This window comes from Cetorhinus maximus, chromosome 7, assembly GCF_964194155.1.
Source record: "Cetorhinus maximus chromosome 7, sCetMax3.hap1.1, whole genome shotgun sequence".
NCBI lineage: Eukaryota > Metazoa > Chordata > Chondrichthyes > Lamniformes > Cetorhinidae > Cetorhinus > Cetorhinus maximus.
The window spans coordinates 49,759,449-49,831,537 of NC_135885.1; the positions used below are offsets into that span (position 1 = coordinate 49,759,449).

Sequence of the window (72,089 nt, forward strand, 5' to 3'; positions counted from 1 at the left end):
CTCTACTGACCCTGGCTACAGAAAAGTCTGCTGACCAGATCATCACACAACTCCAGATAACAAGGAGATCATGGAGATGGAACTTTTATCAAAAGGAGATAAAATGAAAATAAATTGGTCCTGTCTTACTGAGCCACATGACACCCTCATCCAGAATGAGAGGATGCAGCACAAGACCGAGACTTAAACAAGAATAGAACATAAAATATTTTGTCTGACAAGTAATGGATATGTGAAAGACATCCATAAAAAAATGACTAAAATTATGTTGATGAACTCCTTCAAAAAGAATTAATAGATACCTGGTTAAGAATTGTATTTAAGGTAATAGGGTTAGGTGTGTGTAGGTATGATCAAATACTCATGGGAAGAATTTTCCGGTTGGCAAGCAGGGGCGGGGCCCGTTCACCGATGCGTAAAATGACATGTGGTGACGTCGGGCGTGTGTCACGACGTCACTGCGCATCATTTAGATTGTCAGTTCGGCAGGCGCACAGCCGCATTGGCTGCGCCCCCGCCAAACTGTCAAAGGCCTACTAAGGCCGACAGTTAAAATGTCTTTTCTCATGCCCGCTACCGCACTTAGTGCAATTCTGGGACGATTCTGTCCATTAACTGTTTCTTTCTGTACAAATACTGCTTGATCTATTGAATGCTTCCAGAATTTTGTTTTTATTTGTGAATTATCTGGAGGAGAATCTGAGTGCAAGTGCTTAAGTTATTTTATTGAATTAACTTTTATTCTATTGATTTTTCATTCAAAATTAAATAATTGCAACAATCGTACAATGATAGCTAAATATTGCAGAAGCCATTTTATTGGTGTTAATGAATAAAAATATTGGTTTCAGATTTCTTGCCATGCAGCACTTGATAAGTTCTGATCTAAAACCTGGCACTGTCATACAAAACCATGAGTATGTACAACTTAGTTTCAGATACATCTGAACCACAACCAAACAGGAGACTAATTACATTCAAAAACTTTAAAGAACCTGTGACAATTAAATTTCTATTCCTTGATCTTGAATTCACAGAAAAAGTGTAAAGTAATCTATCATTTAGACTCATTAAAGTTTAGGTACAATTGCCAAATTGATAATGTTATCCCAAAAAGAAGTTGTTTGAGATTTTCAAAAATACTTACATACTTAAAGTATCTTCTCAGATTTCACTTCTTTTCTTTACGAGATGTAATGAAAGATGAGAATATGGTGGTTATGGTCCACAATATGACAGAATTGTATCCTTCACAAGAGCAAAATAATCATGAATCTTGGCACAAAAATATTTTGTGAGGTATCAAATGCTTTCTGATCTGAAGACATTATAAAAGTGCCACCTGTTGGTTAGATATAATCCACTAGAGCTGGTGTATAATTTATACATACCTACATCAAGTAACTGTACATCAAAATAATTTGTTATGCATGAAGTATTTTGAGACACTTCTGAGACATGACAAAATGTTACATTTGTGAAAGCAAAATACTGTGGATGTTAGAAACCTGAAACAAAAACAGAAAATGCTGGAAAAGCTCAGCTGGTCTAACAGCATCTGTGGAGAGAAAAAAAGAGTTAACGTTTCGAGTCTGTATGAGTCTTCTTCAGACTGACTCTGAAGAGTCAACTCTGAGCTCTGAAGAAGAATCATACGGACTCGGAGCGTTAATTCTGTTTTTCTCTCCACAGGTGCTGTTAGACCTGATGAGCTTTTCCAGCATTTTCTATTTTGTTACATTTGTGAATACTTATATGCATATAAATCTGGAAGTAATTTTAGTAAAAGTAAAAACTGACTAAAATTGCCATTTTATATATAAGTTTATTGTGTGAAGAAGGGACAAATGGAATAATCGTTGTTTGGGAATGAACACAATGTTATTACTGTCTTTCATTGGACTTTGTATTTATCAACCCAAAGGGAATAATTCCAACAGCTTCACAGTGACACTGATGGCCCTTAAAATATATAGATGGATCATTCCTGTAATGATGAACCTTCATAAAACATTGGTTCAGCCTCAGTTGGATTATTGCATCTAATTCTGGGCACTGCACTTTAGAAAAGATGTGAAAGTGTTACAGAGGGTGCAAAAAATATTTACGAGATTGGTGCCAGGGATGAGGAACTTCAGTTACGTGAAGAGATTGGAGAAGCTGGGGCAGTTCTCCTTAGGGAACAGAAGGTTGAGAGGGGATTTGATAGAGGTGTTCAAAATCATGTGGGGTCTAGGCAGAATAGATTGGGAGAAACTGCTCCCATTGCTGGAAAATTCAAGAACCAGAGGACACTGCTTTAAGGTAAACAGTAAAAGAACCAACGGTGACATGAGGGAAAACCTTTTTAAGCAGAGAGTGGTTAGGGTCTGGAATGCACTGACTGAGTGTGGTAGAGGAAAATTCAATTGTCGCTTTCAAAAGGAAATTGAATAAGCTCCTAAAGAGAAATTTTTTTTTCAGGGCGGCAGGGAAACGGTAGGGGAGTTGGATTAGCTGAGTTGCTCTTGCAGATAGCTAGCACAAACATGATGGGCTGAATGGCCTCCCTGTGCTGTTATCATTTTCTATGATTCTTTTTATTTTATACATTTGCACAAAAGCAGTCTAATGATTTGTTTTACTGCAATTATAGCATCAGTGTATTTCAACTTTCCAAGCAAAAAGGAAACACTTTAAGGTTGAGATGGATGAAGTAAACACCATTTAATTCATTGCTACATTCCATATAATAGTAATGCATTTTGATCCAGATAATTTTCTACTATTTACCTATTACTGTTCCTCCAGATTCTTAAAAAGTTTTTTCTTGGGCTATGGGCAATGATGGCAAGGTTACATTTATTTCCCACCCCTACTCATCCTGAAAAGGGAGTGATGGGCCTTTTTCTTAAATCCCTGCAAGCCTGAGTGTTGATGGAGTTCCTATGATGACGGTACATGGAGAAAAACAGGATTTTGACCCAACAACAATAATGGAACAGTGTTAAATGTCCAAGCAAAGATTTTGTGACTTGGTGAAAAATTTGAAGTTGATAATCTATGCATGACATCACCGTTTTGCCATCCTCAATGGTAGAGGCCATGATGGAGGGAGATCTTCTCAAAGTAAGTGTGTGGAGGTGTTGCAGTGCTACTGATGTCACAGGTTTATGCTAATGGAGTGTGTGGATGTTGGTGCTGATTAAGAGGACTTGCGGACCTGGGTGGTGCTAAATTTTTTGAGTATTGTTGAGGCTGCATCTACCAAGGTAAGCTCTGAGTATTCCATCATATGCCTGATTTGAAGCTTGGAGCTTGTAGGCAGGCTTTGAATTTTTATTTTGTTCATTTAACGGATGTGGGCTTCGCTGGCTGAGCCAGCATTTATTGCCCTTGAGAAGGTGGTGGTGAGCTGCCTTCTTGAACCGCTGCAGTCCATGTGGTGTAGGTACACCCACAGTGCTGTTAGTGGGCAATTTCAGGATTTTGATCCAGCGACAGTGAATGAATGACAATATATTTCCGAGTCAGGATGGTGTGTGGCTCAGAGGAGAACATCCAGGTGGTGGTGTACCCATGCATCTACTGCTCTTGTCCTTCTAGATGGTAGCGGTCATGTGTTTGGAAGGTGCTGTCGAAGGAGCCTTGGTGAATTCCTGCAGTGCATCTTGTAGATGGTACACACTGCTGCTGCATAACACACTGTGTGTCAGTGGTGGAGGGAGTGAATGTTTGTGGATGTGGTGCCAATCAAGTGGGCTGCTTTGTCCTGGATGGTGCCTAGCTTCTTGAGTGTTGTGAGAGCTGCACTCATCCAGGCAAGCAGAGAGTATTCCATCAAACCCCTGACTTGTGCCTTGTAGATGGTGAACAGGCTTTGGGGAGTTAGGAGGTGAGCTACTCATCGCAGGATTTCTAGCCTCTGACCTGCTCTTGTAGCCACAGTATTTATATGGCTAATCCATTTCAGTTTCTGGTCAATGGTAACCCCCAGGATGTTGATAGTGGGGGATTCAGTGATGGTAAAGCCATTGAATGTCAAGGGACGATGGTTAGATTCTCTCTTGTTGAAGATGGTCATTGCCTGGTACTTGTGTGGCATGAATGTTACTTGCCACTTGTCAGCCCAAGCCTAGATATTGTCCAGGTCTTGCTACATTGGACATGGACTGTTTCAGTATCTGAGGAGTCGTGAATGGTGCTGAACATTGTGCAATCATCAGCGAACATCCCTGTTTCTGACTTCATGATGGAAGGAAGATCATTGATGAAGCAGCTGAATATGGTTGGGCTGAGGATACTACCCTGAGGAACCCCTGCAGTGATATCCTGGAGCTGAGATGACTGACCTCCAACAACCACAACCAACTTCCTTTGTGCTAGGTATGACGCCAACCAGTGTTGAGTTTTCCCCCTGATTCCCATTGACGCCAGTTTTGCTAGGGTTCCTTGATGCCACACTCAGTCAAATGCGGCTTTGATGTCAAGGGCAGTCACTCTCACTGCACCTCAGGAGTTCAGCCCTTTGTGCATGTTTGAACCAAGGTTGTAATGAGGTCAGGAGCTGAGTGACCCTTAGCAAACTTGCCATTTCAACACCCCATCCTGCTCTCGTATCCACATGTCCATCCTTGGTCTGTTGCAATGTTCCAGTGAAGCAAATGCAAACTGGAGGAACAGCATCTCAGCTTCTGATTAGGCACTTTTCAGCCTTCCGGACTTAACATTGAGTTCAACAACTTCAGACCATGAACTCTATCCCCCATCCTCACTCCCTTTGTATCCCCTTTTTTCAATATTCATTCTCATTTCTTAATTTTTTATTTTTAATTTTTTAATTTTTATTTTTTATCCATTTATTTTTATTTCTATTTTTATTTAAATTCATTTTTATTCATTGTTTTATCTTATTTTCAATCTTTTTTCCCACCACTGTTCCCTCCCCCTACCCCATCCCCACTAGGGCCATCTGTCACTTGTTCATGTTGTTCTTTCCAGAGTGCTTACCCTTGTCCTGCCGTTATCACATCCTGCTTTCCGACCTTAATGCCACCATCAGCACCTCCTTTAGCCAGTATCACTATCATTAACACCCCTTTGTCCTTTTGTCCATGACATTTTTGGCAATCTCTCCTTTGCCTCTGTCTATTACTGGCCTTCTATCCAACTTCACCTGCTCCACCCCCCTTAAACAGTATAAATTTCATTACATTTTACTTCTCTTTAGTTCAGAAGAAGAGCCTTAAGGACTCAAAACATTAACTATATTTTTCTCCACAGATGCTGTTAGATGCTGAGCTTTTCCAGCATTTTCTGTTTTTGGGCAGGATTTTCCCCCCGTTGGGGGGATGTTGAAGTGTGGGTACGCAAGAGGCGCACCTCTGATCGGTGCCCCCAAATGGGGGTGCACCACCATTTTATGTGGGCGGGCCAATTAAGGCCTGCCCAGCATGACGTCCACACGGAAGTGCCATGCGCTTCCTGGGCAGGCGGGGGGTGGGGGTTTCCCCAAACCTGAGAGTGCGCTCTTTTGCGCATGCGTATGAAAGAGCGCACTCATCTCCCTGAGGCTAAGTGCTGCCTCAGGGAGATCGGCTCTACAATAAAAAATATTAAAAATAGAAAAAAAAAATCACTGCCATGTCCCCTAATGTGACACTGTCACATGAGTTGGGACATGTCCATAACTTTTTAAAAAAGTTTAATTACATTTTTTAAAACCTACATGAAACCTCATCCCACCCGTGGATGAGGTTTCAAGCTTTTTCTGAAGCCCACCAGGGCTCCTGGCCTGCCCACCAACCTTAAGGTTGGATGAGCAGGTCCATCAATTACTTCAATGACTCTGTCAATGGCCTCAATTGGCCATTGATGGTCGGCGGGCACGCAGCTGATTTTGCTGCGCCCCCCACCTACCTGAAAATTTAAATGGGATGCGGTGACATCGGGAATTCCGCCTGACATCACCGCGCATAATTTTATGCGTCAGCGAGCGGGCCCCACCCCCCCACCTCGCCAAGGGGAAACTCCTGCCCTTTGTTTCAGATTTCCAGCATTCGCAGTAATTTGCTTTTATGTCAATGAATAGTCCTATTCCTGACCTTATGATGGAGGAAAGGTCATTGATGAAGGAACTGACAAGGATTGCTCCACTAATGCTGCCTTGAGGAGCCATAAGACAATGCTCAGATTGTGAACTATAGGTCCAAATCAGACTCTGAGATTTGGCATCCACTGATTGACTAATAAGGGAAGAATCTATAAAAAGCTACTCCTTTATCTTGCATCTTTTCTCCTAAAGTTTAAGGAAATGAAAATGTTTCAAGCATGTGCCAAGGATTAGGAATGTAATATCCAAATATGATTTCTGTGAGCAGCAAATCTGATTTCAAACAAAACTAAAACTTTATTTCAAAACCATTGCACCAGAGAAGGATAGATTTGAAATGGAATTTCATCAGCTTTTCCTGATTTCACACAGCTAAGTTCTGGCCCTGATTTCCAACCGTATTTAATATTTTGAACCACACTGGCTTTTTTAAACTACGATTGTCTCAGGAAATGTCCTGTCCCTTATTTTTTCTTTATTCTTTCATGGACGTGGGCATCACTGGCAAGGCTAGCATTTGTTGCCCATCCCTAACTGCCCTTGAACTGAGTAGCTTGCTAGGCCATTTCAGAAGGCAGTTAAGAGTCAACCACATTGCTGTGGGTCTGGAGTTTTACATAGGCCAGACTAGGTAAGGATGACACATTTCCTTCCCTAAAGGGTATTAGTGAACCAGATGGGTTTTTAAACAATCAATGATATTTTCATAGTCTCTATTACTGAGACTAGCTTCATATTCCAAATTTATTAATTAAATTCAAATTCCACCAGCTGTTGAACCCATGTTCCCATAGCATTATGCCTGGGCCTATTGGATTACTAGTCCAGCAACATCTCTCCACCATATCCTGTAGTTGATTAAGCAGATGGATTTCAAGGCAAGTAAGTCTGAAGTCATCTGATTTGCATCATAAAAAGGTAGATTTTTTTTAAACTGTGAAAGGCTAGGAACTGTGGAAATCCAAAGAAGAAAGAAGTTTGGGGGTCCAGGTACACATCATTAAGATGTAGTGGTCAGATACAAAATATAAACAAAAAGGTGAATGAAATGTTAGCCTTTATAACTAGAGAGCTAGAATATAAATTACAAAGGACAGGGAGTTTTTGCTACTTCTATACAAAGACACGGTTAGACCACATCTGTCACACTGTGTACAGTGTGGCTGCCACCATGGAAATATTGGCTTTGGACTGAGTGCAGTGTAGATGCAGCAGAATGCCACCAGTGATCCAAGGGTTAAATCATGAGGTAAAATTATGTAAAATGGGCTTTTATTCACTGGAAATAGAAAGTAAATGGGTGATTTGATTGAAGTTTTAGGATTTTGAAAAGAATTGCTAAGGTAGAGGAAACGTTGCTGCTGGCGGGAGAGACCAGGACAAGGAAACAAAATCTTAAAATCAGAGCCAGACCTTTTTGGAGAGAACGTACGAAATATTTCATCATCCAAAGGGTGGTAGAAATGTGGAACTCTTCTGGCAAAAAAACAATAGGTCCTAGGGGGAGGTGATGGCATAGTGGTATTGTCACTGGACTAGTAATCCAGAGACCCAGGGTATTGCTCTGGGTTTGAATCCCGCCACAGCAGATGAATTCAATCAAAGTCTGGAATTAAAAGTCTAATGATGACCATGGAACCATTGTTGATTTTTGTAAAACCCCATCTGGTTCACTAATGTCCTTTAGGGAAGGAAATCTGTCGTCCTTACCTGGTCTGATCTCTGGTCTGGCCTACATATGACTCCAGACCCACAGCAATGTGGTTGACTCTGAAATGGCCTAGCAAGCCACTCAGTTATATCAAATCGCTACAAAGATTCAAAAAAGGAATCGACCTAGGCACCGGAAACGACAACAGCAATCACAGCCCTGTCGACCCTGCAAAGTCCTCCTTACTAACATATGGGGCTAGTGCCAAAATTGGGACAGCTGTCTCACAGACTAGTCAAGCAACAGCCTGATATATCATCCTTATGGAATCACACCTTACTTACCTTACAGATAATGTCCCAGACTCCACCATCACCATCTATGGGTATGTCCTGTCCCACCGGCAGGACAGACCCAGCAGAGGTGGCGGCACAGTCGTATACAGTCGGGAGGGACTTGCCCTGGGAGTCCTCAACATTGCCTCTGGTCCCCACGACGTCTCATGGCATCAGGTCAAACATGAACAAGGAAACCTCCTGCTGATTACCACGTACCACCCTCTCTTAGCTGATGAATCAGTGCTCCTCCGTGTTGAACATCACTTGGAGGAAGCGCTGAGGGTGGCAAAGGCACAGAATGTACTCTGGGTGGGGGACTTCAATGTCCATCACCAAGAGTGGCTCGGTAGCATCACTACTGACCGAGCTGGCCGAATCCTAAAGGACAAAGCTGCTAGACTGGGTCTACAGAAGGTGGTGAGGGAACCAACAACAGGGAAAAATATACTTGACCTCATCCTCAACAACCTGCCTGCCGCAGATGCATCTGTCCATGACAGTATCGGTAGGAGTGACCACCGCACAATCATTGTGGAGACGAAGTCCCGCCTTCACATTGAGGATACCCTCCATTGTGTTGTGTGGCACTACCACCGTGCCAAATGGGATAGATTTTGAACAGATGTAGCAACTCAAGACTGGGCATCCATGAGGCGCTGTAGGCCATCAACAGCAACAGAATTGTACTCTAACACAATCTGTAACCTCATGGCCCGGCATATCCCCCACTCTAGCATTACCATCAAGCCAGGGGATCAACCCTGGTTCATTGAAGAGTGCAGGAGGCATGCCAGGAGCAGCACCAGGCATACCTAAAAATGAGGTGTCAACCTGGTGAAGCTATAACACAGGACTACTTGCGTACCAAACAGCATAAGCAGCAAGTGATAGACAGCTAAGAGATCCCACAACCAATGGATCAGATCTAAGCTCTGCAGCCCTGCCACATCCAGTCATGAATGGTGGTGGACAATTAAACAACTCACTGGAGGAGGAGGCTCCACAAATATCCCCATCCTCAATGATGGAGGAGCCCAGCACAGCAGTGCAAAGCATTCGCAACAACATTCAGCCAGAAGTGCTGAGTAGAAGATTCATCTCAGCCTCCTCCGGAGGTCCCCAGCATCACAGATGCCAGTTTTCAGCCAATTTGATTCACTCCACGTGAAATCAAGAAAGGCTGAAGGCACTGGATATTGCAAAGGCTATGGGCCCTGTCAACATTCCGGCAATAGTACTGAGGACTTGTGCTCCAGAACTTGCCACACCCCTAGCCAAGCTGTTCCAGTACAGCTACAAAACTGGCATCTATCCGGCTATGTGGAAAATTTCCCAGGTATGTCCTGTACATAAAAAACAGGACAAATCCAACCCTGCCAATTACCACCCCATCAGTCTCCTCACGATCATCAGTAAATTAATGGAAGGGGTTATCAACAGTGCTATCATGCGGCACTTGCTTAGCAATAACCTGCTCACTGATGCCCAGTTTGGGTTCCGTCAGGGCCACTCAACTACTGACCTCATTACAGCCTTGGTTCAAACATGGACAAAAGAGCTGAACTCCCGAGGTGAGGTGAGAGTGACTGCCTTTGACATCAAGGCAGCATTTGACTGAGTGTGGCATCAAGGAGCCTTAGCAAAACTGGAGTCAATTGGAATCAGAGGGAAAACTCGACATTGGTTGGAGTTATACCTAGCACAAAGGAAGATGGTTGTGGTTGTTGAAGGTCAGTCATCTCAGCTCCAGGACGTCACTACAGAGGTTCCTCAGGGTAGTGTCCTCGGCCCAGCCATCTTCAGCTGCTTCATCAGTGACCTTCCTTCCATCATAAGGTCAGAAGTGGGGATGTTCGCTGATGATTGCACAATGTTCAGCACCATTCGCGACTCCTCAGATACTGAAGCAGTCCATGTCCAAATGCAGCAAGACCTGGACAACATCTAGGCTTGGGCTGACAAGTGGCAAGTAACATTCGCACCACACAAGTGTCAGGCAATGACCATCTCCAACATGAGAGAATCCAACCATTGCCCCTTGATGTTCAATGGCATTACCCATCACTGAATCCCCCACTATCAACATCCTGGGGGTTACCATTGACCAGAAACTGAACTGGACTAGCCATATAAATACTGTGGCTACATGAGCAGGTCAGAGGCTAGGAATCGTGCGACGAGTAACTCACCTCCTGACTCCCCAAAGCTTGTCCACCATCTACAAAGCACAAGTCAGGAGTTTGATGGAATACTCTTCACTTGCCTGGATGCAGCTCCTACAACACTGAAGAAGCTAGACACCATCGAGGACAAAGCAGCTTGCTTAATTGGCACCACATCCACAACATTCACTCCCTCCACCACCATCGCACAGGAGCAGTAGTGTGTACCATCTACAAGATGCACTGCAGGAATTCATCAAGGCTCCTTCGACAGCACCTTCCAAACCCACGACCACTACCACCTAGGAGGACAAGGGGCAGCAGATAGATGGGAATACCATCAGCTGGAAATCCCCCTCCAAGTAACTCACCATCCTGACTTGGAAATATATTGCTGTTCCTTCACTGTTGCTGGGTCAAAATCCTGGATCTCCCTTCCTAACAGCACTGTGGGTGTACTGTACCACATGGACTGCAGCGGTTCAAGAAGGCAACTCACCACCACCTTCTCAAGGGTAACTAGGGATGGGCAATAAATGCTGGCCTAGCCAGCGAAGCCCATATCCTGTGAATGAATGAAAAAAAAAATTTAAATCTGAAGATTATAGGTTTTTCTTAGCCAAGGGTATTAGGATTGTCGAATCCAGGCAATTAATTAGAGTTAGGATAGTCATCAACCATGATCTTGTCAAATGGCAGAATGGGTTTGAGGAGCTGAATGTCCTACTCCTGCTCCCATGACCTTTGGTCATCTGGTGTGGTCAGGGTGGGTGAGTTGAAGGCTAAGTCGTGGGCCTTGCCAAAACAGTAATTTATAGCTCCAGGAGGAGGATGACGAGTGGCTGCCTCATTTCTAGCGCATTGTTCATTGCATTTCTGTGGCTTTGGAAGAGGAGGTCAGTGTTCATTGATATGTAAGAGACCTTCTGCAACCGTTAGGCACTGGCTGGGTATTGAGTGTATTTTAAATACTAACATTATAATAGTGTTGTTATTTCTGATGCTCTAATTAGTCATGTTTATTTTGGCCTATTTGATTAGCTACATGGAGTCCCACACATGCATTTACCATATTAATGAATTGTTTCTTTGGCCCATTAAAATAGGCCTAATCGGATAGTTTTTCACTTGAAGGGTCATGAGGACTCGAAACGTCAACTGTACTCTTCTCCGCCGATGCTGCCAGACCTGCTGAGTTTTCCCAGGTATTTTTGTTTCTGTTTTTGTTTTAGTTTTTCACTTGGAGCAGCCTCCAATTTCCTTCATCAGCAAATTCCTTGCAATGTGTGCGAGTAGGTGAACCCGTTCTATAACGTCCTTGTACTCTCAACACTGCGTCATTCAGGTGAGTCGCTATAAAAAGGGTTAGGTAGTGGCGGCAGCAGCAGATCATCATCGAGGGGAGGAAGCAATACAGCAGTCATCGGAACCGTTTAAGAGTTTTACTCCAAGGATTCGGAAATTGGATGCTTACCTTTCGCTAGTAAACCAGTGCGAATCTTTAGGAACTCCACTTGAAGTAAGTATGAGCGGGTGCACAAAATTCTTACATATTTGTGGCGACTTGGACTTCAGAAGGATGTTTTTTTTTACATAACTTTTAAGTAGCCGAGTGTCTGTCTGCCAAGAATCACTTTGATTTTTGAAATTTTAACATAGTGGTTGATATAAGAAATACGAATTTAGAAATTTTATCCACATCTGAGCTACTGAATTCCAATTTCAATTGGATATTTGTTACCTAAAATCGATGAGAATTCTTGTATAGAGACTGAATAATAAAATACTGATTTCACAATTCGGGAGGATAGTGTTTAGCACTAGTTCCTGTTTTTTTTTTCTATTTCGGTCTTATTCAACTTCTCGAAATTGAGATTTCCAAATCGGGTAAATAACAAGATATTCTCAACACTCAACACCCACTTGCAAACTTTTACTGCTTTTGAGTTTTGTACTTGCAGGCATGCACTTGATAAGGCGTGCTGAATATAACGGCGTGAAACCTAATCAGTTTTGTATTAACTGCGGAAGATTGATCTATTCACTTGTTAATGGTTCTAAACTATTAGAAGGGTTAATTCTAAGCGGAGAACAAGAAGTTCAATTGTTTTCTAAACTCGTGAGTAGTCTAAGCTTTTGCTACACTGGTGCCTTTTAAAGAAATCTGGCACTTTTCTGGCTGGAAGAGGTTGAAGATTTGGGTTTCTATTGGGTCTTGCCAAACCTGGGAGTTTAGGGTTATGCAAATAGTTGATATGTTTGTTCCTCTGAACAATAGGTCTGTCTAAACTTAGAAACCCGCAGACTTTGACCTAAATGGATTGTATGTATGTGCTACCTGTGCAACATGTTTCCAATATTTAACAATCTTAATTGATTAACGCGAAGCATGTCAATGTTTGGCCAAATGAGCTGAGCATCTCTCGTGATCTGGGCTCTACTTCGTGCGGTTGTTCAACCGGGTCATTAACCACTGCTTGAATATATTTTGCTGAGGAACAAGTCTCACTTCCATCCACCTAGAAACATATACGAACGGCTGAATTTTAAAGCAGAAATTATGCAAGCTTAGTGAATGCAAAAGGAGGTCCGCGGATAACTATCGATTCGCTGACTTTATAAAAGTTGAGAATGGGATTCTGAATGTTTTAAGGCCGCCAATAATAACCTACGCACTCCTTGTTTTTTCTGCATTTTAATCATGGGGCGGGGGGGAAATAGAAGAATTGGGATCTTCATCGTTAGTGAATGGGTTTAAGGGACAGGTCGAGCTCAAGTTATTGGCCTAAATCCTTGCGGCAGTATCGTTGTTGCTCGTACACTTCTTCAAATTGTACTTAACTCAAATGATTTGGTTTTACTTTAACTTTTCAGAACTGACTAAAACCGGAAGATGAACTGGGGACAACTGCACCTTATCCTGGGAGGTGTCAACAGGCACTCTACCAGCATCGGGAAAATCTGGCTCTCCGTAATCTTCGTTTTCCGAATCATGATCCTTGTGGTGGCGGCGGAGAGTGTTTGGGGCGATGAGCAGTCGGACTTTATCTGTAACACGCTGCAGCCTGGCTGCAAGAACGTGTGCTACGACCAATTCTTCCCAATGTCTCACATCAGGCTGTGGTGCCTCCAGGTCATCTTCATCTCTACCCCTGCCCTCTTGGTCTCCCTACATGTTGCATACAAACAGCACGAAGAGAAGAAATGCTTGGAAAAACGGCGGGGCTTATTGAAGAGGGAGGAAATCGATGCCTTGAGGAAACAGAAAATGCGGATCGTCGGTGCTTTTTGGTGGACCTATGTCATCAGCATCATCTTCCGAATCATCTTTGAAATCGTTTTCACCTACATGCTGTACTTCCTGTATGGGGGCTTTCAGATGGCCCGACTGGTGAAGTGTAGCGCCTCCCCCTGCCCCAATATCGTGGACTGTTTTATTTCCAGACCCACGGAGAAGACGGTGTTCATCATTTTCATGACCGTAGTTTCTGGGGTCTGCGCGCTGTTAAACGTGGCCGAATTGTTTTATCTGTTGGTGAAAGCTTGCGTGAGGCAATCGTGTCGGAGGCATCACCCCAACCACCCCTCCAGGAGCGCGGAGAACCAGCAGAACGAAATGAATGAGCTTTTGTCCATCGATGCCAAACACCAGAAAGTGGCCTTGGAGCTGAAAACCTCGTGAATGCGCTGAATAAGCTCGGCATGGTCAGTGTTAACGGCGTGACCCGTGTCGGATGATCCAAACATGAATGTAATGTGAAAATTGTGACGATAACCTGGGTAAATGAAATGAACCACTTTCAAGTATAATATTGCCCCTTCTGTATGATTCTAGTACTTGGACGTTTTTAAATACCAGGCAGTTACTCCAAGCGCACAACTTGCACTAATTTGACCACATTTACCAATGTTGTATTCACAAGCGATGTTCGAGGTATTAAATACACGATCAGTGGTGGACCGTGAAACTGGCAGCAGCTGTTCTATTGGATTTTTCTCTCCTCGTATCGCATGTATATCATCACTGCTAGCGGATTAACCAAACCCAAGCCACTTCTAAAACCATGTGTTAATAATTTAATTGTCGCTTATCATTGGATCGTGAATTGTATCAAAACGTCACATCAAACGCGCTACTCGGCGTCACTGCTGCAACGGAGGATCCTGACCCGTGGCCACCGGGTGGCGCGCGTTCCTACCAATTCGTAATTTTTCTGCTTTTTTAAAAAATTATAAAACAATAAAATTGTTCTACATTTATTGCACGTTGTCACCAACTTGACCATTATCTCTAGCTGCCGAAGGGGGAAATTAATCTTTTTTTTTGATTACTTCCCAAAGCACGCAACTTGTACGGATAAGCTAAATGGTCTGGTCGTCTTTCAGAGGCGCAAAGAGAACACTCGCTTTATGGTTTACAACCCCTCACTACACTGTTGTCATTCTAGGTTGTATTCGTTTCAAGATTGAATACAACATGACCAAGGCAAGAGCAATGATCTCCCTGACTCATTGTAGGGTATTCAAGTTTGAATACCATTTTTAAACTGCTTTCTATTTGATTAAATTGTAGTGATACACCATAGGATACGCACTTGCACTTGTTGCTAAATTCCACACTTCATGGGTAGGAATACATAATCTAACCAACACTATTTAGCCATATTTCTTCAAGGTATAACGTGTTCTGTGGACTGCTCCAATTCTATTTACATTGACATTATTTATTCCCAGATAGTAGAATGCTGTTCTAGATACTTCCTATTAATCTATATGATTACACTTGTCTACAGGTATATTGATTTCTGAATAAAGTTACATTTATTGCCCAGAGAAGATGCTAGTCAAACAACAAAACAGACCGTTTAGTCCCTCGAACATGTTTCATCAATGGCAAAACAAGGCAGATCAGCCATAATCTTGATCATGTAACCCTTTTCAGTTGACCTGGTCTCAACTTTTTAGGTGGAGGGGTAAGGTGGGAGATGGAACTTAAAAGGTAGATATCAAAGCAGTTTTTTAAGATTAGGTCTAATTTGTTAAAATGAGATCCTCAACTTCCCACCAGAGGAAAGATTTTTAATCCTGCATTGACTTGTGGCCCAAATCCCAGAAGGAGGCTGTTTTTGGCCCACAATCTGTGGCCAAAAAATCTAGCAAGTATAATCTTGATCTGTAGACCAGTAGGTTATAGCATTTCCCCCTTGATTGGGTATCACTAGCTAGGCTAGCATTTGTTGCCCATCCCTAATTGCCCTCAAGGTGGCCCTTGAACCACTGCAGTCTAGGGTGTGGTACATTTAGTGTTAGCAAGTTTCAGAATTTTTATCTAAATGATAAAGGAACAGCTAGACGGTTAAGTCAGGATGTGTGGGGCTTGGAGGGGAACTTACAGGTGGTGTTCCCATCTGCTACACTTCTAGTTGGTAGAGGTAATAGGTTTGGAAGGTGCTGCCACAGAAACTTAGGTTGCTGCAATGCATCTTATAGAAAGTACTGCTGCCACTATTGGAGGGAGTGAATGGTGGATGAGGTGCCAGTCAAGCAGGCTTCTTCTGCCTAGATGGTGTCAAGCTTCAAGTGTTGGAGCTGCACTCATCCAGGCAAGTGGAGAGTATTCCATCACTCCTGACATCACTTTGTAGATGTACACCGGCTTCAGTGAGGTGATGAGTTACTCTGCAGAATTCCAGCCTCTTGACCTGGTCTTGTAGCCACACTATTTGGATGATTGGTCTGGTTCAGTTTCTGGTTAATAGTAACCCCCACCCAGGGATGTGAATGGTACATATGCAATTAAGGGGCTTTTTGCCTCTACACCCTTACAAGCAATAAATTTCTGATTTTCACCATCCTCAAGATGGAAAATTACTTGACTCCCTCTAATACTTCAAACTGGTGATTTTTGTCTACTAACAAGTCCTTCCTTTTTTACACCAAGACCCCTGGATTTTATACACCAGTAAGCCTTCCCCCAACCCTTTTTCTCAAAAAAAACAATCCCAGCCTAGATAATCTCTATTCCTGGCAACCTCTCTATCTGCAAATGATTGCAGATCCCAAGAGTCATTTAACCAAGCGATGAAGGAACAATGCATACCAAATCAGGATGCTAAGATATTTTTGGGGAATATCCTCCCTGAAGTTATTGCCTTCTCCTAGAAGGGTATTGGCAAATAGTGTATAAATTAAATGGAATTTGCTGCAGTCTCTTGGGGTTGATCAAACTACTTTCCTGGATGTTGCTGGAACCATAGCCAGAGTATCTATGACATAAGACTCAGCAGAGGAGTGGAGTTATTTTAAGATTGAGTGGCAAGTTATAGATCAAGGCTAAGTACTGAGTGTATGGTTGGTCTAATTAAGCCTATGGTCAATGGTACTATTGTTGGTGGGGAACTTGGCAATACTAATATCGCAGGTTAGCAGAAATGACTTCTTGAAGGTTATTTCCTGGTATTTAAAATTTTATTTGCATTGCTTTTCAGCGTGCTCAACTGAAATGGCTGTATAACTCTCCAGGTAACATGTAGGCACAAACTTGACAAGCTACTCTTTTTCTGGTATACTGTTTTGGTCCATGTTTGGTCAGTCGGTGACTGCTGCTATTAGCCCAATCACCTTAGGCTGCACATTGTGGGTGCTGGATCCCAGCTAAATGCTGGTAACATTTCATTTGTTATATTGGTCAGCCTGTTGTAGACTGACATGGATGGGCCTGCAGTTAAAACTCTAGGCAGAGGGGAAAGCTTCACCAATATGGATTATTAATATTTTATTGCACAAGAACAGGGAGGTACATTACTTTTTGGTGAAAGCAGGTGGGAATATTGTAGCATTTTTACTTTTAGCATATTTCTAAAAGTTCTCTCAGCACATACCACTTTCATTTTGGATCCTCCATTTTAGCTGGTGGTATAACATGTGAACCAACACTAATGGAGGTAGGAATCTTGTGCTATTTGATTTTGGTGTTTGGGATTCATGATCTGACAGTAACAGTTCAAATTTAGGTGGGTGAGCAGGTTCTAGAAAAACTAAATTTTAATCAACCTAATATTGCAAGATGTGAAGCTTTTATTTTAACTAAAAGATGGATAGGCTATTGAGGAACTAACCATAACCTGTTGCTCATGTATGGTTTAAAAAAAAGTTTGGCAAGAACTGCAAAGAATTTTGGGAAGGGTTTTTCAATAGTAATTTCTACATTCAACTGATCTTCTGATATGACAGTCAGTCAGATAATAGTTTATGCTGACAACTTTTGCTTTATTGTGGGACTCCCCTGAACAAAACATGTAAATAAATATCTTGTACAATGAATTTCTCAAAGTCAGGACCCATCTGAAGTACTTTACAGGGAATGATGCACTTTTGAAGTATAGTCACTAACATGGCAAAACATAACCTGCCAGCCAATTTGCACACAGCAAGATACCAATAAACACAAGACCTGAACCTTTAATGTTAGATAAAATATTGCTCAGGACACCAGAGAAAACCCTCAGTGCCATGGGGTCTTGGTTTAATCTCAGCTGAAAGACACCACATTTACTTCAACATAATGCTGAGGGTCGATATTTAAGTGTAGTTTTAAAACTTCCAGGCAGTCAACTTTTAATGGAATGTGGTTGTTAGTATCTGCTTTCTTTTGCCCTTAGGTTAATTTTATATATAAACATGAACATTTTTGACTTGACAAAAGTTGTGGCATCGGTTACTGGCTGAGGCTGCAGAAGAAACTAGAGGTAGTGCTCAAAATGCTATCAATGAGATATGGTGTATGAGCTGATTTTTGGGGGGGGGGAGAAATTGAAAGATGGGCACCAGCATGACCCTAGCTTGGCTTTACAATTGCCATGGTTTCAAAATCTGCAATTGCATATCTAGTGCCTGATTGCACAGGATAACAGTAATTCAGTGAATATATACCCCAGTGCCCTCATTAAAGGTGAGGCTCTGCAGACTACCTACTTTTCAGATCTGGTTACATGTCTGGCAGCCACTTCTATAAGGCTTTGTCTATTAATGCAAAAGTGACTATAAATGGATCCAAAATATGTCTGGTAGGTAACTAATCTTGCTCTTCATGTGAAAGGCTTGATGCTCTTCTTCCCATACCCAATTTTGGGCATGTACAAATTCATTACAGATGGAATTACTTATGTCATTGACACTTGACTTTTTCATGACGGCAAAGCACTGTGAATGCTAGAAATCTGAAATAAAAACTGAGCGCTGCGAATACCCAGCTGGTCTGGCAGCTTTTTCGGAGAGAAACAGGTAACAGCTGAAATGTTAACTGTTTCTCTCTCCATAGATGCTGCCAGACGGCTGTGGAGTATTTCCAGTTAAACAATCCTGGAGTAATCTGATTCTGATGCCTTTTTGGTTGATTGCGACACACTTTTTTTCTCTCTACTTCCTGGTATAGATTTGCAGAAATTTTAAAGAAATAGTCAAACTTATGCACCAGATCCATGGATATGGAATATTTAATGGGTCAGTGATTTTCCTAATCCTATGCAATGATGTGTAAGTAGACTGCATCCAGTGGAAGACTTAAGTTCAAACAGCATTCAATAAGATTCCAAGGTTGAAAATGCCCTTGTTCAATCTGAGGCAATGATTGGAGAGGAGAGCGGAGTCTGTGATCAGGAAACAGATTTGTGCCAGAGACTAGGCTATTTTTTTCTCAATGTTTAACTGAGAAATTTTAATGTAAGATTGGATGTTGGACAAACTCTGATAAAACAGAAGTGTTGGAGTGGTGGGGAGAGAGTTTGCATATATGTAGAAGCTGCCCCTAGGCTTTTAATAGTTGCCAGGGCCAGCCTGTAGATATGAGGGAGAGACTCAGATTTTCATAAATGGGACCAAATAAGGGCAGTTTGCATGGCTTTGGGGAAGATTGCTGTGGTTGGCTGTCAAAAGAACTGTAGAAACCAAGAATGATAGTGTACCATGAAAGTAATTTTTGACTTGGTATGGTGCTCAATCTGCCTTTTGGAGAATAAAGTGCATGAGAAGTAACATGCAAGATTGCAGTATCCAGTTTGTAGCAGTGGTTTCATTGTTACAATAAAAGCAGAAAATAGTGGATATGGACAGGGAAATGGGGAAAGAATGGTTAAAGGGAACAGAGGGCTGATGCTATAGCAATAGGGAATGGTATTGGGACAAGCCAAGAACTTGCACCAGTTAAACACTAGGAAGACAACCAATCATTTTTAACCCCTGCCACAATCTCTTCATTTTTATGCTTGCTTAAAATCCATTTCCTCTTTAACTTTGCTAATTCTGATTTGAAAGTTCAATGATCTGAAGTGTTTAATTCTTTCTATATCTCTACAAATTCTGCCTGACATGCTGAGTATTTCCAGCATATTTTTTTTTGTTTCAAATTTCCAGTATCTGCAGTATTTTGCTTTTGGCATTGTTATAATGCTTTAAATCAATGCATGATATGGTTAGATATTGGGCAGTAAAGGTAAACACTTAATGCATGTAAAATCCATGTGCATCAAAGACTAATGAAGCTGAAACTGAGGATATTTAAAGCAGATCCATCATTTGTGCACTAACTTTCAAAGCACAACCATAAATACCCAATATATTTGAGGTAAACTCTAGGAAACTTGTTTGCAAAGTCTTTAAGATTAACAATAGAAATCATTACATATTTAGTGAAATAGCATAAAGGATTAATCATACTTGATTGACAAACACTATGGGTGAAGGATACATTTTAACAGCTTTGAGACTGCTCTGGTTAAGATTGCAAGTAATAAGATGAATGAGTACAGGATATGTATTTCCATAAATGGTATCTGTACCTACCTCTACTTGGGCTGCATTAAATTCTACCCTGATGGGGAGCAGGGTGGGGTCTTGTAGTATCATGCAGAATAGCCTTATTTTGGAGGCCTAACACTGGAACTCTGGGCTGAATTTTTAGGAGGCAGTGATACACCATGGAAGCTGTAAGAAGGCAATTGAGATATTTGTATGCATCTGACTGGAAGTAAATGTTGCCTTCCAAATTAGATGTGTGGTGCATGGGGATTATGGGCTGTCCGATTCCCTGACCATTCAAAGGTGACAGTATACAGGCGAGACCCTCTGCTTCTTAGGGGAAGGTCATCTGTTGTGGAGCTGCCTTCCATTGGACTAGAAACTTTTTTTTTGCTGAAAGAGAGAGGACCAGCAAACTTAAGGTGAGGGGTAGCTCGGTGCGGTAACTGTAGTGCCTTTCCCTCCAAGGGCAACAGCCAATAAAGTGGGAGTGAGCAAGATATGGGACTCATCCAGTCCTCCTAGACCCCCAAACAGTGGAGTAGTGGAAGGGTGGACCGAACACCAATGGTGGCACAGCAGCAGCAAGAGGTGCAACCTATGGCTGGATAGGCCACAGAAGGACACCAGAGAGAATGTCAATGGGAGCAAATCTGAAGATGGGTCATGCTAGACTGTTTAGGAGCAGTATCTCCAGATATGAAGTACCAGAGAAAATTATGCCTATGAAGGGAGTCCATCACTGACCTCTGATGCTACAGGATGACTTGCGATCAATGGGACTCGGTGAGCATCCAGTGCTGGTGATACTTGAAAACTGCAGTGCTGAATTTCTACACCTTTGGCCCCATCCAGAGATCCACCTGGGACATATGTTGGATATCCCAGGCAGCTGCATACTGCTGCATTAAGGAGGTGACCATTGCTCTGTTTAAGACAGTTGGTGAGTTTATGCTCTACAACACTGAGCAATACGTGTGGTGTATTAGCTTTGGGGCCATTGCATGGTATAATCCATTGCACTCTTGTGGCCTTGGACCAGCCTGCATCCTTCATCAACAGGAAGGGCTTCTACTCAAATGTCCAACTGGTATATGACCACTGAAAGTACAACCTGCATGTGTGGGCCTGCCTTCCAGGGAGCACTCATGAAGCATATGTGCTCCGTAACGCCAAGCTGTTGTTCGAGCCCCTCACATGCCTCCATGGATGGATTCTTTGACAGGGAGTACCCTCTCTCTGATGCCAGTGAGGAGCCCTCAGGCGGTAAAGGGGTGAGGTCTTCCATCCAGAGAACTTGGAGGAAACTCACTTCTTTTCTGACGAGGAGGAGGTGGATCAGAGGAGGCAGGACATCAATATCAGCCACCTGCACCAGACAAAAGAGCCTTTGTGGCACTTGCTAGGGAAGCTCATGACAACTTAATTCACGACCACTTTCAAAAGGCTTGAGACCCTTGACCTACCTGCTGTATAACAAAAAAATGCCCCTATATGGCAGCTCACTGGTACTTATCAATGTCCATTGATCTCACACACTCCCTCCCTCCCTTCATCTTCATCCCTACAAGTGGGCAAATGTGGGTCCAGGAGTTCATATGAACACATGAATTTGGAGCAGGCCACTCAGCCCCTCGAGCCTGCTCTGCCATTCAATAAGATCACGGCTGATTTAATTTTAACCTTAACTCCACATCCCTGCCTACCCTCCTCCTCCCCACCCCCAATAACCTTTCACCTCTATCTACCTCTCCCTTAAACATATTTTGAGGACGAGAGTTCCAAAGTGTCCCAACCCTCTGGGGGGGGGAGAAAAAATTTCTCATCCGTCTTAAAACAGTGACCCCCTAGTTCTTGATTCTCACTCACAAGAGAAAACATCCTCTTCACATCCACCCTGTCGGTCCCCCCAGGATCTTACATGTTTCAATCAAGTTACTTCGTATCAGCTGCAGTTCTGAAGAATAAAAGCTGAGCCTGTCCAGCCTTCCCTCATAAGACAAGCCACCCATTCTAGGTGTTAGTTAATAAATCTTCTCTAAACTACTTACAATGCATTTACATCTTTCTTTAAATAAGGAGACCAATACTGTACACAGTACTCAAGACATGGCCTCACCAAAGCCCTGTATAACTGAAGCATAACCTCCTACTCTTGTATTTAATTCCCCTTACAATAAATGATAACATTCTATTAGCTTTGCTAATTACTTGTGAAACCTGGCATACTAATCTTTTGTGGTTCGTGCATTTGGACACCAGATCCCTCTGCATCTTGGAGCACGTTGTCAGTCAGAAATCATCAGTCACTGAATAGAGGATGCAGAAAAAAAAATAATGCAATTTAATGATACACAAAGCCCAATTAGTAACATTTAAAGTTTAAATACCCATGCCACCCTAGTGCATCTAGGTGCTATTTCTATGTCCCCTCAAGTGCTCCAACAAGATGTGGCCTTGGCAACAGCAGCTGAGGTGGAGACAGGCTGCTAACCGCAATATCCCAGGGCCTGAGAAGACTCTGACGGCTATCCTCTGGGTGCCAAGTGTTGGTGGGTGCCCATAAGTTAAGGGGCTCCTGCACTGGTGTAACTGCCTCCCTTGTGGCCGATTCCACTCGAGGCGGTTGAGTCACTGGCAGAGGGGCTGAGGAGCGCCTGTCCATCCTCAGAACACCTTGAGAGGACTCCCAAGATGGGGCAAGCTGCCACTCATTCTCTCTCTCGGCACAATAGCACCTCTCTTTCTACCAAAGATTGGGGGGGGTGTGGGGGCACCCGGAGGGAATTCTAGATGCCTTGGATTCCCTCTCACCTGGTCATTGCTGCATAGAGTTCATGGTCAGGGTGATGGTGTGCAGGTCCAGGGGCATAACTGGCAGCTACTGAGTGGTCTGCTGAGATCTGCATGGAAGAATACAAACAATTAGGGCCTTCTGTTCCCTCCTCACATCCATGCCTGACATTTGCTTCCTTTCTGCCCAGAGGTGTACACCAAGCTTGAGGCCTCCTCAATCTCATCGCACGACTCTCTGATCTCACCAGCAGCTATGGTCCGGCCACCCGGTTCTCCAGCGAGGTCAAGAGCCTCTTCCTCAGCGTGTGCCAGGGTTCGTATGTCCACCCATTGTAGCCATTTCCCTGGTATTGTGGGCTCTTTTCTCCTGCAAGCAAATGGGCAGAGTGAGTCTCCACAACATGATCATCTGCCACCCTACTTGGCTGGTGTCCCTCAGGCACATGCTGGGGGCTACCATCTGCTCTCATGGGACTTGAACATTAGTGACAAGGCAGCTGCCTGGCACCCAAATGCAGTCATTCCTTATACGGAGTTGCTGCTGGGTCATACAAAACGTTCACTTGCCTAGGCTGACACCTCCCACATTGAGACCTATCATGTGCTGCCCACTGGACAGCCACAGCATGCTCATCATTCACCCTGGCAATATGAAGGAGGTCATTGACCCGCTTCTGACACAGGACCCAGGTACGCTGCTATGTCTGTCCAGTCTTTCTTGGTCAAGCGGAGAAATCTCTTCTTGCCATCTGCTGGGAACAGCACCTCCTGCTGTCCCCGGATATCCTGGAGAAGAACCAGCAGGAAGGCTGAACCCAGGAGCTACGCTTTGCCTGCTCTGTGACATTTCACTGGTAACAGCCTCCTTGTCTGTTCAATGGAGCGAGGGCTACAGAGATGAAGGCTGTTGATTTGGGAAATTATGCATCTACGCTTTGGAGATGAAGGCTGCTGGTCTGTGCTCAAAGGTGGGTGCTTGCAGCTGCTGGCATGATGTTGTGGAAAGCTTTGAGGCACTGCAGACAAGTCTGGCTGCTGTTTAAAAATACTCCCAGACCTGTGCTCCCATCGCCCTACACTGGAGTCAGTGCCTTCCTGCCAACTCCTGGCACTTGATTAGGCACTCCTGTGCCTCCACCTTCTTATTTGGCCAACTGCTGTATGATCATGTTTGGCCAGCTGCTTCTGCCCTAAATGGCAATACTGCCCACTTTTGGGTCTGCTGCCAGGACCCACACCACTGACATTAAAATCCATCCAAAGCCTCTTCAACAGTTCCATAAGCATTATTTCTAAGTGCTCTCTCATGCACTTGCACACACTGAGTAGCTGATTCCATCCTCACAGACACCTTTCAAAGCTACTATAATTATCCACATATTCATATTTGTAAAAACACACTCCAGACCCCCTGAATTACCACCCTATCTCTAACTTTATCCCTGCAAAGGTCCTTGCATGTGTTATTGCCTCTCAGATCCCAGTTCACCCCTTTGGCCCTGTTTAAATCCCTTCCATCAGGATTTCTGCACATTTGATTGCAGAGCTCTGAGATGAAGGCTGAGGGGGATCTGGGCGTCCCAGTGCATGAATTGCAAAAGGTTTGTATGCAGGTACAGCAAGTGATTAGTAAAGCTAATAGAATGTTATTGTTTATTGTGAGGGGAATTGAACACAAAAGTAGAGAGGTTATGCTTCTGTTTATAGGGCACTGGTGGGACCACATCTGGAATACTGTGTACAGTATTGGTCTCTTTATTTAAGGAAGGATGTAAATGAGTTGTAAGCAGTTTAGAGAAGGTTTACTAGACTAATACCTGGGATGGGCAGGTTGTCTTATGAGGAAAGGTTGGACAGGCTAGGCTTGTATCCGCTGAAGTTTAGAAGGGTAAGAGGCGACTTGATTGAAACATATGAAATCCTGAGGGACTTGACAGGGTGGATGTGGAGAGGATGTTTCCTCTTGGGGGAGAATCTAGAACTAGGGGTCACTGTTTAAAAATAAGGGGCTGCCCATTTAAGGCAGGTGAGGATGTTTTTTCTCTGAGGGTTGAGAAACTTTGGAACCCTCTTCCTCAAAAGGTGGTGGAAGCAGAGTCCTTGAATACTTTTAAGGCAGAGGTAGATAGATTCTTGATAAGCAAGGGGGTGAAAGGTAATCAGTATAGGTGGGAATGTGGAGTTGAGGTTACAATCAAATCAGCCATGATCTTATTGAATAGCGGAGGAAGATAGAGGGGCTGAGTGGCCTACTCCTCCTAATTTTATGTTCATATCTCTTGTTACCAAAGCACTCAAAACTAATGTCATGACCAACATTGTCTGAGTGTAAACATGCTAAGTTATCCTTTCTTATCCTTTTTGACCTCTCTGAAACCTTTGATTGAGTTAATCATGTAATTATCCTCTAATATCTGTTCTTTGTCCATCTCCATGGAATTGCCCTTTACTGCTTCTGTTTCTACCTATCCTGACCAGACCATCTTTACCAATGGCTTTTCTCCTTACCTCACCACCATCAGCTGTAGTTACCAAGGAACTATCCTCATCCCCTCCCCTTCAGTTGCATGTTGTCCCTTGGTAACATCACTCACAGGTATGAGGTCAGCTCCCACATGCATTTCAATGATTTATAGCTCTGCCTTTCTCAATCCCTTCACTACTCTGTGTCTCCAGATTGCGTGTCTGACATCCAGCCTTGGGTGAGTCATAAATTCAGCTAACTAAGCATACAATTTCCATTAAAACATATGTACCCATACCACCAATTCTGTCCAACTTCCCAGCTGTTGTCTTGGACAAAAGAAGTCCGTTCACTTGCCAGTACACCTGATTTCACTTATCTGTATTGCCTGCAGGACACTAATATTCCAATTTGAAGCTACCCTGTTTGTTTAAAGTTCCCTTTTGCCCCTTCCTATCTCTAACTAGATACAACAAAGGCTATGGGCCCTGGCAACATCCCGTCTGTAGTGCCGAAGATTTACGTTCTGGAACAAGCCGTGCCCCAGCCAAGCTGTTCCAGTACAGCTACAACACTTTGTCTACCCAACAATGTGGAAAATTGTCCAGGTATGTCCTGTTCACAAAAAGCAGGACAAATTCAATCCAGCAATTAGCACCCCATCTGTCTATTCATCAGCAAGTGATGGAAGATGTCATTGACAGTGCTATCATACAGCATTTACACAGCAACTACCTGCTCAATGATGCTCAGTTTGAGTTCTGCCGGGGCACTTGGCTCCCTACTTCATTACAGCCTTGGTTAAAAACATGGACAAAGGAGCTGAATTCCAGAGGTAAAGTAGAGTGACTACCCTTGACATCGAGGCTGCACTTGGCCAAGTGTGGCATCAAGGAGCCGTAGCAAAATTTAAGTCAGTGGGAATCCGGGGAAAAACTTTCCACTGGTTGGAGTCATACCTAGTACAAAGGAAGATGGTGATACTTGTTGCAGCCAATCATCTCAGCCCCAGGAGATCACTGCAGGAGTTCCTCAGGGTAGTGTGCTAAGGCCAACCATCTTCAACTACTTCATCAATGACATTCCCACCACACCCTCCCACCCCTCACCCACGCCCCCTCCCCCCCCACCACCCCCCACCCCCCGCCAAAACCACCATCATAATGCCAGAGTGGGGATGTTCACTGATGATTGCACAGTGTCCAGTATGTTTGCAACTCTTCAGATACTGTAGTATTCCATGCCCATATGCAACAAGATCTGGGCAACTTTCAAGCTTGGGCTGATAAATGGCAAGTATCATTTGCACCACACAAGTGCCAGACAATGAACATCTTCAACAAAGAGAATAAATCGATCCCCTTTCACATTCAATGGCATTACCATCACTGACTCCCGCACTATCAATGTCCTGGTGCTTACCATTGACCAGAAACTGAACTGGACCAGCTGTATAACTAATGTGGCTACAAGAGCAGGTCAGAGACTGGGAATTCTGCAGCAAATAACTCATCTCCTGCCTCCTTAAACCACAAGGCAAAAGTCAGGAGTGTGATAGAAAACTCTCCACTTGCCTGGATGAGTGAAGCTCCAACAACATTCAAGAAACTCATTACCTTCCTTGGCAAAGCAGCCCATTTGATTGGCACCCAATCCACCACCTTAATCAGTCACTTCTTCTACCACTAGGTGGCAGCAGTGTGTACCATCTATAAGATGTACTGCAGCGACCAGCCAAGCTTTTGACAGCACCTACCAAACCCATGACCTCTCCTACCTAGAAGGGCAAGGGCAGCAGATGCATTGGGAACACCACCACCTGCAAATTCCCCTCCAAGCCACACATCATCTTGACTTGGAGCTTTATCATGGTCCCTTCGCTGTCACTGGGTGAAAGCCCTGAAACTCCCTTCCTGACAGCACTGTGGGAGTACCTATGCCACATGGACTGCAGTGGTTCAAGAGGCAGCTCACCACCACCTTCTCAAGGACAATTAGGGATGGGGTATAGATGCTGACTTTCTCAGTGAAGTTCACATCTTATGAAAGAATAAAATCAACTTTAATAGCCCTACAAATTCTCCAACCTGCACATTCTGTTCCTCTAATTTTAAAGTCCTACACATTCTTTACCCCATCATTGGCAATCGTACCTTATTTTTTTCTACATTAAAAATAGCACATAAATACAATTTGTGGTTGTCTTAAGCTGAATGAGATGAAGAATGCAGGTGCAAGCTGAGAAAGAGAACTGAACAAATCATTAGTTTCACAACAAGATACTTCAAAATAACATTGTTCTGATACTCTACCCAAATGTTCCTCATCATTAAGCCAGAATAGTTAATATTTGCTGGTTATTACGACAAAGGGATATCACAGTGGAGTTACTGTATAATGAACAAGAGTAGGATCTCTGACTCAGTTTCTGACCTCCCTAGTGAAGTAGTATCAGATCCAATTGCAGCCTCCTACCACCATACCAGTTAAGATCAGTTTACTCAGCACAGAGCAGGGATCAAAGCTGAAATCTTTGATTTGTGTAGTTCAGTACCACACTAAGTAATGGATCCAGCCACTGAACTAACATGGAAACTGTTTTTAAGTTCTAATTCTTTACATTGTTTTGTTCACATATTGGAGTATGCATGGTGATGCCACTATAATGGTGAGTACTTGATGGAACTGTGTGATTGCCATAGGATTAGCGAACGCTAATTTGTATGGTATAATATGGTGCAAGATGCTGACTGATAATTAAAATAACATGGATGTTAAAACACATAATGGGATATTAAGGTTCCTTTAAGAGTGGAAGTGTTTAAAGGTATGCTCTTTGGTCTATCTTAGCTTGATTTTAACTCATACTATGTAAATACAGATTTACTTATTTGTTTAAAAATGACACTCAAAATTTTAATTGGACTTGAAATGAAGTAGAGAGGTCAGTTGAGAGTTGAGAACTTAAATGCTTTTATGTTGAACCAGCACCCAGTTTGTTATCTCCAGTACTGATATTTGCTGCATCCAAATGGCAAAAGTACATTGTATCCCTTAGATCTTACAATACACAAGATAATGCAGAAAGTACAATTCTGACAGCTTTTCACAGCAATGATCCAACAAAAGAAATACATCTTGCTTGAAGGTGTAATTCGTGAGGCTTGATTTGATATAAGAACTATGTCTAAAGAAAATAAGCAAATTTTATGGTCTGTATATATTTCTAATGCTGATATTCAGGGAATTATGAGAAGTATAATATAGCCAACCCATAAATAGGACTACACATTATATGGCAATGTTGAGAAGTAATTTTAGAACAGCTGCTACAATGTGTTTAACAACAGAAAGTTTTGACATTGGTAACCATCTTTCTGATTGTACATATTTTGATAGTTTTGAGTAAATTATTATATCAACAAGGCTGACATTTAATCTTAGTCTGAGATACTTGTAACAAATGACAGACTTAATAACGGCTTAAGGTTTTACTTAAATTATATTAAACGCCTATAATTAAGGCGAGCCTTTTGTATTTTTTCCAACGGCAGCGTATACATTTAGGAAGAATGTATCCATAGTTGTTTAATTAAATTTAGAATGGCTACAAAAAATGAAAACGGCATAACTGAATGCAATTCAAAAAAACTGTTCTTTCGACTAATAATGTAATATTTTTAACTTTAAAGCATATAACTATGAACCGGATTAGGCTGGCATGAAAGTTTAGTAAATAGACGACCGAGTTCAGAATTGCAGATACTCGGATCACCTCATTCCCCTGAAACGGTTATGTAAACGCAAAAATGCAGGGATATTTACAACGAAATGCAATAGCGTTTTAGTTTGATTGTTATTTTAAACAGAGGGGGAAGCCTACAGTGGTTATAACTCTATCTTCTTCCAAAGTGATGAGTTTTGCTAGTGGTAGGGGCGTGGCGTTGCCCTCCGTCTGGTGACAAGCGAGGTTCAGCCATGCATTCTCACACAATGTGACAGCGGCGATGGCTGGGGGTGAGCAGGAACTTCGCGCGGTCCAATCTGCAGGTTTAAAGAACTTTTGAATCACTTTTTTCCCCCTCGCAAGACTGGCTTGGAAATCGATGTGTGAAGAAAGTGACTGTGCTTGAATAGGCTGGCTGACAGCGGTCAGAAGTGTTGGGTAAGCTGGCAGCGGTGCAGAGGAGGGGGAGGGTTACTTAGACAAGTCTGCTTCATGTCCCCAGCGCACTCAAAATATGGCATCTATGACAGCCGGATATGTTTACTAGCTAGCTGGTTTTGTCATCTCCAGTTTGAGGTATGATACAATTCTGTATCATCAAACATTTTGATGAGATGGGAGTCTTTTCACACCAGATGTTTTTTTGCGGGGGCTGTAGTTGGGCGGGGTGGGGTGAGGAAGATCCTCTTAGAGTTTCTTACATAATAAAATGGTCTTCCTGGGTGACTAGTTTGATTAGTTACATTTGAAGAGTTGATACACGTTTGGGTGTAAAACAGTGCTAAAGAACTGTATCGTTGTGTGAAAACGGCTGTTTGCTGCTTCGCTGACAATAGAGATCTGGCATTTTCCCGATGATACCACATGGTGTGTTTTATTCTGAAACTCAAAACCTAAAGTTCAGATTAAGGTTGGTATGAGCTGCAACACTTTGAGGCAAAATTGAGTTCTGCGCAAGGTTTCATGTTATTTTTATTCCATTAATTTCGAATCAACTTCAAATATACTTTAGGCAAATAAAATGTTTTAAAACGGCGCATCTGGGAACTAACATCCTTGACATAGCAAATGTAAGATGTTTTTAATGCATTATCTGGAAAAATACCAGTAGTAGTTTTCTTGCAGCATTTACAGAGGAAGGCACGATCAAACATAACAGAATCAAAATAAACCTCAACATTCACATAGTCACTGGAAAGTTATTCATCCTCATTACATTTGGTTTCCTTTTCTAGAAGTACAATCCTATTCTGCAATCCTTGATACCTACCATAGGTTTGGAAACGGAGACAATATACAACAAACTACAGTTTTGGAAGTCTAATCAATCATCTTGTTTTTAGCAGCGGTTTCTTAAATTTCCTATCCTTTTGAATTTGCCAGGAATTAAAATTATGATCAGATTTTTCTATATAAGTAAAATGTAATTAATATTACATTTAGATAATGGTGTTATGACTAATATTTATTTAAGTATTTGTTTTTATTGTTCATACCAAATTGCATGATGTGTTGGCCTTCTCCACCAAATGAGTGTAATGAGACTGAAGCAAAAACATAAGAAATGGGTGAAATAATTAAACATGAGTAAAATCGATATTCTTTTGTACTGGGCACCCGTTGATGCCACGCGAAGCTGATTAAGCTGTTTTCCCCTTATTCAGCAATTTGTTTTCTGTTGATGCAAGCATCTATAGAAGGCAACATCTCAGTCGGCTGAATTGCCATGATTTTAAACTTCACATTTCCATTAAGACAAATAGCATTAAGATTCTTTTTTCTAAATTGGCGTCTATGAGGTACATGCAACACAAAGATTTAGACTTCTCGACTAGTGGTTAGCTTTAACCCGACTAAACTATATAATTTCTGATTTTGTTTACTATAATACAACTTGAGTACGGATATTTTAATCTAACCTAATGGTATTAGATAGTCAAGTACTCATTTAGTTAAAATTAAAATTAAGATCAAAGTTCATGGTTGTCAATGATTTTCTAAAAAGTCCAGTATTTTTTTAAAATCAGCTAATTTTCTGTGTATACCTTGATATCAAAGCATAGTTGGCGAACTTTTTGGAAGGAATTTAAAAAGCTCAAAATGCAGTGTAAATTCAATGTTGATTTAAAAGCTGTTTATTAATTACAAAAACACTAGAAATCTCAAAGGACTAGCTTAAATGACTGTTTCCTTAAAGTTTGGAAAGACACTGATAGATTTTACATGATCTGAAAGACAGTTTGTCCACAACCAAAATGTGATGCTTCTGAATTTTGATTATTAGCAAAGTATGGCATTTACCTGGTATAATCGTTTATATGGTCCTTATCTATCCGTTTATATTGACACGTGATTGCATTTCTGTGTGGCATTTTTCATAATACATAATTCAATATTCTTTCAGACTGAATCACTAGTGCACATTTTGTCTATTTGAATTTAATATGTGGTGCTAGTCGAATTCAGTCTGATAAGGTTACGCTTGTAACGCCATTTGACACTTAATGTGACACGTAAAATATAGAACTATTTTACATGCATACCTTCGACAAATAAACGTGTTTGAAATTGTCTTTTTGGTGTTATTAAACCCATCAACAGTTAATTAACCGTTATCCGTTGCACTTTTAGATAAATACTAGTGTTCTCTGTGACTAAATCCATTAACTCAGCCAGATCTACAATACTGAAGTGTCAATGACGCTTCTGAAATTAAATGAATAACATTTCTAAAATGCAAAAAAAATGAAGCAATGGAAATAATAAGTCAGAGGGTAACAATGTTATAGAAAGCAAAAGGCAAAGGATTTCAGAAATGAGGTTAAGCGGGTATAAAATTGATAATTAAAGCAATGTATGCGTTAATGCGTTCAAATAATCAATTACATTAACTGTCACATTCTAACAAGATGTGAAAAAAATGTTCATTGTGTTGAAGGAAGCCGACACACGTTTAAACTGTAAATTATAGGAAATGTGTCGGTGTTTGAATCTGTAACTTAATAAATGGAACGTGAGATTAAATGTAGTGATAACTGGGCCATACTGGAATAAATTAATGAAGCATACCGGGCGTATTTGTTATTTTGCGATAGAGTTATCAAATAAAATAAAATTACATCTAATGGGTACAGGTGTAAACCAGGATCATGATTTATCAGTTAATACACAATAACAATAAGTTAATCGTTCTGTAAGCACCTATATAGATCAAAATTGGAAACTGATAGTATCACCGTCAAAATCAGCAATTGGCACATGCCTTAATATTTCATTGAAGTTATTAAGTGCCTTAACTTATTTCATTAGTTGTCCTACATAGTAATTTACAGGGCAGGCGCAAACGTCTAAAATAAATAAATAGATTATTCACGATATTACTAAATTTAGAGTAAAAGACGGAAGAAATGAAAGAACCGAAATCAAATGTTCTATTCATTTTGCAGGAGCCTCAACCTGTCATTGAAGTTATTGAATTCCTTCTGTAGGTATTGCATAAAACGAGTAGCATTCCTCTGGTACGTGTTTGTAGTTGATTGCACTGCCCTTTGTTAAGCGAAAGTCTGTGACCGATCGATTTGGTGTACATATACAATTTACCGGTAGGATTTTTAGGCCAGTGTAACCTCACTCATCGTTTAGACAACGGAAACACAATGAAGAGCAACTTCTACCTGTACTTGAGCAGGCAATGTGAATTGTCATTTTAGCCAAATTTACTGGTTCAAGGTTTTTTTCTTTACTTGCTCTTCCAATGATAAGATTTCTGTATTTTACAAAGATTAAAAAAAAATATGCCCCAAATACCTTTAATCATCCTCCAGCGCATGAAACTCTTAAAAATCATTGTTTGATCAGAACTTTTAAATAATGCCGCTTTGGTTTTTGGTTATATGCATATTCAATTCCTATTTAATAATACGCACGGTATTTGGGCGGTCGCCGAATAACGACATTCTTTTCAGACTCATGCACTGAGCTTTGTAATTTGCAAATGGTGGGCAGATGCAAAGATTTGGTTTCAAATTTTGTTTCAAATTTTAAGGCAGTTAAACTGCTGCTAATATTTATACTCGTGACAAGATTAACTATCCTTAATATTCTCAGATATTAAAAATAGTAGTATGCATTTTCTTTAATAGGTGAGCAAATGACGTGCCAAAAAAATCTCGTGTAAAGGATGTGCGAATCCCAATGACGTATTAGCGCCATTTAATTGACAAAATATGTGTAATATGTTATTTGTAGAATTGACTACCCTAGATCGTAACATTTATAATACAATCCTTGACCAAATCAACAATATCCCACTATTTGCTTTTTTAATGAATACAAATCTTTACGAGGAAAATAGATAACTCGCGCTGGTGTATTTTCAAAACCACTACTCCAGATATCCATTTCCATTGAGGTTTTGGGCTTTCCACTCTCCAATATCTAATGGCTATTTGTTTATATGGATTGCTTTTCCAGGGTAGAGACTTGAAACAATGGGTGACTGGAGTTTTCTGGGAAGGCTTTTGGAGAATGCACAGGAACACTCGACAGTGGTAGGCAAGGTCTGGTTGACTGTGCTCTTCATCTTCCGGATCCTAGTGCTGGGGGCTGCGGCTGAGGAGGTCTGGGGAGATGAACAATCCGATTTCACCTGCAATACCCAGCAGCCTGGTTGCGAGAACGTCTGCTATGACAAGGCATTTCCCATCTCCCACATCCGATTCTGGGTCCTCCAGATCATCTTTGTGTCAACGCCCACCTTGATATACCTGGGCCATGTACTGCACATTGTGCGGATGGAAGATAAAAGAAAAGAGAGGGAAGAAGAAATTAGAAAAGCCCAGAATCAAGCAGACAAAGAACTGCTGCTTAAAAGCGGCAAAAAGGGGAAGCTTCCTTTTAGGGATGACCATGGTAAAATCCGAATTCAAGGGGCCCTGCTACGCACCTACGTTTTCAATATTATTTTCAAAGCGATGTTTGAAATTGGATTTATTGTAGGTCAGTATATCTTGTATGGCTTTGAGCTTAGACCTCTGTATAGGTGCGATAGATGGCCATGTCCCAACACCGTGGACTGCTTCATATCACGGCCAACAGAGAAGACTATATTTATCCTATTCATGCTTGTGGTGGCTTGCGTGTCCCTTTTCTTGAACCTAATGGAAATTTATCACCTTGGCTGGAAGAAGCTGCGTCAGGGAGTGACCAACCGACAGCCCCCGGATTTCGAGCAGAAGCCGGAGCCCCTGACGCCAGTCATAAGGACTGTCCCGAGCACCTTCAGTTACCCCTATTTTCCAGACACAGCCGAGGGTCCCCACCCCTACCCTGGGGCTCCGCGTACTGAGTTCAAAATGGCGCCACTACCCGAGGACAGGTCGCCCTATGTGGTGTACAACAACAAACTGGCGGCCGAGCAGAACTGGGCCAACATGGCCGCCGAACAGACGCGCCAACTCAGCCCCAGCGCTAGCAACGGCAAGCAGGAGCACGCGCTCCCGGCGCCGGCCAATCAGGAGAGCGCGTCTGCGGGCGGGGCGGTGCGCGGCAATGGTCACCTGACCACAACGGTAGAGATGCATGAGCCTCCCGCTACAGACACGCGACCCCTGAGTAGGGCCAGCAGAGCGAGCAGTGGCAGGGCTAGGTCGGACGATCTAGCGGTTTAGCGGCCGCTTCATATACTCCCTCCCCCTCCTACTTCATCCTCTCTTAAATCAGTACAAGGTTTTAATATCAAGTCGGGTGGGTGGGAGAAGCATACATGCTGGGAAGCATGTCATTGCAATGCGCTCTGGGAGTTGTAATCTTAGTGGCTTTCACAGAGATGATTTTGTTAAAGTGGAGTTACACACCTGTTAGCCTTAACATTCATACACGCTCCTATTTTATCATTTTTAGTAAATGAAAACCTACAGAAAACTTAATTGGGTAGACAGTCAAAAAATCGCAAAATGAAAATGCCCTAGATTTCGCATCATGTTCGAGTGAAGTCTGATTCAGGTAGTTATATTTTTTGATTCATGATCATTAATTGCACCTCTAAGAGCTCATTTTACCGAACCCACTATTACATGTTGACTTAAGAACTGTACTTTTTAATATGTTAATCACTATTCCATGCAAGGTAAGATGTCTACAGTAAGCTCGAGAAACACAACTCCTTAAATGTCTTATTCAAGTTAGAAATATGCATTCTGTGATTGTAACCTGTTCTCTTTGAACTAATACAGTAGGTAAAGTCTCTAAAACTGAACGTCAAATTGCAGAATGCTTCATTACATGACACATACTCAAATTAGACCTACTACAGGGTTGCAATATTTAGCTTCTTGGTTTTCATCCATCTCCAATGTTCCACGTGCCCCAACAAATGTTGTAAAACTTTAAATTGTACTGCTTATAGTGATAAAAGAAAATAGAAGGAATGAATACATGTTTTATAGACTGAGATACATGGAAAGAACATGAATTTAAATGTCTTCTAAAAATTATCAAAGCAGGGCAACAAACTCAAACCACTCATAGATTAAAGGGGTATGCACTGCAGTTTATTTGTGTGTGAGGGCGTGTTTGTGTGTATTAGATACAATACTATTCTGACAAATTTAGGACTCTATCATGTTTGACATGACTGCATTAGAGCAGAAGATGGGTTAGAAAGACCAAGAAGTAAGATAAAAGCATGGTTTGCAGTAAAACCGTTTATAGAAGAGTAATGTTTTTACTTTTTTTAAAGAGGTTTTTGGGTCAAGTTTACCTTCAAAACATGGTAAGCACACCTTCAATAAAATTGAAATGGTCCCAGGTGTTTCTTCAAGAATGTGGCATTTTTACATACCCTACCTTTTCAACACTGCGTTAAATTTGGAACTACCAACCAATACTTCTGTAACTATTGCTACAAACCTTACATGCAGAGATGAAAAATACTAATATTCCAGGGTTAGGGCATGATGCTATAGTCTCATAATCATTGTTGGGGGGAGAATATAGGGAGAGTGAATTGCATTTTGTTGCTTTGGGCACTTAGTTTTGCTGTGTTTTCCAAGATTTGGAGTCTTGGCTAATATCAGGAAAACAAGGTGTTAAAGCGCCTCTTGACAGTTTTGGTAGAATCTTGCAAAGGATCACTATGCAAAGCAAAGCTGCACAGGCCCTCCATGTAACATCATTCCAGGACTTGAGCATTTGAGTAAAAGATTAAATTTTTAGGAATTAAATACATGCAGAGACTATGGTAAGTATTAGAGGTATTCTAGGTTTCATCTCTGCTCCAAAGTCACATTGGCCTTTGGAAGCACTTTTTACCATCAGAAACTTTATTTTTTTTCAAAGGAGGAATGCTTATTTACTTCAATTGCACAGTTTGTCAAGAGCTGTTCTCAAAGTGTAGTTACTTTTCTGAGGTTCCCTAACACAAAAAAATTCTTAGAACAGATTTATTTGTAGCCCTGTGTTTAGTTATACTGAAAAGATAATGCACCGAAACAAACAAATCTGCTCCGATCAATGAGATGATTTTATTATATGATTTTTTTAAACAACTGGCTCATGCTTGGATGAATCTATTAGATAATTGGCCAAATAAATACAAGCAAAAATTACACATTCCTTGGGCTTCCTTTAATGTCTTCCAAGGATTGATTTAATTTTCTAGCTTGGCATAACTATATTTATTGAAACCCTTAACATTATTGGTAACTAAACAAATCAAGGAATCAGTTTGTAGGTGTAATATTTTTAATGCGTTGTTCTTTATTTGCACCTATTTTCTTGTACAATGTGTGCTATCTTTGTAACTTTGTTATGGTTCCTGAAAGTTTACATTATTGAAAATTGCACATTTGAGCAAAGAAAAGAAAACACAGATACCAAAGTTTACATCGTTGGATACCAAATTTTAAGAAAATGGCCCTACCACTATGCATCAAACCCAAAATTAAATGTCTTAATACAAAATTCGGGCTCTTCACAGAAAAGGCAGTACAGTAGTGCTGTTCAATTAAATTGATTTCCAGTATACAAATGAAAGCTATTTAGATTGTTACTGTATTACACTTGGTTTTTGCTGAGTATGAGAAATGCACAGCTACAGCCACAGAGTAATTTACCTTGTAATAGATAATCACATAGCACTGGGGCTATAGTAACCAGGCATATTTGGTAATTAATCAATACACGTTTACTAGACCAAAAGACTATATGAGGTGAGAAAATATTTTGTACATTAAATTTGAATTAAAATGATTAGGTTCCTTAATTCAATATCTGTTGCTTTCTACCATGCTTTTCATTAACAGCTGAAGACTTGCTCAGAGGCTTCAAAGCCTACTTGTTGCCCATGAAAACATTCTGTTATTTACCTAATATAACCTCTCACCCAGTGGTAAAGTACTTTGTGGGCAGTCAGGGACATTTAATAATTTGGAGCAAAAGCAACAAAACTGTTTTAAGTACTGTCTTTAAAGAAGTGCCTTATGTATTCTGTAAGAGCAAATTGATGTAAATGTTAATTTACCTCAAATGTTTACAAAAGTGTTGCCTAATAAACTTTTTTGTACCATCTTCATGTCTAATTATTTTAAAGAAATATCCTTTATTTTGCTTTAGTTTTTAAACTTTAACTTATGTCTTTCAAACTGATGTATAATTAAAATCTACAAGAAAACACAAAAACACAAGAGATAGGAGCAGGAGTAGACCATACAGGCATCAAGCCTGCTCTGCCATTCAATATGATCGTGGCTATCTTAGACTTTGTCTCCACTTTCCCACCAGCTCCTTATACCCTTGATTTCCTGAGAGACCAAAAATCTGTCTGTATCAGACTTGAATATATTCAATGATGGAGTATCCACAACCCTCTCGGGTAGAGAATTTCAGAGATTCACCATCCTTTGAGTGAAAAAAATTCTCATCTCATTCCTAAATGATCATTCCCTTATCCTTAGACTGTGCCCATGTGTTTTAGATTCTCGAGTCATTGGAACCATCCTCTTTGTGAGACCTTGTCAAGTCCCTTCAGAATCTTGTATGTTTCAATGGGATCAACTCTCATTCTTTTAAACTTCAGAGAATGTAGGCCTAATTTACTCAGCCTCTCATCATAGGACAACCATCTCATCCCAGGGACCAATCTAGTGAACCTTTGATGTACTGCCTCCAATGCAAGTATATCCTTCCTTAGATATGGAGTCAAAAATTGCAGTGTTCTTAAGTGTAGTCTAACCAAAACTCTGTTCTATTCCTATACTTCAATCCTCGTGCAATAAATTCCTAATTGCTTGCTGTACGTGCATGCTTTTTGTGTTCCTTGAATGAGCACACCCAAGTCTCTCTGAACATCAACATTTACAAGTTTCAAGCCTTAAAAAAAAATGTTTTTCTATCTTACAATCAGAATCACAGAATTGTTACAGCACAGAAGGAAGCTATTCGGCTATCATGTCTGCCCAGCTGTCTGAAAGAGCGATTCACCTAGTGCCATTCCCCACCTTCTCCCCGGAACCCTGCACATTCTTATTTTTCAAATAACAGTCTAGTTCTCTTTTGAATGCCTCAGTTGAACCTGCCTCCATCATATCCTCAGGCAGTGCATTCCAGACCCTAACCACTCACTGTCTGAAAAAGTCTTTCCTCATGTTGCTGTTGCTTCTTTTGCCAATTGCTTTAAATCTGTGCCCTCTCATTCTTGATCCTTTCACGAGTGGGGACAGTTTCTCCCTATGTACTCTTTCCAGACGCCTCATGATTTTGAATACCTCTACCAGATCTGCTGCCAGCCTTCGCTTCAAGGAAAACAGTCCTAACTTCTCCAATCCATCTTCATAACTGAAGTTCCTCATCCCTGGAACCATTCCAGTGAACCTTTTCTGCACCCTCTCCAATGCCTTCTCATCTTTCCTAAAGTGTGGTGTCCAGAACTGGATGCAATATTCCAGCTGAGGTAGGAGTAGTGTTTTATATAAGTTCAATATAACATCCTTCCTCTTGTATTCTATGCCCCTATTAATAAAACCTAGGATATTGTATGCTTTATTAGCTGCTCTCTCAAACAGTTCTGCCACCTTCAATGACTTGTGCACATATATACCCAGGTCCCTCTGCTCCTGCATTTCCTTCAGAATTGTATTCTTTATTTTATATTGTCTCTCCATGTCCTTCATACTAAAATGAATGATTTTACATTTCTCCTCATTAAACTTCATCTGCCACTTATTCACCTATTCCTACAGCTTTCTATATCCCTTTGAAGTTCTACACTATCCTCACAATTCACATTGCTTCTAAATTTTGTATCATCTGCAAATTTTGAAATTGTGCCCTGTACATCAAGATCTAGGTCACTAATATAAATCAGGAAGAGCAAGGGTCCCATTAATTTTATCTAAAATTATTCTTTCTAGACAAAGTGAATAATCTCACACTTCCCACATTATAATCCATCTGCCATCTTGTTGCCCACTTAACCTGTATATCTCTTTGCAGCCTCTCTGTGTCCACTTCACAACTCACATTTCCACCTGGCTTTGTATCATCAGCAAACTTATGTAGATTATTCTGTCTCTTTGTCTAAGTCGTTAATATAGACTGTAAATAACTGAGGCCCCAGCACTGATTCTTGTGCACTTCAATATCCACAGCCTACCAACCTGAAAATACCCCATTTATCCCTACTTTATGCTTCCTGACCAACCAACCCTGTATTCATGCTAATATATCACTCCCAACCCCATGAGTCCTTATCTTGTATATTAACCTTTGTGTGACTCCTTATCAAATGCCTTTGGGAATTCCAAGTATGCTACATCTACTGGTTCCCCTTTGTCTACCCTACTAGTTACATCCTTAAAAAAAACAGGATTTCCCTACATAAAACCATGTTGAGTTCTAATCATACAATCCTTTTCTAAGTCCATTGTTAAGACTTCCTTGCGACTTTAATCTTCGCATAGACTGGAGTAATGAAATTGGCAAAGGTGGCCTGGAAGATGAGTTTGTAGAATGCTTTCATGGAAGTTTCCTGGAGCAATATGTTGTGGAACCAACTAGGAATAAAGCTATTTTATATCTAGTGTTGTGCAATGACACAGGGTTAATTAATAATGTCATAGTAAAAGATCCACTGGGAAACAGTGATCATAAAAAAATTGACTTCTACATTACATTTGAAAACAATATACTCCAATCACAAACAAGAATCTTAAACAAAGCCAATTACATAGGTACGAGGGGAAGCTGGCTAAGGTCGAGTGGGTAAATAGATTAAAACTCATGGTGCTAAATTAACAGTGAGAAACATTTAAAGAAACAATTCAAGATGTTCAACAAAAATATGTTCTATTGCAAAACAAAACTCAGCAAGAAAGATCCATCCATGGCTCACTAAGGAATTAAGGATAGTGTTAGATTAAAGGAAGAGGCTTATAATGTTTCAAAGAATAGTTTTAAGTCAGAGGATTGGGAATGTTTTAGTAATCAGCAAAGGACCACTAAAAAGTTGATGAAAAGGAAAAACAATGAAAGTAAACCAGTTAGAAATATAAAAATAAACTGTAATATCTTTTACAAGTATATAAAAAGGAAGAGAGTATCTAAAGTAAACCTTGGTCCCTTAGAAGCAGAGACAGGAGAAATTATCATGCAGAATGAGAAAATGACAGAGACATTGAACAAACATTTTGTGTCTGTCTTCAAGTAGAAAGTACAAGAAATAGGAGTAACCTAGGGGCTAATAAGAATGAGGAAATTAAGGTAACCAATATCAGCAGAGAAAAATTACTGGAGAAACCCAAAGGACTAAAAACTGACTAATCCCGAGGACCTGATGGCCTACATCCTAGGGTTCTAAAATGGATAACTGCAGCAATAGTTGATACGCTAGCTATGATTTTCCAAAATTCCCTAGATCCTGGAATGGTCACAGCAGATTGGAAGTTAGCAATGTAACACCACTATTCAAGTAAGGAGGGAGAGTTAAAACAGGAAACGAAGACCAGATAGCCTGACATCAGTCATCGGGAAAGTGCTGGAATCTGTTATTAAGGAAATCTCAACAATGTCCTTAGAAAAGCATTATATGATTAGAACAAGTCAACGTGGTTTTACCGAAAGGGAAATCCTGCTTGACAAATTTATTAGAGTGTTTTGAGCATGTAACTAATATGGTAGATAAAGGAGAACAAGTAACTGTAGTATGTCTGCAACACAGCCTGAGTCATTTTCTTGAATTTTTGAAACTCTACATACAATTTTGAACATTACTGAATAAAGGTGCATGTTGTCAAAGCTTTTTGTCTTGCACTCATCAGGAAAGAACTTCAAACGGAGCAACAATTTATACTGCATGAGAAAAGGGTACTGATTGGTTGGTAAGTCAACTCTGATTGGTTGAGGCATTGCCATGGAGAATGCACCAGTGAACGATTGTTCCTCAGGCTTTTGTTTAATTCAAAAAAGGCGCAATGCCCTGACATATTTCATTTGCCTGCGGGTCTCACGTATGCAGCTTCTAGTAAGGGTAAGCGAGTCACGTTGTGAGCCCAACTGATGATCTTAAATTGGTTGTTAGTGTAATTCTTAGTACATTCAGGATTGCCCAACAAGCACAGTCCAATTGCAAAATCACATTTAACACTAGAGATTATGTTCTGAGTTTTGCAAGCACGGGCTGGTTGAGTAGTTAGAACTCTGCCTAAAGCGAACAGTCGAAGGGATTTGCTGTCTAACAGGGAATTGGGATTGAATTACATGTTCATGGACAGCCCGTCCAGAAAGTAGTACCAGCTGTCTCCCTCCTTCCTCCTCTTCCTTCTGCTCCTCCTCCTCTACTTCCTCCTTTTCTTCCTCCTTTTCCTGCTCCTACTCCTCCTCCTCCCAAAGTTGCCACCAAAACCATGGTGACAAGGGCTGTGCCACCACCATTGCCAGTTTGTGGAGAAAGCAGCAGATCACCATTAATTGGAACACTCACTCCAGAGCAATCAAGGCAGCAGAACATTTGCTTCAGCACCCCATTTGCCTGCTTGATGATGTTTTTCATGGCAGCATGGCTCTCATTATATGATTGCTGGCCATATGTGGTTGTGTTGAAGAGGGAAGTGATCAGTCAGATGTAAAACAGATAGCCACCTTCTTCTGGTTTGATGTGGTGGTTGAAGATTGCTTCAACAGTAAACTGGTGCAGGATGAATACTTCATGCTATTGCCAGGATTCACCAACATGATGTGTTGGGCCTTGTCTCACACCAAATATGCATTGAGTAAACAATAATCTTTGCGGTTCCGATACACCTGAACATCAAGATGTGGCACTCCCAAAGCCATATGTTTGCAGTGTGTGGCACCCTGCACTATGGGGAAGCCCACTGTTCTGGCAAACTGTGTTCTCCACTACCTCTTTATATTCAAAAAGATCACAATGAAGTCCCTTATCCTTGCATAAAAAAACCGCTGTCACATCTCTGATGCAGCAATCAACTGCAAACTGGAAGATGTTAGCTATGTCTCTTGTTCCATCCTGGAAGGATCCCAATGCATAGAAGCTGAAGGCCACAGAAACATTCATTTAAATCTTTTCTGCACTCTCTCCAATGCCTCCACATCTTTCCAAAAGTATTGTGTCCAAAATTGAATACAATGCTCCAGTTGTAGCCAAACCGATGTTTCATAAAGGTTCACCACAACTTTCTTGCTTTTGTACTCTAGGCCAGAAGCTTACCTATGTCGGGTGGGCTAGGAGGGAGCAGGCGGGGGTGGGCGTGGAGCCGATCGCTGCCCGCGATCGGCTGCACGACGCCATTTTATGTTGTCAGGCCAATTAAGGCCCACTCAATGGTGACATGTGGCTGGTAGCGCTCAGGTCTACCTGTACGGGCGGGGGGAGGAGGGAGAGTAGTGTGCGCGCTAAAGAGCACAGAAATCTCTCTGAGGCACGGAGCTCAGGGAGATTAAGCACATAATAAAAGTTTATAACTAATAAAGTTTAAAATTATTTAGACATACCCCCTCATGTGACAGTGTCATATGAGCTGGGACATGTTTATGAATTGTGCAAAAATTAATTAATAATTTTATAAAACCTTCAGGAAACCTCATCCCGCCCGTGGATGAGGTTTCCTGAAAAACACAAAGGCTGCTTGGGCTCTTCGCCTGCCTGCCAATCTTAAGGTTGGACGGGCAGCATTGCTAACTACTTTAATCATTTTTTTAATGGCCTTAATAGGCCATTGACAGTTCGGCGGGCCCACAGTCGCCTCTGGTGCGTGCCCGCCGAACGAAATATCTAAATGACGTGTAATGACATCAGGACGCAAGCCCGATATCATCGTGCATCATTTTGTGCACCGGCGTGTCGGGCCCACCCCTGCATGCTGACGCCAATATTTTGGCCTATGTTTCTATTTTTAAGATTCAGGATCCAGTGTGCCTTATTAGCTGCTTTCTTAATCTTCCCTGCTGTCTTCAACAATTTGTGCACATATAGCCTCAGGTCCTTCAACTCCAGCACCCTCTTTAGAATTGTATCCTTTACTTCATATTGCCTTTCCTTGTTCTTCCTACCAAAATGTATCACTTCACACTTCTCTGCATTAAATTTCATCTGACAAGTGTCTGACCATTCCATCATCTTGTTTAAGTCCTCTGGAAGTCTACCACTATCCTGCTCACAGTTCGCATGTTTCCAAATCTTGTGTCATCTGCAAATATTGCAATTGTGCCCTATACACTTAAGTATAAGTGTCAAGAAAAGCAGTGACCCACCATATAATGTCCTCCAGCCTGAACAACAACCGCTCACCATTACTGTCTGGTTCCTGTCACTCAGCCAACTTTGTATCCATGCTGTCACTGTCCCTTTCATTCCACGGGCTTCAACTTTGCTGACAAGCCTGTTATGTGATACTTTATCAATCACCTTTTGGGAGTCCATGTGGGCCACATCAACATCATAACCCTCATCAACCCTTTCTGTTATTTCATCAAAAACTCAATCAAATTAGTTAAACATGATTTGCCCTTAACAAATCCCTGCTGGCTTTCCTTAATTAATACATATTTGTCCAAATGACCGTTGATGTTGTCCCTAATTAATAATTCTAAAAGCTTTGGATCTATTTGTCCCACCTTCTCCACCCCACCACCTCTCCCCGACGCATGTGAGAATATATCTTGACTCTACCCGAACTATCTCCTCTTTAAAGGCAGCCCATGGTTCAACAATTAGTAGGCAGTTTTGCCTACTAATCCTTGATTTCAATTTACCTGAACCATTCTCACTCTATTGAATTTGCCTCTCGCCCAGTTAATTATTTTTACTCTGGATTGCTCCTTGTTCTTTTCCATAGCTAACCTAAACCTTATGATAAAATGATCACTATATCCTAAATGTCCCCCTATTGAGACTTGATCCTCATTCCCCAAAACCAGATCTGGCAATGCCTCCTTCCTCATTGGACCAGATACTGATCCAGAAATTTCTGTTGAACACACTGCAGAAACTCTTCCCCTCTCTGCACTTAACACCATTACTAACCCAGTCTATATTAGGATAATGAAAGACCCTCATTAAAACTACTCTTTGCACTTCTGTGTAATTTCCTTGCAAGCTTTTTCTTGTTAATCCTTCCTGATAGTTTGTGGTCTATAGAATACAACCAGTAGTGTAAATAGTACCTCTTCTGTTTCTTAGCTCAAAGTAAATAGATTCTGTCCTTGACCCTTCTGGGACATCCTCCCTCTCCAGAACTGCAATATTCTTTTTAATCAATATTGCCACCTCTTCTCATTTCTTTCCTTCCCTATCTTTCCTGTACACCTTGGATCCAGGAATACTTAGTGCAATCCTGTCCTTTTTTGAGCCAGGCCTCCGTTATTGCCAAAACATCATATTCTCATGTGCAATGTGCATCTGCAGCTCACCAATCTTATTTACCACATTCCATGTGTTCACACACATGCATAGTAAATTCAATTTAGGCCTTATTGCATTTCTCTTACTCTGATACTACCTGATGCCTTACTATTTTCTCACTCTAGTGCTACCTGTTTCTCCCAATTCTTTGTGCACCTTGTTTTTTTCCTCTTTACCTCCTGATTCCTATTCCCCTGCCAATCCTCCCAAAGGCAAAATTAAATGGGGCATGGCAAAAGTTAAAGCTACCCCCAAGTTATTTATCATTAGGCACTATATTTTTGAGAGCATTTTGTTGAATTTCAAAGCTACTTGTAACTTGAAGGTTAATTGGCCACCTATTGGATTAATTAAAGTTAACAGGTCTCGATGGACCTAAATTAGTGTTTACTTTTAAACTGAATACTCTGTATATTGAGCTTCTATTTTTGCCACATTGTTGTTGAATGTGCTGGAAGGTGAATATATTTCAACAAGTTGGGGGCGGCACTGATTCCTGGGACGGCAGGGTTGTCGTATGAGGAGATATTGGGTCAAATAGGCCTGAATTCACTGGAGTTTAGAAGAAACGTATAACATTTTGACAGGGCTGGACAGACTGGATGCAGGGATGATGTTTCCTCTGGCTGGGGGTTCTAGAACAAGGGGTCACAGTCTCAGGTTACAGGGTAGGCCATTTAAGACGAGAAGAAACTTCTTCACTGTGAGGGTGGTGAACCTGTGGAATTCCCTACCACAGAGGAGTGTGGAGGCCAAGCCACTGAATATATTTAAGAAGGAAATAGATAGGTTTATAGACTGAAGGCATCAAGTGGTATGGGGAGAGAACAGGAGTATGGCATTGTGATAGAGAATCAGGCACGATCATATTGAATGACAGAAAGGCTCGAAGGGCCAAATGACCTAATCCTGCTCCTATTTTCTATGCTTCTATGATATCTTTTCTCTGGTGCAGGGCTTGACATCCTTGATATTTGTTGGGAAAATGTACTTTGTGTATTTGTAGCAGAAAAACCCAACTATTGCATTATCCAAAACAGCATCAAAGAGAATAACTACATAATTATGCTCAGTTTTAGCACCTGTCCAGCAGATGATGGTCACGGGTTTTTCAACAATAGACCTTCTTCACTTGTATTTAGATATATAATTACACATATACAGCCAAGTGGATTTTCAATTCATTCTTAAATGTCATTAAAATTTAACTTCCTTTAAGACTCTAAGGATGCATTCTATTGCCCCTTTAATATTGCTACAAGGTAGTTTCCACTTTGTCATGATGCAGAAGTAAAAGTATATTTGGAGTCAGATCCTAATCTGTCTCTCCCACAGTTGTTATGCCACACTGCTTGTGATTGAAACTGTGTGGAGCACAACTCCAATATCATGAGTTAAAAAGTGTTCATGTGATCTGTTGGAACTGCTGGTCACTTTATAATATTACTGTAGAATCTATTTTTAATATAACAATAGTCTTATCAACTGCAAGTGGCACATTAAATCCACCAGTCTCAGGGCAGTGGTTAAACATATTTACAACCTAAGTTTGCACAGGAAGGAATTGAAAAGTCCTGACTCATTAGTAGGATTGGTTAATCTCCAGCAGAACATCACCACTTGATAGCTGTTTAATTTGTTGATTCCAGGGATATGCAGATACTTAGGAGGCTAAAAAAAGTGTCACGTCATTTTGCTTTTCAAATATGTTTAATACTTTTGCATTTTGATTTTTATACAGCAATTGTTTTATTTCCCTTATTCCAGTGTTTGGAAGTCAACTAAAAAATCCTGCACAGTAAATCAAATTGAGTTGGCAACTATATTATAGCCTGTATTTTACATTGATAGTAATAGTGCCTTGACCTTGACATTTATGCATTTGTAGTGTAGTGAGGAATGCTATCATTGATCTCCTAGAATCGACCTCATATGCATGCACAAAGCAAGTACAATATACAACGGGAGCTAACAACTCTGGGCAAAATTGAATCAAACTTTTTTTTTGCACCTTACTACAATTTTTCCACTCTAAAGATGGAAGCTTCTTGTTTATGTTCCATTAAAAACCCAGAAGCAAGACATAAATCAAATTAAGAATTTGTGCAGGGTTCAGTTTTTGAAAAAGAAACCCTTTGAAAGTAAAACAAAGAGCAGAAAAGCCATTTTGATTTATCACATAAGAGAATTTTAAATTTGAGTAATAAATTAACCGCCTCATTACGGATCTAAAATCAGTTCAGAGTTTCTGTTCCTGGTTATTTATCTATACAGTTTAGACAGATCATTTTCTCAGTTTCAAGTGGGGGATGGGTAGTTAAGCTCTGGTCCTGTTGAAACTCAGTTTGTTTCACCTCAGTTTAAAATTCCATGATGAAGTGTGATGCAATTTTCTCTGGGTATGACTCTTTGCCTTGAAACTAGTGAGCAAACAGGGTCTGACTGATTTCTTTTAGCTTTCTTTTAGCTTTCATTGTTTGGAAAGAAAGCAAAGTCAGGAATTTGTGGGTTTCAGATATTTTTTATTTGGGTATATAGGTGTCATAACTTGTGATTTGTTTTACAGAGTAGGACAATACAGATATTTAGAATTACATTTATTTATATTGAGGTGTTTCAGGAATTGGCTTAATAGATCTGAGGCCATAATTTATTTCTCCAGTTTAAAAAAATGTCTTAACTATGTTATAGGCTTTTAACAAGATGGTGCTATGTTTATTCGACACTATATATTTTTAAATGAACATGCTGGCAGCAGCATGTTTAAATAAATTAAACATACTTCAATGAATACCAGGATATTTGAGGCTTGCTTCTTGCATTGGCAGCCTAGTGGCAGCATGGGACTAATACCAACATACAGGAGACCACAGCTAACCTACTGCAAATTCTTCCTGGGCTGAAACTCTGCTATGCCTCTAAGTTTGGAATGATTGTGCCACTCCAAAATGGTTTACTATAGTGGTGAGGGAGAGAAATTCAGAACTGCAGTGATTTAAAGGGGCTTAGGAAAGCAGCACATACCATTGCCAAAATGCCCAAAAATGCAGCGGATTGAGGACTATCATCAGTTTCAAGAATCCCCGACATTTGACAATTTGTGAGCGCCCTGTTGCTAGGAGGTGGAGCACCAAAAGAGGAAGAGTGTTGGGCACTGATGGGTGTGAAATGCTAAAAGGATGGAATGCAGGCTGTAATAATGGAGATGGGAGTTATGCTACCTTCAGTACTCCAAAAATTGTCACAACAGTGCAGGGAGAGGTGGTTAAAGTAAGTATTGACATTTATTTATTGACATTATTTCAGTTCCCCAGTTTCCCTGAAGAGATATTGATGGTGGAACTTCTTGAACTGCTGTAGTCTTTGGTGTTCGCATGGGAATTGCAGGATTTTGACCGAACCATGAAGGAACAGCAACATATATCCATCTCACAACGGTGTGTGTTTTGGAGGGGAATTTGGAGGTGACAGTGTTCGCATGGCATTGCTGTGCGTTATCTTCTTGCCATGCTGCATTCTGTATATAGTACATACTGCAGCCACAGTGTTCCAGTGATGGAGGAGGTGGATATTGGAGTCCAGTGGCAGGGGCTCCAATCAATTGAGCTGCTCTGTCCTGGCTGCTGTCAATCTTCAGGTCTTTGCTCATTGTAAGCACTCTGATCTCAGATTCACGACCAATCAAGAGACTAGAGTGGGCCTAGAGAAATTAGTCAAGAGATTACGAACACAATCTAGGCTGACACTTCAGTGCAATACTGAGGGTGGTCAGCTGTCTTTTGGATGAGGTGTTAAAACTAACATCCTATCTGCTGCCTGAAGTGCATGTAAAAGATCCTATGATGTTAGTTGAAGAAGAGTGCAGAGTTCTTTGAGGAAATAACACAGACGGTGTTCAAAAAGTGTTGGATAAAGTACCACATAATAAGCGTGTTAGAAAAATTGCTCATGAGATTAAATGGCAGTGGCTGCGTGGATTCAAAATTGGCTAAGGAGCAAAAAGCAGAGAGAAGTGGTGAAGGTTGTTTACTGAAGGGATGTATATAGTGGTGTTCCCAGACATGGTGTTAGGATCACTGCTCTTATTGATATAAAATAATGACTTGGACTTCAGTATACAGGACATAACTTCAAGATTTACATGAAATTCAGAAATTAAGTAAACAGCAAGGAGATTAGCAACAGACTTCAGGAAGACATAGACTGGTAAAATGTGCAGACTCATGGCAGATGAAATTTAATGTAGAGGAGCGTGAAGTGATACACTTTGGTTGGAAAATGAGGAGACACAGTAGAAAATAAATGTAATTTTAAAAGGGTTGCAAGAACAGAGAGACTGGGGGAATATGTACATATATCTTATTTTTGCTTATATCTTTCAAGGTTGTTAATAAGGCATAAGTTGAGGCAAAGAGTACAAAAGCACAACATTACAAAAGTAGGGTGCAAAAGTAATTAAGTTATGCTAAACCTTTGTTAAATATTGGTTAGACCCAGCTGGAAAATTGTGGTCAATTGTGGGCATTCCACTTTTTGCCTTGAAGAAGGTAGGAGGAGATTTGCTAAAGCTGGTTACCACATTTAGTCATAGAGTCATAGACGTCTACAGCACAGAAAAAGGCCCTTCGGCCCATCGAGTCTGCGCCAGTCAAACAAGTACCTAACTGTTCTAATCCCATTTTCCAGCACTAGGCCCATAGCCTTGTATGCCATGGCATTGCAAGTGCACATCCAAATACTTCTTAAATGTTATGCGGGTTTCTGCCTCTACCACCCTTTCAGGCAGTGAGTTCCAGATTTCCACCATCCCCTGAGTGAAAAAATTCTTCCTCACATCCTCTCTAAACCTCCCGCCCCTTAACTTAAATCTATGCCCCCTGGTTATTGATCCCTCCACCAAGGGGAAAAGTTCCTTCGTGTCTACCCTATCTATGCCCCTCATAATTTTATACACCTCAATCATGTCCCCCCTTAATCTCCTCTGCTCCAGGGAAAATAACCCCAGTCTATCTAATCTCTCCTCATAACTAAAACTCTCCAGCCCAGGCAACATCCTGGTAAATCTCCTCTGCACACTCTCTAGTGCAATCACATCCTTCCTATAATGCGGATTCCAGAACTGCATGCAATACTCAAACTGTGGTCTAACCAGTGTTTTATACAGTTCCAGCATAACCTCCATGCTCTTATATTCTATGCCTCAGCTAATAAAGGCAAGTATCCCATATGCCTTCTTAACCACCTTATCTACCTGTCCCACTACCTTAAGGGATCGGAGGACATGCACGCCAAGGTCCCTCTGATCCTCGGTACTTCCCAGGGTCCTAGCATTCATCGTGTATTCCCGTGCCTTGTTTGTCCTGCCCAAGTGCATCACCTCACACTTATCAGGATTAAATTCCATTTGCCACTGATCAGCCCATCTGACCAGCCCGTCTATATCCTCCTGTAATCCAAGGCTATCCTCCTCACTATTTACCACCCCACCAATTTTCATGTCATTCGCAAACTTACTGATCAACCCTCCTACATTCAAGTCTAAATCATTTATATATACCACAAATAGCAAGGGACCCAACACCAATCCCTGTGGAACCCCACTGGACACAGGCATCCAGTCACAAAAACACCCCTCGACCATCACCCTCTGCTTCCTGCCACTCAGCCAATTCTGGATCCATTTTCCAAATTGCCTTGGATCCCATGGGCTCTTACCTTCGTTACCAGTCTCCCATGCAGGACCTTATCAAAAGCCTTGCTGAAGTCCAAGTAGACTATGTCAAATGCATTGCCCTCATCTACACACCTAGCTACCTTTTCGGAAAATTCAATCAAATTGGTCAGACATGACCTCTCCTTAACAAAATCATGCTGACTGTCCTTGATTAATCCCTACCTCTCCAAGTGTAGATTAATTCTATCCCTCAGAATTGCTTCCTATAGTTTCCCCACCACTGAGGTTAGGTTGACTGGCCTGTAGTTCCCTGGTTTATCCCTTCCTCCCTTCTTCAAAAACGGTACCACATTGGCTGTCCTCCAGTCCTCTGGCACCTCTCCTGTGGCCAGAGTGGTATTGAAAATTATTGCCAATGCCCTTGCTATATTCTCCCTTGCCTCACTCAACAGCCTGGGATACATTTCATCCGTGCCTGGAGATTTATCTACTTTTAAGCCTGCAAGGCCACTTAGAACCTCCTCCCTTTCTATGCTAATGTATTTAATTATATCAAAGTCCTTCTGCCTGATTTCCATACCCACATTGTCCCTCTCACTTGTGAACACTGACACAAAGTATTCATTTAGGACCCTACCTATGTCTTCAGGCTCCATACACAAATTACCACTATGGTCCTTAATGGGCCTTACTCTTTCCCTAGTTATACACTTACTCTTAATGTGCTTGTAAAATAACTTGTGGATTTTCCTTTATTTTACCTGCCAATGTTTTCTCATGCCCCTTTTTTGCTCTCCTAATTTCCTTCTTAAGTTCCCCCCTACACATTATATACTCCTGTAGGGCTTCCGCTGTTTTGAGCCCTCAGTATCTGCCATAAGCCTCCCTTTTTCTCTTTATCCAATCTTGTATATCCCTCGACATCCAGGGTTCCCTGGATTTGTTGGTCCCACCCTTTGTCTTTACTGGAATATGTTGGCCCTGTAACTCTCCCTATTTCCTTCTTGAATGAGTCCCACTGCTTTGACGCAGATTCACCTAAAAGTAGCTGCTCCCAGTCCAATCAGGTCAAATCATATCTGATCTTATTAAAATTGGCCTTCCCCCAATTTAGAACTCTGATTTCTAGCCCATCCTTGTCCTTTTCCGTAACAACCTTGAATCTAACGGAGTTATGATCACTATCTGCAAAATGCTCCCTCACTGATACCTCTACACTTGCCCGGCTTCATTTCCTAAAATCAAGTCCAAGACCACCCCCTCTCTTGTTGGAACTTCTACGTACTGGCTTAAAAAGCTCTCCTGGATATATTTTAAGACTTCCGCTTCCTCTAAACCTATCACACTATGACTAACCCAGTTAATGTTAGGGAAGTTGAAACCCCCACTATTACTACCCTATTATTTTTACACTTCTCTGAAATTTGCCTACATATCTCCTCTTCTTTTTCTCTCTGACTGTTTGGGGGCCTATAGTACACTCCCAGCAATGTGATTGCTCCTTTTTTGTTTTTCAGTTCTACCCATATGGCTTCATTTGAGGAGCCTTCTAAGATGTTATCCCTCCTTACTGCTGTAATTGATTCCTTGATCAATATTGCGATACCCCCTCCTCTTTACCTCCTTCCCTGTCTCGCCTGAAGACCCTATATCCTGGAATATTGAGCTGCCAATCCTGCCCCTCTCTCAACCATGTCTCTGTGACAGCAATGACATCATACTTCTATGTATTAATTTGTGCCCTCAACTCATCTGCCTTATTCATCAGACTCCTTGCATTAAAATAAACACCACCCAACATTGCCAAGCTCCCTTGTGCCTTAACTGGCCCATAATTTCTATGCCTTCTAGACTCACTTGCTCTCTCTTCTAATTTTGGCTGTGCATCTTCCCCTGCTGAATCTCCTCTCAGGATCCCATCCCCCTGTGGCAAGTCACATTTGCACCACATATCAGCCCAAGCTTGAGTAGTGTCCAGGTCTTGCTGCATATGGACACGGACTGCTTCAGTTTTTGAAGATATGCAAATGGTGCTGAACATTGTGCAATCATCTGCGAACATCCCACTTCTGACCTGATGATGGAGAGAAGATTATTGATGAAGCAGCTGAAGATGATTGGGCCTAGGACACTACCCTGAGGAACTCTTGCAGTGATGTCTTGGGGCTGAAATGATTGACCTCCAACATGCTTTTGTGAAAGGGAAATCATATTTAACTAATCTGTTAGAGTTTTTTGACATGCAAGTAACATGCAAGGTGGATAAAGTGGAACCGGTAGATGTGATTCCACCCTTGCCAAGCTCCCTTGTGCCTTAACTGGCCTATAATTTCTATGCCTTCCAGACTCACTTGCTCTCTCTTCTAATTTTGTCTGTGTATCTCCCCATGCTGAACCTTCCCTCAGGATCCCATCCCCCTGCCAAGTTAGTTTAAACCCTCCCCAACAGCACTAGCAAACATCCCTGCAAGGATGTTGGTCCCATTCCGGTTCAGGTGCGACCTGTCTGCCCTGTACAGGTCCCATCGCCCCCAAAAATGGTCCCAATGTCCCAGAAATCTAAAGCTCTCCCTCCTGCACATGTTCATCTGGACTAACCTCCTATTTCTATACTTGCTAGCGTGTGGCACCGGAAGTGATCCAGAGATTACAACCTATGAGGTCCTGTTTTTTAATCTGCTTCCTAGCTCCCTAAATTCTGCTTGCAGGACCTCATTCCTCTTTCTACCTATGTCGTTGGTACCAATATGTACCACGGTCTCTGTCTGTTTGCCCTCACCCTTTAGAATGCCCTGCAGCCGTTCAGTGACATCCTTGACCCTGGCACCAGGGAGGCAACATACCATCCTGGATTCATGTCTATGACCACAGGTGCGCCTGTCTGTTCCCCTTACTTTCAAGTCTCCTACCACTATTGCTCTTCCGCTCTTTTTCCTCCCCCCCCCCCCGTGCAGCTGAGCCACTCACAGTGCCACGAGCGTGGCTGCACTCCCTAGAGGAACCGTCGCTCTCACCATTTTCCTACACAGAAAAACGGTTCTCAAGTGAGATGCACCCTGGGGAATTTCCGGACTATCTGCCTGACACCTTTCTACTGACTGATGGTCTCTGTCTGCACTTCCATAAGCTGTGGGGTGACCACGTCTAAAAACGTGCTATCCATGTAACTCTCAGCCTTGCGGATGCACCTCAGTACCTCCAGCTGCCGCTCAAGCTCCGAAACTCGGAGCTCAAGTAGCTGCAGCTGGTGGCACTTCCTGCACACGTGGTTGGTCAGAGCAGAAGGAGCGTCTAGGACCTCCCACATGTTGCAGGCAGTACATAACATGGGACTGAGCTGCCCTGCCATGCCTCTAGTTGAAAAAAACCCCCTTATTTTTAGTTAAATAATTTAACTTTTTTTACTGTATTTATGTACTTTAAATAAAAACTAGAACTCTCACCTTTCCTTAGCTTAATCTATTTTAAACTGGAGATAAACTGGAGAAAAAAACCAGAGAAAAATACTTACCCACTACTCATCAATCAGCTCTCACCTTTGTTCTGAAGTCACTTTTTGAAGCTTCCCCGCACTCACGCTGGCCCTGATCTCTCCGCTGCTCTCTCGCGCTGTCTTGTGATGTCACTCTTGTTATTTTCAACAAGAACTGACTGCAGGACACTCGTCCAAGACTGTTTCACCGCGATGCTGACTGCAGGACACTGTTCCCAGCTGCAGGACACTGTTCCCTACTCTCTTACATATACTGATTACACTTCAAAAGTATTTTGTTGGCTATGTGGTTAGAGGAAGGACAGTCTTGCTAGAAGCAAGATTATTTGGTGAATCGGCATTTATTTATTGATTAAAAAGTGGGCTATTAGTTCTTTCCTTCCTATTATCTCCTTCTGTCCATTGGAAGCCTCACCAGAATTATAAGTCGTGACTGTAGGGCATAACCTTGATCTACAATCAGCTATCCTGATACCTGTTTCCAAATCATGATTGGTAGAAAATCAGATAAGGAAAAAATCCTGGTAGTTTAAGTAAAAGCAAAATACTGTAGATGCTGGAAATCTGAAATAAAAACAATTTGAAGAACTCAGCAGGCCTGGCAGCATATGCAGAGAGAGAAACAGAGTTAATGTTTTAAGTCCATTTGACTCTGCTTCAGTGCTGCTAGACCTGTTGAATTTTTCCAGCGTTTTCTGTTTTTATTTTAAAGTGACAGACATTACACATGTTACAGTGGAGAGATGGTGGAATAAGGATAATGGGACTAGTAATCTAGCAGTCCAGGTGAATGCTCTGAGAATAGTGGTTCAAATCCCACCATAGCAGCTGGTGAAGTTTTAATTCAAATAATAAAATCTGGAATTGAAAGCTAGTCTCAGTAATGGTGACAATGACCATCATTTGTTGTAAAAACCTATCTGGGTTTCGTGCCCTTAGGGAAGGAAAATCTGATGTCCTTACCTGGTCTGGCCTACATGTGACTCCAGACCCACAGCAACGCGGTTGACTCTTAACTGCCCTCTGAAATGACCTAGCAGGCCACACAATTCAAGGGCAAATAGGGATGTGCAACAAAAGCTGGCCTTGCCAGTGTTGCCCACATTCCATGAAAGAATTAAAAAAAACACTAGCTGGACATTAATACAATAAAAGCCCTGCTTGTTCATTAAATTGAGTGGATTGTCAAATGGACTTTTGAGTGGCACATGTTGCTCCTTGCACTTATAGGAACCCTACTAGTTTGCTTCCACTAGGTATTGTTTAGCTCTTCAGCAAGCTTCATGATGCAGGGATGAGCAGCTGTCTGACTATTGTGGCAAATTTCATCACCTCCTGCCTTGAAGTTCCAGTTGCAAAAAAAGAACAAGGCAATGATAATCTTGGCTGGTACAGACAACACTGCTCTCCAAGTGAAAATGGCTTATAAGTCTTGAGCATTCTATATATTTCCTCTTCTAATAGCCTAATTAATGGATATGTTCATGTCGGAAAGGAATGCATCTGTAATGCCTCACTCCAAGAAACTCCAATTTTAGCCACTTACATGTCCTCTTCTTCCTCTTAACATAAAAATAGAGGGGTTCCCATTGTGAAATCCACGTTGTCAATGCAAATCAGTGATTTTGATGTAGTCGCCTTTAAGAACCCATTTTAGTCAGTTTTAATTTCTATGTCTGCCCAAACTGGCAGTACCTGTAATTCAGAACAAAACACAGCCCTCCAAACGAAAACTTTTCTATTCTTTCAGTTCTTTGGAATAAAGAAATGAAAGTCAGGCAATTCCACTGGTTTTGTTTTAGCAAAGTTTATTGGCTCCTGGGTTGGACCCTGTACCTGCATTTGGGCTTCATGTGGCTCCTCCACTTGATCCTTGGATCAAAATCTTCTGACTTTTGGCTCACACCTCACTCCTCCAATGATATTGAATTAGCAGCCTCGAAGGTCTATAACATCTACTCCTGCTCTCATTTCTGATCTTCTTATGTTCTTATTTCTGAACAAAGCACTGGGGTTCATTTATAGAGGGGTAGAATTGAAAAATATAGATGTTATGTTAGATTTGTATAGAACCATGGTTGGAAAACAATTAGCGCATTGTGAGCCATTCTGGCATTCATGCTATAAAAAGAATATGAAGGCACTGGAGAAGGTGCAAAAATGATTTACTTGTATAATAGCAGAACTGAGAGGTTATACCTATCAGGAAAGATAGAACCAGCTGGAGCTCTTTTCTCTAGAAAAGGGAAAATTGAGACGTGACCTGACAGAGGATAAGATTATGAAATGATTTGATATGTTAGTAGACATTAAGAAATATTTCCACTTGTGGGACAGACCAGGACCAGGAGACATAAATATAAGATAGTCACTAATAATTCCAATAGGGAATTCAGAAGAAACATCTTTACCCAGAGAGTGATTGGAATTTGGAGCTACACCAGCATAAACACATTTACGGTGAAGTTGCTTAAACACATGAGGGAGAAGGGAATAGAGGAATATTTTGAGGGGTCAACTGAATAAGGATGGAAGGAGACTTGTGAGGTGCATAAACGTCAGCATGGACCATACGAGCCAAATGGCCCATTTCCACCCTGTAAATACTATGCAATAGTATGTAAAATCCTTACCATATCCTGAACCCCCATGAAACATGCTGACTTCCCCACTGAGGTTGACCTTCCTTTGTTTAGTCTCAGTATTGAGGGGCTTCATATTCTCAGTGAATTTAGCCTAATACCTAAACTCCCTAAGCACCCTTGCCTCTAAATTCTCTGCCATCCTCCAATCTCACTCTGAAAGGAAATTCTCCCAAACATACCCATAGCGTTCACTTTAACCTCTCCACTCTGGAGATCACAGTCACGGACAAAACTATAGTTGATCACTTTTTCATTTCCCTTGTCACCTATAACCCCTGCCTTATTCTACCAACTCTACTCCCCTCATTATGTGCTCCAGGAAAAAAAACCTTCACCAGCTCAACCATTAATTCATTCGGAAACCCCCAACTCCCTTTGCTCAGACCTATCATGGCATATCTGCTGCTGTTGAAATGCTCAACCTTTGCCTCTGCCTTCAATACCCTCATTTCCAGCAAATCACTCATCATCTTCCTCTGGAACAGACCCATTTTTGCACTCTTAGGGCTGTGGGCCACAAACTTAAGCATAACAGATGTATGACTATCATCGCCAAGTCTAACCTGACCAAGTTAAGCACAGCCATCCTAACAGTCCTCCGACAAAAACTGATTACTTCTCCAAGGTCACCTTTGAGGACAAGGTTACTTTTCTCAATGGAAAACTTCCCCTCAAACCTCTTCGACCCCCCACCTATTTCACAGTTAGCCCCAATACCAGCTGTGAACAAATCCTGAATTTCATCATCTCTCTAAGATTGAGATGATCTTTTTAGCTGGGTGGCTGATTCTACAACAACTTCAAGTATTTCGTTACAAAGTAGCATTGCTAAAAGTTTAAGAGCTGATGAAATGTCATCAGCCTGTAATGTTAACTCTGTTTCTCTTTCCACACATACTGCTAGATCTTCCACCATTTCATATTTCCAGCAACCCCAGCATTTTGCTTTTTTGTAATTAAGAATGTATTGCTTGGTTTTAGGTCAAGGATGCTGAGTGTCCTAAAACTGTGAGAAGAAATTGATTTTCAAAACATATAGAGAGAATGGCATTTTCTGTAGGAAAAAACCATAAGGGAAAACGATTTACACCCAACCAAAGTTTTGATAATCAGCCTCTTGTCCATCTTTAACGGTTAAGGTGACACTTGATTGACATCATGCTTTTTCAGCAGCGGGAACTCTACTAGTAATAAGTTACCAAAGCAGCATTTTCTAGACTATGCATATCGTAGCAGAGGAATGAAAAGAGCTCTCTCAGTTTATTCAGAACACAGAATTTAAGATAGCATTTGCTCATCTGGCTGCTTCTGTGGTATTTAACTGGCAGTACTGATGTTGCCTGAGGCAGGAAAAGCAGTCAACTGATCTGCAGCTCTGCTGATAATAACAATTTGTTGGAAAAATATATGGGGTGAATTTCCATGGGGTTCTCCTAATTCTCCATTGTCAGTCCAACTTAAGAGCCATAGAAACCCCAGAAAAATCACACTAACACCATGTACACAGTTTTTCTGAAGTTTCTGTGGTTCTACCAATGAAGTTATGTCAGACAGATGAGAGAACTCTGTGAGCCTTCACTCTCTAGGTCTCAAATTGTGCTAAACATAACAGCACTAAAAACAATTTTATTTCAATAGCATAGTTTGCACTCTGATTGTTGAACTCAGTAAAAAAAATATTTTGGGGGTCATAATACACAAATCTTAAAGCAGTTCAAGGGCCAATTCTAGGGTATCAGAAGTGGTGACATTCATGAAAACCTTTCAAAATGTTCTTAATTACAGAATCATAGAATGGTTACAACAGAGGAGAAAGCCATTTCATGTCTATGCTGGCCATCTGAAGGAGCCATTTCCTCACTTTCTTCCCGTACCTCTGCACATTCTTCCTTTTCAGTTTATTATCCAATTCCCTCTTGAATGCCACAATTGCACAATTGAATCAGTCCCCACAACGCTCACAAGTAATGCATGCCAGATCTTAACCACTCGCTGAGTGAAAAAGTTTCTCCTCATGTTGCCATTGCTTCTTTTGCTAATTACCTTAAATTTGTGCCCTCTGATTATTGAATCTTCCACCAACAGTTGGGACACAGTTTTTCCCTATCTACTATGTCCAGACCTGATTTTGAATACATCTATCAAATCTCCTCTCAACCTTCTGTTCTCCAAGGAAAGCAGTCCCAACTTCTCCAATCTATGTAACTGAAGTTCCTCATCCCTGGAATCATTCTTGTGAATCTTTTCCGCACTCTCTCCAATGCCTTCACTTCCTTGCTAAAGTATGATGCCCAGAACTCAATTGAAGCTGAACCAGTGTTTCATACAAGTTTAACATAACTTCCTTGCTTTTGTACTCTATGTCCTTATTAATAAAGCCTAGGATGCTGTGTGCTTTATTAACTGCTCTCTCAACCTGCCCTGTCAGCTTCAATGATACATATATTCACATATATATCCAGGTCCCTCTGTTCCTGCACTCTTTTTAGAATTGTATCCTTTATTTGATATTTTCTCTCCATGTTCTCTTTAGCAAAATGAATCACTTCACAGTTCTCCGCATTAAATTTCATCTGTCTTTGTCTGTCCATTCCACCAATCTATCTATGTCCTTTTGAAGTTCTACACTACCCTCCTCACAGTTCACAATACTTCCAGGTTTTGTATTGTCTGCAAATTTTGAACTTATGCCCTGTACACCAAGGCCTATGTCATTTATATATATTAGGAAGAGGAAGGGTCCTAACACTGACTCCTGGGAGCTCCACTACAAACCATCCTTCTGTCTAAAAAAATCCATAAACCACTGCTGTGATTTCCTGTCACTCAGCAATTTTGTATCCATGTTGCCACTGTCCCTTTTATTCCATGAGCTCTAACTTTGCTCACAAGTTTGTAACTAGTGGAGTGCCACAGAGATCAGTGCTAGGGCCACGATTATTTACAATATATATTAATGACTTGGATGAGGGAAATGAATGTACTATCACCAAGTTTGCAGATGACACAAAAATAGGTAGGAAGGCAAGTGGTGAGGATGATACAAAGAGCCTACAGAGGGATATAGACAGGTTAAGTGAGAGGGCAAAAACTTCGCAGATGGAATATAATGTGGGAAAATGTGAGTTTATGTACTTAGGCAGGAAGGATAGAGGAGCTGAATATTATTTAAATGAAGAAAGACTGCAGAAAGCTGCAGTACAGAGGGATTTGGGAGTCCATGTGCATGAATCCCAAAAAGCTAGCATGCAAGTTCAACAGGTAATAGGGAAGGCAAATGAAATGTTGGCTTTTATTTCAAAGGGAATGGAGTATAAAAATAGGGAAGTCTTGCTAAAGCTATGCAAGGCACTAGTTAGACTGCACCTAGGATACTGTGAACAATTTTGGTCCCCTTATCTAAGGAAAGATACACTGGCATTGGAGGCAGTCCAGAGAAGGTTCACTAGGTTGATCCCAGATATGGAGGGATTTTCTTATGAGGAGAGGTTAAGTCGGTTGGGCCTGTAATCATTGGAGTTTAGAAGAATGAGAGACGACCTTATTGAAATATATAAGATTCTTAGTGGGCTTGACAGGGTAAATGCTGAGAGGTTGTTTCCCCTTGTGGGAGAGTCTAGGACCAAAGGGCATAATCTCAGAGTAAGGGGTTGCCCATTTAAGACAGAGATGAGGAGCAATTTTTTCTCTCAGAGGGTAGTGAATCTGTGGAATTTTTTACCACAGAGGGCTTTAGAGGCTGGGTCGTTAAGTATATTCAAGGCTGAGATAGACAGATTTTTAATTGGTAAGGGAATCAAGGGTTATGGGGAAAAGGCAGGAAAATGGAATTGAAGATTATCAGATCAGCCATAATCTCATTGAATGGCGGAGCAGACTTGATGGGCCAAATCGCCTACTTCTGCTCCTACGTCTTCTGGTCTAAGTCTGTTGTGCAGCACTTTATTAAATGTCTTTTGGAAGTCCATGTACTTCAGATCAACAGCATTGCTCTCATCAACTTCGCTGTTACCTCTTCTAAAAATTCAAGCAAGATGGTTAAACATGATTTGCCCTTAACAAATCCATGCTGATTTTCCATAATTAACCTGCATTTGCCCAAGGGACTATTAATTTTGTCCCAGATTATCATTTCTAGAAGCTTTCCCACCGCCAAAGTTAAACCGGCTGGCCTCTAGTTGCTGGGCTTATCTTTACGGCCTTTTTTGAACAAGGGTGTAATATTTGTAATTCTCTAGTGCTTTGGTACCATCCCTGAGTCTAAGGAAGACTGGAAAATTTTGGCCAGTGCATCTGGAATTTCCAGTCTCACTTCCCTCAGTATCCTTGGATGCATCTCATTGTGTCCTGGAATCTTATCAACTTTAAGTACAGAAAGCTTATCCAATACCTGCACTTTATCAGTTTTAAACACGGCAAGTGTCTGAATTACCTCCTTTTCCACCATGACCTGTGCAGCATCTTGATCTTTGGTAAAGACAGATGCAAAGTATTTATTTAATCTCTCAGCTATGCCATCTGCCTGCATGCTAAATCCCCTTTTTGGTCCCCATTCAGCGCCACTCCTCTTTGTACAACCCTTATACCACTTATAGGTCTATAGAAGACTTTTGGATTTCCTTTTATGTTAACTGCCAGTCTCTTTTCATACTCTCTCCTGCTTCTCTTATTTGGTTTTTCAATTCCTCTCTGAATCTCCTATATTCAGCCTGGTTCTCAGATGTGTTATTCACCCAATATCTGTCATAAGGACATTTTTCCTTCTTTATCTTAATCTCCATTTCTTTTGACAACCAGGGAGCTCTGGGTTTGTTTGCCCTACCTTTTCCCTTCATGGGCATTTATCTTGACGGTGTCCAAACAATATCTTTTTTTAAAGGTAACCGATTGTTCAGTTACAGTTTTGCCTGCCAACTTTTGACTCCAATATATTTGGATCAGATCCATTCTTACCCCATTGAAATTGACTTTCCCCCAGTTAGTTATTCTAACTCTGGATTGTTCTCTGTCTTTTTCCATAGCCAATCTATACTCCATGATACAATGATCACTTTCCTCTAAATGTTCCCCTACTGACAATGATCCATGTGGCCTAGCTCATTCCCAATAACCAGGTCTGGCAATGCCTCCTTTCTCATTGGGCTGGAAACATACTGCTGTAGAGGATTTTCCTGAACACACTCTAGGGACTCTTGCCTCTCTCTTTCCTTTACAATGTTACTATCCCAATCTATATTCAGATAATTAAAGTCTACTACTCTATAACTTTTGCTCGTCTCCATAACTTCCTTTCAAATTTGTTCCTCTACATCTTTCCCAGATGTTGGTAGCCTATAGGCTACAACAAACAATGTAATTTGTTCCTTAGCTCCAGCCAAATAGATTCTGTACTTGACTCCTCTGGGACATCCTCTGTCTCCAGCATTGCAATATTCTCCTGTGTACGAACATATGAACAAAAGAATTAGGAGCAGGAGTAGGCCACACAGCTCCTTAAGCCTGCTTCACCATTCAATAAGATCATGGCTGATCTAAATGTAACCTCAACCCCACACTCCTGCCTGATATCCTTTTACCCCCTTTTTACTCAAGAATCTATCTAGCTTTGCCTTAAAAATATTCAAAGGCTCTGCTTCCATCGCCTTTTGAGGAAGAGAGTTCCAAAGACTCACAACTCTCTGAGTGAAAAAATTTCTCCTCATCTGTCTTAAATGAGCGACCCCCTTATTTTTAAACAGTGACCCATAGTTCTAGATTCTCCCACAAGAGGAAACATCCTCACCACATCCACCCTGTCAAGACCCTTCAGGATCTTAAATGTTTCAATTAAGTTGTCTCTTACTCTTCTAAATTCCAGTTGATACAAGCCCAACCTGTCCAGCCTTTCCTCATAAGACAACCTTCCTATTCCTGGTATTAGTCTAGTAAACCTTCTCTGAACTGCTTCTAAAGCATTTACATCCTTCCTTAAATAAGGAGAACCAATACTATACGCAATACACCAGATGTGGTCTCACCAATGCCATGTCCAACTGAAGCATAACCTCCCTACTTTTGTAATCAATTCCCTTCCTTAATCAATACTGTCACCCCTCTTCCTTTCCTTTCTTTCCTGGATACCTTGTATCCAGGAATATTTAATACCCAGTCCTGTCCTTTTTTGAGCCATGTCTCCATTATAGTGTCAAATCATATTTCCATGTTGCTATTTGCACCGGCAACTCATTGATCTTTTATTTACCACACTCCAATCATTCACATAGATCGACAGTAACTCTAATTTAGACTTTAGTACTTTCCTCCTTACTCTGAACCCACCTAATAGCTTACTGTTTCCTACATTAGTACACCTTGGTATTCCTCTCTGATGTTTCCTCCTGATTCCCACGCCCTTGCCAAGTTAATTTAAACCTTCCCCAAAACACTAGCAAACCTGTACAGGTCCCATATCCTCCAGAGCTGGTGTCAATATCCAAGGATTCTAAAGCCCTCCCTCTTACACCATCTTTCCAGCCACAGGTTTTATCTGCTTTATCCTCCTATTTCTATACTCACTTGTGCGTGGTACTGGGAGTAATCAGGAGATTACTACTTTTGAGGCCCTGCTGCTAATTTCCTGCCTAGCTCCCTAAATTCTGACTGCAGGAGCACGTCCCTCTTTCTGCCTATGTCATTGTTACCAATGTGGACCACGACTACTGGTTGTTCACACTCCTCCCTCAGGGTGATGTGCAGCCAATCAGTGAAATCCTTGACACTGGGACCAGGGAGGCAGCACAACATGCTGGATTCATGTCTGTGGCCACAGAAATGCCTGCCTGTTCTCCTAACTTTTGAATCTCCTATCACTATTTCTCTTCCAATCTTCTTCGTTCTTCCTCCCCAATGTAGCTGAGCCAACCATGGTGCCATGAATTTGGCCCTGGCTGCACTCCTCAATGAACCATCACTTTCATCAGCATTCGGGACTGAATACTGGTTGGAGAGTGAAATGCACTCAGGGGTTTCCTGAACTGCCTTCTTCTCGACTACCTGGTGGTCACCCATTCCCTTTCTCCCTGCATACTCTTAAGCTGTGGAGTGACCACATCTATAAACGTGCTATCCACAAAGCTCTCAACCTCACAGATGTGCCACTGTGGTGCCAGCTGCTGCTCAAGTCCCAAAACCAGATATCGGGCTGCTGCAACTGATTGCACTCCCTCCAAATATCATTATCCAGGTCACGGGAAGTGTCCTGGAGTTAGTACAGGATGTGCACTCCAGAGGTTTGAACTGCTCTGCCATTCCTCTATCTATTAGATAATAAACCTTGTGGCTACTAATAAACCTTACTGCTATTAATAAATCTTACTACTTAAAAAAAGGTAAAAGACTCATCAGCTTCTCACGTCCCTTCACTTAAATATAGGAAAACTGAATGCTTTACCTAACCCTTATTTTTAAAAAAACAGAAATTAAAATTTCTAATTTCCCAGCTGTTTAGACTAACTCCCTAACTTTGGAGAAAGGGAAACACAGCAGTAATATTCACCAGTCAATCAGCATTCCTATGATGTCATTTTTTTCCCACTTTTTCAATCTCTGGCATACTCAGGCCCGCTCCAGCTGCCAAGACTCTCCTTAGGTAAGCAATAGCCCCCAAGCCTGGGCCTCAATTTATCCCCTCCCCTGGTGCTCCACTACAGCTCCCAATTCCCTCCTCAGGTGAGTTAATTTTCAAACTGTTTCAAAGATGCAGTGGGAGAAATTGGGCTCAGTAGCACAAGTCTTTTTTAGGGAAAATGCGGCCTCCTAATGCTCGAATACCCGACCAATCTTACCCATTCAAATACCTAATTCCAAACCCATGACCACTACCATTTAGAAGGACATGGGCAGCAGATAGATGGGAAAACCACCACCTGGTAGTTCCCCTCGAGTAACTCACCATCCTGACTTGGAAATACATTGTCGTTCCTTCACTGTCGCTGGGTCAAAATCCTGGAACTCCCTTCAGAACAGCACTGTGGGTGTACCTATACTTCATGGACTACAGTGGTTCAAGAAGGCAGCTCATCACCACCTCCTGAAGGGCAACTAGGGATGGGCAATAAATGCTGGCCCAGCCAGTGAAGCCCACTTCCCATGAATGAATAAAAAAAAAATAGCATGAGAGTATGTCAAACACTATCTTGATAAAGGAGTTTGCAAGTATATACCTAATGATCACCAGCAACATTCAGAGCTGGCTGTTTCTGAGACCAGTGGTGCAAATGCTGTTTTGACATCAAAGCTGCCATTTTCAAATGCTACGTTCCAGCCTACACCCTATATTAACCTCATCAGCTAAATATGACATTAAACAGGATGAAAGATATCCTCCCAACAAGCACTGCTTAAAGGAACCATGTGGTACTTACAGGTTAGTTGCTGGATTATTTCTCCTGACTGATGGTGCTACTCTACGCATTTTTGGAGCTTTCCTATACTTTCATAATGCTTGAATAGTCTGGGAATAGTCTGATTGTTGCTGAAGTGCTTGCTTGTTCATTTAAAATCTTCAACTGAAACAAATTGCTTCCAGACATGGTCCACTTTCATTTTGGAATTGAGCAAGATTGATTGAATGAGGAGAGTAGGACAAGCTGCTGGAAGAGGGAGCAGGAAGAGGAGGAAAATGGCCCTTAATAGGAAGTCATATCTGCTGAGGGTCTTCTGGTATCAATTTTCTTATCTCAATTTAGTGGGGACCAATGCTTGAGACATCTTCACTTCACTGAAGAGGTTGTGACAGAAATCTGCCAAATGCTGCAGCCACATCTGCAAACTTAAAGTAACACACTGAATTGCCTGTAGTTGTCAATGTGACCTTGGCATCTGACTCCTTACAGGCTGCTGTTGGAGATACAAGCAACATTGCAGAGTTTGTAGTACACTACTGCATCAGGAAGGTCATTGAGGCTCTATATACACAGCTTTGTTTCATTACTTCATGTCAGGGCAAAGGGCTGGATTTTCACATAGTCATAAGGACTCCAGAACCATATAAAAATGGTGGACAGGGTCTAATTCTGGGGTTCCTGCCCTCATTTTTTGCTGGTGCGGGATAAGTGTGAGGGTGGCAAGCCTGCACCCTGCACTCCCAGCCTGGCTGGCTCAATTACAGGGTTCGGCATCTCCTAGCCCCCTGCAATTTTCATGGAGTTAGGCCACCTTCTCCATGACTCATGGCTCATGGCCTCTCAGAGGAGTCATGAACCATAATCTGGATCTGGGAACATTTTGAAATGTAAGGTCAAAAGGTCTTACCCATGCCCCCTCAATGCCAACTTATGGCCCCACACTCCTTCCATGGTTCCTCATCCCTCCATGCTAATTCATGGCTCTTCCATGCTCATTTACCCAGTACACACTCAATACTGAGCCCTATAGTAACAATGGCATGTGTGGAACTGGTTAAAAACACCCATTCATATTTCCATTTACAAAAAGCTGCTGTTATAACCCTATAAAAGTGTCAATCAACTAGACCTTTAAGGTGTCAATAACATAAGTTATAACCTCTTGACACCTCTTTATCTTCTGCAAATAAACATTGAGCCGTTGACCAAAGAGATCACAAAAATAGCTTGTTATAACATCATAAAGCTTCAATCATGTAGAGTTTGCCTTTCTGTATGTCAACAAAGATAATCCTTTTATGGGAACCTCGGCTCTCAGCCAAGCCTCATTATGCTGCTCTCATTTGAACCACCATGGGAGGTCATAGGGTTCTGGGCAATAAGGTTATCCACATGGCTTATGATTCCAGTCAGGAACCCCAGCAGATGTGTACATCTGGCATACAATGAGAGTGGTGCAGTCACAAGGAACAACATAGACCATACTATCAGCATCCTCAAGCAACACTTCCACTTCCTGGACCACTCTTGAAGTAGTTAGTTGAGCAGGTATCAAGATTTGTGGTGGTATGCTGAAAGTTGTACATCCTGGCCAATATGAGGGAACAGCTTTTGCTGCAATCAGTCAGGTGAGAAGCTGATTTTGGGCCCCTTACTGATTTAATTTACCATGCTCCTTCAACGCAATTAATGGATGCGGGTTAATCATATCCTATGATCCCCATGGTTGTTATCAGAGAGAGAACCTGCCCTGGCTCATCTGCTGCCGAAATCCTCATCCATACCTTTTTCACAGCTAGATTTATCTATTTTAATGCACACCTGTCTTGTCGGTCTCCCACAATCTACCCTCTGTGAATTTGAGGTCATCTAAAACTGTGCCGCCTATGTCCTTACTTGCACCAAGTCTTGTTTACACATTAGCTCTGTGCTCACTGATCTACATTGGCTCCTGGTAAGCATCACCTCACTTTGAAAATTCTCATCTTTATTTTCAAATCCCTCAATATCCTCACTACTTCCTATTGCTGTAATTTCCTCCAGTCCTACAATCCTCTGAGATAGCTGGTCTCTTGAACATCCCTGATTTTAATTGCTCCACCATTGGTGGCTGTGCCTTCAGCTGCTTATGCCCTAAGTGTAACTCCCTCCCTAAACCTCTCCACCTCTCCGATCTGCCCAGCTTTAAGATGCTCCTTAAAACATACCCCATTGACCAAGATTTTGGCCATTTGCCCTAATATTGCCTTATTGGCTCAGTGTCAAATTTTGCTTTATAAAGCTCCTATGAACTGCCTTGGAATGTTTATTATAATGTTAAAGGTACTATATAAATACAAATTGTTATTGCTTCTTTTGTTATGTAGCGCAGCCAGATCTGGTAATGGATGGCTAAGCTAGTTGTCTGCCATAACCTTTTGAGTCTGCGTCCCTTGTAAGGGAGCAGCAATGAGCGCCACACCAGGTGAGAGAGAGTTTTAATGGGGACTATGGTAACAAGGGTAGAGGTATGAGTGTGGTTGAGCAGATTTATAGCTGCAGAAATGCCATGGTGAATGGTGGGCACAGTCAGGATTTTGAAAATGCAGTTGTAAGTGAATTGGTAGAGATTTTTTTTCCAGAGGTCGACACAGAAGAACATAAGAACATAAGAAATAAGAGCAGGAGTAGGTCACTTGGGCCCTTAGCCTGCTCCACCATTCATGGCTGACCTGATCATGGTCTTAGCTCCGCTTCCTGCCTGCAACCCCCCCCCCCCCAACCCCCAATACCCCTTGGCTCCTTTGTAGATCAAAAAATCTGTCTAATGCAGCCTTGAATATATTCAATGACCCAGCCTCCACTATTCTCTGGAACAGAGAATTCCAAAGATTAACAACACTCTGAGAGAAGAAATTTCTTCTAATCTCCATCTTAAATGGGGGATCCCTTATTTTGAAACTGTGCTCCCCAATTCAGTTCCCTAATGAGGGAAAACATCCTCTCAGCATCTAACCTCTTATATGTTTCAGTAAGATCACCTCCCATTCTTCCAAACTCCAATGAGCATAGGCCCAACCTGCTATACCTTTCCTCATAAGGATGCACTGATGAGATTTCCTGAGAATCTGTTGCAGGGCAAAAAGATGATTCTGAAGTTGGAGTTATGATATCATCATAATATCCAGAAGAAGTGGAGAAACTTAATGCGACCCAGCAGAGTGAATCTCTGTCCAGGAACCAGACGGTAGCTGAGGCTGGAATTCCAGTAGGAAACAGTAGGCCAGTCACAGGCTCAGCAGGGAACAACAGTGGTGAGGAAGTTGTTAAAAATTGCTTCAAAACTTAAGCTACAAAGCAACAGATCAGAAAAACAGCAGTTGAGTCTTATGGTGTAGTCCAGTGCAGAAGCGTAGTCTTGATGGCCAGAGAAGTCCAGGAATTTTGGAAACCATATTTGAGAGAAGATCCAGTTCTCACTGCAGAGAACAAAGAGCAAGGATGTTCGGGGTATGGGCAGTGGAACCTTAGACTAGCAGTCAACTTGTATCTATAGCTAAAATGCACCCACTTTAGAGCCAGGGGAATTTAAACACCGGGAGAGAGGAGACTGGGGGAGAAAGGATTTCTTACTTCTATAAAATGGACTCTGAATTAACACAACTCTCTAAGGCATCCTATTTTTTCATATCCATCTTCAGTTTACAGGTCAAAATATGCTGTAAGTATGAAATAAAAACAGAAAATGTTGGAAACACTCAGCAGGTCTGGCAGCATCTGTGGAGAGAAAAACAGAGTTAACATTTCAAGTCAGTGACCCTTCATCAGAACCCTTCTTGCTGAGCATTTCCAACATTGTTTTTCTACTACTCAGGGCACCTTGACATGACTACAAAACAGGTCTTTTGTTGCTCTGGTTGTAGAATTTTTCACTACTACTCTCCTATTCTCTTAGTCTACCCATGTCACCTTCATGAGTAGATCCTTGTTCTCCAGTGTCACAATGATGCTCAGGAACATTGGCCTGAGTTAATGTTACTGTCCACCTCATGCTTGTGGAACGCTGGGGCGATTTTCAACCACGGGCTGCCCCTTTCTTGCCTGAGAAACACAAAGCTCAACAAGTAAAAGCTGAGTTTGAAAGAAGAGTCATATCCAACTCAAAACATTAACTCTGTTTCACTCCCCATGGATGCTGCCAGACCTGCTGAGCTTTTCCAGAACTTACTGTTTTCACTTAAGTAAAAACCGGGACAGGAGGATACCCCAGTTGTGCCACTGATGTGCAAGACCTGCCAAAAGAGCTTCCTTTAAGTGACTACCAGTGGTCTCTTTAAGAATCACTCGTTAGTTTGCTCAAGGGTTGATACAAATAAGCGGGATTATTCCAATTAGCATATTTAAATCTTCAGATGGGTCTTTAAAAGAGTAAGCAGCCCAATGACTTGGAACCTGAAATATGCTACTTGGAATCCTATGCCAGTTGTAGGATCCTGATTGCAATTTTAGGATAAAAATTAGGTGGAATGTGTGCCATGCATGTCCCGCTTATTTGTATCAACCTTTGAGCAAACTAATGAGTGATTCTTAAAGAGACCGTTGGTAGTTGCTTAAAAGAAGCTTTTAATTTTATTTTGTGGCACTGAATTCACAAGTGTTATGTTTCCCATAGAGACTGATAAAGCTCAAAGAGATTAGAATTTCCCAGTGATTGGCTCAAAGGATCACATGACAAGATCTCATGTTTTAAAACTTTTATTAGAACAAACACCCTAAAATCCAACATCAATTAACATTACTTAGTAGACTACTAATACACTAAACAACAGAAAAGGCATCCCATAGTAACTTCTCAACACAACCAAAAACTTCATGCTGCATTTTTAAAATTTATTCATGGGATATGGGCATCACTGGCTAGGCCAGCATTTATTGCCCATCCCTAGTTGCCCTTGAGAAGATAGTAGTGAGCTGCCTTCTTGAACTACTGCAGTTCATGGCGTAGATACACCGACAGTGCTGTTAGGAAGGGAGTTCCAGGATTTTGACCCAATGACAGTGAAGGAACGGCGATATATTTCCAAGTCAGGATGATGAGTGGCTTGGAGGGGAACTACCAGGTGGTGGTGTTCCCATTTATCTGATGTCCTTGTCCTTCTAAGTGGTAGTGGTCGTGGGTTTGGAAGGTGCTGTCTAAGGAGCCTTGGTGAATCCCTGCAGTGCATCTTGTAGATGATACGCACTGCTGCTACTGTGTGTTGGTGGTGGAGGGAATGAATGTTTGTGAATGTGGTGTCAATCAAGTGGGCTGCTTTGTCCTGGACGGTGTCCAGCTTCTTGAGCGTTGTGGGAGCTGCAGTCGTCCAGGCAAACGGGGAGTATTCCATCACACACCTGACTTGAGTCTTGTAGATGGTGGACAGGCTTTGAGGCGTCAGGAGGTGAGTTACTCTCTGCAGGATTCCTAGCCTCTGACCTGCTCTTGTAGCCACAGTATTTAGATGGCTGGTCCAGTTCAGTTTCTGGTCAATGTTAACCCCCAACATGTTGATAGTGGGGGATTCAGTGATGGTAATGCCATTGGACATCAAGGGGTGATGGTTAGATTCTTCCTTGTTGGGGATGGTCATTGCCTGGCACTTGTGTGGTGTGAATGTTACTTGCCACTTGTCAGCCCAAGCCTGGATATTGTCCAGGTCTTGCTGCATTTGGACATGGACTGCTTCAGTATCTGAGGAGTCGCAAATGGTGCTGAACATTGTGCAATCATCAGCGAACATCCCCATTTCTGGCCTTATGATGGATGGAAGGTCATTGATTATGCAGCTGAAGATGGCTGGGCCGAGGACACTACCCTGAGGAACTCCTGCAGTTAGGTCCATCTTCTTTTGTGCTAGGTATGACTCCAACCAATGGAGAGTTTTTCCCCTGATTCCCAGTGACTCCAGTTTTGCTAAGGCTCCTTGATGTGGTCAAATGTGACCTTGGTGTCAAGGACAGTCACTCTCACCTCACCTCGGGAGTTCAGCTCTTTTGTCCATGTTTTGAACCAAGGCTGTAATGAGGTCAGGTGCTGAGTGGCCCTGGCGGAACCCAAACTGAGCGTCAGTGAGCAGGTTATTGCTGAGCAAATGCCGCTTGATAGCACTGTTGATGAACCTTTCCATTACTTTACTGATGATCAAGAGTAGGCTGATGGGGTGGTAATTGACTGGGTTGGATTTGTCTTGCTTTTTGTGTACAGGACATAACTGGGCAATTTTCCACATAGCCGAGTAGATGCCAGTGTTGTAGCTGTACTGGAATGGCTTGGCTAGGGGCGCGGCAAGTTCTGGAGCACGAGTCTTCAGTACTATTGCCGGAAGATTGTCAAGCCCCATAGCCTTTGCAATATCCAGTGCCTTCAGCCGTTTCTTGATATCACATGGACTGAATTGAATTGGCTGAAGACTGTCATCTGTGATGCTGGGGACCTCCGGAGGTGGCCGAGATGGATCATCCACTTAGCAGTTCTGGCTGAAGATTGTAGCAAATGCTTCAGTCCCATCTTTTGCACTATGTGCTGGGCTCCCCCATCATTGAGGATAGGGATATTTGTGGAGCCTCCTCCTCCAGTTAGTTGTTTAATTGTCCATCACCATTCACGACTGGATGTGGCAGGACTGCAGAGCTTAGGTCTGATCTGTTGGTTGTGGGATTGCTTAGCTCTGTCTATCACTTGCTGCTTTTGCTGTTTGGCTCGCAAGTAGTCCTCTATTATAGCTTCACCAGGTTGACATTTCATTTTTAGGTATGCCTGGTGCTGCTCCTGATATGCCCCCCTGCATTCTTCATTGAACCAGGGTTGATCCCCTGGCTTGATGGTCATGGTAGAGTGGTGGATATGCTGGGCCATGAGGTTACAGATTGTTTTTGAGTTCAATTCTGCTGTTGCTGATGGCCCACAGCACCTCATGGATGCGCAGTCTTGAGTT

General features: G+C 41.7%; 2 protein-coding genes across 7 annotated transcripts; both read left to right on the forward strand.

The window, feature by feature from the left end:
• Window positions 1-13,121: 13,121 nt before the first annotated feature.
• On the forward strand, window positions 13,122-14,427 carry gjb8 (gap junction protein beta 8). Its single transcript, XM_078544860.1, has one exon. It carries the CDS (start codon window positions 13,136-13,138, stop codon window positions 13,922-13,924), a length of 789 nt encoding a protein of 262 aa, XP_078400986.1. The 5' UTR covers window positions 13,122-13,135; the 3' UTR covers window positions 13,925-14,427.
• A 13,281-nt stretch (window positions 14,428-27,708) lies between these two features.
• Window positions 27,709-37,592, forward strand: gja3 (gap junction protein, alpha 3). 6 transcript variants are annotated; one of them, XM_078545460.1, is made up of 2 exons: window positions 27,709-27,965; window positions 33,498-37,592. In XM_078545460.1, exon 2 carries the CDS (start codon window positions 33,515-33,517, stop codon window positions 34,691-34,693), a length of 1,179 nt encoding a protein of 392 aa, XP_078401586.1. In that variant the 5' UTR covers window positions 27,709-27,965; window positions 33,498-33,514; the 3' UTR covers window positions 34,694-37,592. The 6 variants fall into 6 exon arrangements, 5 of the variants coding, with proteins under 5 accessions (XP_078401586.1, XP_078401585.1, XP_078401590.1 ...); XR_013577102.1 differs by lacking the exons at window positions 27,709-27,965; window positions 33,498-37,592 and adding exons at window positions 29,270-29,462; window positions 30,260-31,594; XM_078545459.1 differs by lacking the exon at window positions 27,709-27,965 and adding an exon at window positions 29,275-29,462.
• The last annotated feature ends 34,497 nt before the right edge of the window (window positions 37,593-72,089 follow it).

Coding starts and splice junctions, on each gene's coding strand:
- gjb8 (XM_078544860.1), top strand. CDS start 13,136: ATGAACTGGGGACAACTGCACCTTATCCTGGGAGGTGTCAACAGGCAC.
- gja3 (XM_078545460.1), top strand. CDS start 33,515: ATGGGTGACTGGAGTTTTCTGGGAAGGCTTTTGGAGAATGCACAGGAA.